At 37.9% G+C, this 72,089-nt stretch overlaps 1 protein-coding gene across 22 annotated transcripts; it reads left to right on the top strand.

Moving 5' to 3' along the window:
* The first annotated feature begins 17,608 nt into the window (after positions 1 to 17,608).
* phactr4a (phosphatase and actin regulator 4a) lies at positions 17,609 to 70,121 on the top strand. 22 transcript variants are annotated; one of them, XM_047159173.2, is made up of 19 exons: positions 17,609 to 17,704; positions 17,833 to 17,934; positions 23,800 to 23,958; positions 35,336 to 35,375; positions 50,377 to 50,514; positions 51,298 to 51,342; positions 54,131 to 54,307; positions 56,207 to 56,287; positions 56,828 to 57,655; positions 58,383 to 58,847; positions 61,113 to 61,238; positions 62,271 to 62,748; positions 62,915 to 63,132; positions 63,762 to 63,918; positions 64,040 to 64,095; positions 65,612 to 65,673; positions 65,775 to 65,912; positions 67,977 to 68,053; positions 68,260 to 70,121. In XM_047159173.2, exons 4-19 carry the CDS (start codon positions 35,363 to 35,365, stop codon positions 68,273 to 68,275), a joined length of 3,075 nt encoding a protein of 1,024 aa, XP_047015129.1. In that variant the 5' UTR covers positions 17,609 to 17,704; positions 17,833 to 17,934; positions 23,800 to 23,958; positions 35,336 to 35,362; the 3' UTR covers positions 68,276 to 70,121. The 22 variants fall into 22 exon arrangements, with proteins under 22 accessions (XP_047015129.1, XP_047015130.1, XP_047015127.1 ...); XM_047159171.2 differs by having other exon boundaries at positions 17,646 to 17,731; XM_047159174.2 differs by lacking the exon at positions 23,800 to 23,958.
* The last annotated feature ends 1,968 nt before the right edge of the window (positions 70,122 to 72,089 follow it).

Here is a 72,089-nt window from a genome sequence, read left to right as displayed (position 1 = left end):
GACACCTCTGAGACAGGGCTGGGGGCGGTCCTGTCCCAGACGTTTGACGGAGAGGAGTACCCAGTCCTCTATGTCAGCAGGAAGCTAATCCCTGCCGAGCAGAAGTATGGCATCATGGAACGAGAAGGTCTTGCAATAAAGTGGGCCATTGAGGAGCTCTGGCAGGGTGCCACTTCCCCCGATCACCAACCATGCCCCCCTGTGATGGCAAGACTACAGCCCACGCACTAAAAAGACATTGCGCTCCTCACAAAACTGCCGGTAGGGTGCTGAAAGGACAGTGCCACTTCAGCACTCTGAATGTTTTGGACAGCAGGAAGCACATGGCTACTATATGGGGTGGCAAAAGCACACACAGCTGACATCTCCGTTTCGAACACCAGTAACACATCTCTCTCTCTCTCTCTCTCTCTCTCTCTCTCTCTCTCTCTCTCTGTCTCATTTAGAGGCCAACCAAGAAGACAATGAAGAAGACAATGCTCTGGCGCCCAAGCTCCACTCATGTTGCTCTGGGCACCACCTCAACGCTGCTGCAACCCGCAAACCACGATTCACACCAGGAAGGCCATGATCTGCACCTGCTCACTCCCCTCACACACCCCTCACCTCCACTTACTGACTTTTAGCATAAATAAAAGAGCACTTTTTCTCCACACCTGCCTCCTGTGTGTCTGTGTTCTGCCCTGCTTTAGTTCTGAATAGCCACAGTGGGCAGTGTTAACAGACTGAAGTAAATTCATTGCCGTTAATTTGGCTGGCTAAAGCATGATGGACATTACAAAAACGGTTTCAAATGCTGTGACAGTTGTTTTCTTGTTTAAACTTTCAACAAGTTAACAATTTATTTGGGTATTGTTAAACAAGTCCTGTTTAACCAAGGTTTAATACTTAAAAAGAGGCAATGAGATTTTTTCTGGGCTCGTCCCATTGCATTATGGGATTTTTTAATTGCATAGTGTCCATCGGTTGTATACCACAAAATCTCACTGGAAGTAGTACGCCGTCTTGATATTTTTCACCTACTGTTTCTCACCTACTGAGAATTCGGACATATTACCCCTCTACCATACTGTTTTTCGCCTTCTGTATAGTAGGGTAGTACTTGATTTCGGATGCAGCCTAAGAAAGGGCAGGTTTCTCCTTTTCTCCCTAAGATATTATTTATTATTTTAAAAAATAAGATATTATTTTAAAAAATAAACTGATAGGAAAAAAAGGTTTGGACACTACAAATTGCCAGTATTAATACAATTATAACTTCGAGATGTCTACAGTAAGAAGTACTTAATTTCTGGCTAACTTCTACTTAAATTCTGGTTCAATTCTAGCGATTCCTCTTGGCAGTAGTCTTCTCTGAGGTTACAAGGGTGGATCTGCAGTTTAAAAATCCTTCATGAATTTTCAGTTGGATTCAAATCAGTATAGAGGAGAATAAATTCTCTAATATGTCCTGGTGCATTGCTCCATTCATGTTTCCTTCTGGGACATGTGATGCCCCAGTACTGTAAGCAGAGAAGCAGCCCTGTATCATGATACTCCCACCTGCATACTTCACTGTGGGTATGGTGTTCTTGGAATAATATGTGCAACCCTTCTTTCTCCAAACATGACAAGCTTAATTATTGCCAAAGATTTTAAAAAGAGTTCTGATTTGTCTAAATGCTTCATGTTCATGTTTTTTTTGTTGTTGTTGTTGTTTTGTTTTTGTTTTTGTTTTGTTTTTTTAGCAGAGGAGTTTTGCTTTAAGTGTAGGAACAAAGATGACTACAGTTTATTACTTATTATTCTCTGTGTTCCTGATGTTTTCAGGTCATCCTGCAACTCTTTTCAAGTGACTGCTGTCTCCACTCTTACTATCCTTATCATTAGTCTGAGAACATTTGTGAAATCTTGAATGTTGAAAAGTTTTGGTTATTTGTGGTTCCATGACCTTTCCACCTGCATTTATTGTACTTATAGGGATGTTTAATGTATTTGCTATGGCTCTGTAGTTTTTTCCACTCACATGTTGTTTTATAATGTTGTCCCTGAGAATTTTGTAGAAGCTCCGTCACCTTTGCCATAACTGCTACTTTTTGTGTGAAATCTTACCAGCCAATGGAAATTTCTTTTATAAGCATGCCAATCAATTGCAGTACTTGATTTATTTTTATGTAACTTTTACCTGTGTTTATTTTCAATATATTGTAGTGTCTGATTACATTTTCCTTAATTAATTTAGTTTTTTTTTTAAAAACATTAAAACATATTTATACATATATACTTTTTATTCATATTATATAAGTACATATAAGTACAAAGTCAGTGACATGATTTGATGTAGATATACGCACAGAAAGCATATTAAATAACAAAAACAAAAGTGTCCAAATAAGTATTTCTCCTCACGATAAGTATTTCTATATCACTATTAAATTCCTTATATATTATGGATTATAATCCTTATGGATTATACTGCACTGTAATTATTATCTTCGTTCTACAACATTACAAAACGAAAGTTACAAGACTGTCAAAATAATTTGGAGTTTCAGTATATTTTAATTAAATATCATACATGATACATTGAATAACATTTTTATATAATTTGCACAATTTTCTCAAAAACAAACAAACAAACAAAAAGCCACGACCTCTGTGGCTGTGAATTGATAACATGATAGGGACTGTTCTTTCTGTGCGTCAATTCACCCTAGTCATTGCAGGTACTTTCTGAGAAAACAGTGGATTCTATTTTATATATATATATATATATATATATATATATATATATATATATATATATATATATAACTAAAGAGTCATCGTGGTTATTTGGGGCAATAGTGACATAATAAAGTGGTTTAGTCTTTCGTCAGTCTCATTGTTTCAGCTGTATCTCCATCCTACGCTTTAAAGGACTAGCAGCGTCCCTCCTTCTCTTAAATGTAATCATCACTGTTCATTCTTTCCTCTGTCTTGTACACCACTTCTTATCACTGTGTGGGTGAATAATCTCTCCACTGAAAGGTCACAGTGTTGTCATAAATAAACAATACTATTGGTGTAATCTTTCCTTATTTGAATGCAGTTTGAGTTTTTCCATTATTATTCTTGTTGGTTCTCCTGGTTAACCTAGACGCCCAGTGCCATTTTTTTTCGACCATGGTCTGTCTAATTTAAAAATAAAATGTGTTTTTGCCCCGTGATAGCTTGGCACCCCGACCAGGGTGTCCCTTGCCATGTTCCCCGAGTTCCCTGGAATAGACTTCAGGCTCCCCACGACCCTGTGTAGGATACGCAATACAGAAGATGGATGGAATGTGTCATTTCTGGGTGGCATGATGGGACAGAGGGTAATGTTGCTGCCTCACAGCTCCAGGGCCCCAAATTAATCCTGTACTCAGTCTCTGCCTATATGTTCTGGAGAACCTGTATGTCCATGAAGGTTTCAGGTTCTTTCCTCCCATGTCTCAAAAAACGTGCATGTAAATTGGTGTGGATTGGCTATGCTAAAATGCTCCTTGGTGTGAATGAGTGTCTGTGGGTGTGTGTGTTCATGGGGTCATGCACTAGATGGGCCTAGTGCCCAGTATTCCTGGGAAAGGTGCTAGATCCATCGCAACCCTGACCAGAACAAAGCAGTTAATGAAGTTGAATGAATGATCATTTCTGCTGGTATTCTAACCCTTATGGATTATGGTAATTAACTTTGGAACAGCCCAAAGAAACAGACACCCAAACCTGTTCCAGCATGACAGTGCCTCTGTGTACAAAGCGAGTTCTATGAAGACATGTTTTGCCAAGGCTGGAGTTCAAGAAATCAAGTGTCTTGCACAGAGCCCTGACCTCAACTGCAGTGAACACCTCTGGGATAAACTGGAACACCAGTTTTCAGACTGTCTGTCTATCCATCTGCCAATATGAGATTTTTGTTAGAGAGATATCTGAAGAACAAGCGGTTAAATGTTTTTAGGGTTTATATGGAATTATCATAGATTTTGGAATTGATCCAAATAGGATCACAGCAAGGTCAAATGTATAAGATAGTTTTTCTTTAGAAGCTTCCTTCCTGTTCAAAATATATTTTAAGGGTATTTCAGGCATAGAAATGAGTAACAAAAAGGACTAGACTTGTTGGCGGCAGCGGAATCTGCGTCGGCGCCGTTGGTGTCAAGTTCTACTTGTTTGTAACAATTAGGAAGTGAAAAAAAACAAAACTGGACTGAATAGGATAACAGTATCTGCTGTTTTGCCATCATGTTTAACTAGTCACATAAGATTTGCTTTTCAAAACAATGCAATTGTGATGCAGGTTTATAAAAAAGTTGGGTTATTCACACTACCAAACTTGCTCATGAACAATGAAAAGGGTCATGAGAAAATATTTGAGAGACAATACCATATGGAGAGTATATAGGAGGGTCTTTAAGAGTTCAGCTTAACTTTCTTACTCAGCTCAGACTCGCATGTTTATATGAATGTATAGTGGTATGATATTTGAAATTTCTACCCTTTCAAACAATGCATTTGTTAAAACACATTCCTGTGTGGATAAGTGAAAGAGAAGGTGTTTTAGGAGCCTTGTGATGTTCCAAATAACCTGTATTGCCCCAATTCAAAGGAATGCATTGTTTACACTAAACAGTTCTCTGATAAGGCTGGTATGATTCTGCAACAATACAACACTACAACATTCATTCATTCAGGCCAAGAATGTGCATGTGTGGTTTAAGAGATAGAGGTGATATGATTCTTTTTTTTTTGTTTTATCATAAAATGAAACTATAATTTAGTACCTACTGGAAATGATTTATAAACTGATAGAGGCAAAAAGATTTACCAGCAGTCCCAATCATTCTCAAAATGCAATTGTCTAAAAAGATTGATGTATAAAAAACTTGATATTGCCTTAGGAAGTTTTCTCTCTTTTAACTTGTATGAGCTGAGAATAACTGGTGGTTATCTGGGTGGTTTACGTCTTATATGTATTGTATGTTTTCATCCCCCTTCATACTGGACTTGTTTTTATAGCTCCTTGTTCTTCATGATGCTGTATGTTTTGTGAATGTTGTCTAACAAAAACATGGAGCCTTCCAGTAACAGGAACAGGTGAAAGGGAAAAGAAACAAGAAAATATTAAAAAGAAATTTCTGTCTGGGCATTTATAGTTAGATTTAATGTTGTGGGAAGTCCATGAGACAAGTTAATTCCTGTTATTACTTATATTATAGCAACAATAAACAGTCCTTCCTTGATCCCAGTCTCTTTTCTTTGTCTCCCACAAAAATGCAGATTGTCAATTCACCAGAAAACTGCTGTCCTGAAGACACTCCTGAGCTGGGAAACTTTGCAAAGCTGACCAGTAGACCAGTAAAAAGCATTGATATCCGGGACTCCTTTCATAAATATTACATAAACATCTCCTAACAAAGAACATCACCACATGAACAATTACATGATTTTCTTTTTTAGGAACTTCTCTAGAACAATTTATTAATATTAAATTATATGCCACGCCCGCCATACGAATCCCTGTGAATGAGTTGTTACTATGCAAACAATAATATATTAGAAAGAGCACATCGATATAAACCTATCTTTCATGTTATAGTCGGAACTATTGTCTGAGCCATGCTGTTTTGCAAAAATAACACACATTGTATGACCAATCAGATTCAATAATTCAACCATGCTCTGGTATAAAGCAGTATACACAAAGAATTACTGTAATGCCACTAAGACTGTTATATTTTTTTCCTAAGTGTAATTCACAAACCATTTCAGCACTGCTACCGGTGATTAATAGCACAAATAATTTTCCTGTATTGATGACAACAAGGAGCTTTATAAATGTTTCATGCCAATGTTTCATGTGGAAGAGTTTAAATGATTGTGGAATTGTAAAGAATGCAGTCACTTCACCCTTTAAACACCACTGGAGATTAAAGTTTACCCAAATCTCTGTAATTGCTACTGTACTTAGCCACATGAAACAATGACGATAAACTGCAACTGTATCAAACAATAAGAGCCCTTTCTACTGCTATTAGGAATCATTGCTGACATTGTTTTTGCTATCCTAATATCTCCACTGATTAGCTGATATAGAGGTCTTATAACTCATGTGACTCATGGTCATATTACAATAAAAAAAATCTAAACTTTTAAGCAAAATCAAATGCTATCACGTCAAATATGTTTTCCTGGTGGAAATTATGGGGGTAGTTTGGGGAAGTAGTTATTAATTTTCAACCATAATCTATCATTTGGAAATTTTTGGCAGTCTGTTCATCTGTTTTGTAGGAGATATACTTGTTTGTGCATTTATAATGTTCTCAGATAAATGAACACATTTTAATTATTATTCACTAAACTGATTTTTTTTACCTATGAGTTTGACAGCCATGATTTAGATATATTTTTTCTTGATGTATATACAGTATCTCACAAAAGTGAGTACACCCCTCACATTTTTGTAAATATTTCATTATACCATTTCATGTGACAACACTGAAAAAATGACATTTTGCTACCGTGTAAATAGTGAGTGTACAGCTTGTGTAACAGTGTAAATTTTCTGTCAAAATAACAGCCATTAATATCGAAACCGCTGGCAACAAATGTGAGTACACCCCTAAGTGAAAATGTCCAAATTGAGCCCAAAGTGTCCATATTTTATGTGGCCCCCATTAGTTTGAAGCATTGCCTTAACCCTCTTGGGCATGGAGTTCACCAGAGTTTCACAGGTTGCCATTGGAGTCCTCTTCCACTCCTCCACGGAGCTGGTGGATGTTAGAGACCTTGTGCTCCTCCACCTTCTGTTTGAGGATGCCCCACAGATGTTCAATAGGGTTTAGGTCTGGAGACATGCTTGGCCAGTTAATCACCTTCAGCCTCAGCTTCTTTAGCAAGGCAGTGGTCATTTTGGAGGTGTGTTTGGGGTCGTTATGCTGGAACACTGCCCTGCTACTATGCGACTGCCCTGCGGCCCAGTCTCCGAAGGGTATGTCACAGTACATGTTGGCATTCATGGTTCCCTCAATGAACTGTAGCTCCCCAGTGCCGGCAGCACTCATGCAGCCCCAGACCATGACACTCCCACCATCATGCTTGACTGTAGGCAAGACACACTTGTCTTTGTATTCCTCACCTGCTTGCCGCCACACACGCTTGACACCATCTGAACCAAATAAGTTTATCTTGGTCTCATCAGACCACAGGACATCCATGTCCTAAGTCTGCTTGTCTTCGGCAAACTGTTTGCGGGTTTTATTGTGCATCAACTTTAGAAGAGGCTCCCTTCTGGTATGACAGCCATGCAGACCAATTTGATGCAGTGTGCAACATATGGTCTGAGCACTGACAGGCAGACGCCCCACCCCTGCAACCTCTGCAGCAATGCTGGCAGCACTCATACGTCTATTTCCCAAAGACAACCTCAGGATATGACGCTGAGCACGTGCACTCAACTTCTTTGGTCGACCATGGCGAGGCCTGTTCTGAGTGGAACCTGTCCTGTTAAACCGCTGTATGGTCTTGGCCACCATGCTGCAGCTCAGTGTCATGGTCTTGGCAATCTTCTTATAGCCTAAGCCATCTTTATGTGGAGCAACAATTCTTTGTTTCAGATCCTCAGAGAGTTCTTTGTCATGAAGTGCCATGTTGAACTTCCAGTGACCAGTATGAGGGAGTGTGAGAGCAAAGACACCAAATTTAACACACCTGCTCTCTATTCACACCTGAGACCTTGTAACACTAACAAGTCACATGACACCAGGGAGGGAAAATGGCTAATTGGGCCCAGTTTGGACATTTTCACTTAGGGGTGTACTCACTTTTGTTGCCAGTGGTTTAGACATTAATGGCTATGGGTTGAGTTATTTTGAGGGGACAGCAAATTTACACTGTTACACAAGCTGTACACTCACTACTTTACATTGTAGCAAAGTGTCATTTCTTCAGTGTTGTCACATGAAAAGATGTAATCAAATATTTACAAAAATGTGAGGGGTGTACTCACTTTTGTGAGATACTGTAATCAGCTAAACCGATTTGTTTAATTTTATAACGTTGTGTATTGGGATTTTCAATCACCGTCAATGTTCATTCATGAAACAAGTCGTCGTCTGATATCCTCTTAGTTTTGAATTTCTTAGTAATGATTTCTCTCAGCAGTTGCTTGAATATGCTTTAAAGAGAAACTATTATTTAGGGACTTGTAGTGCTACTTAAGAGCTCTTAGAGCTCTTAAGAGCCCTTTCATGCATAAATTATATATAGGCATATCAAGATTTTATAGAGGGGGGCACAGTGGATTAGCGGTTACCACACTTGCCTTGCACCTCTGGGGTTGGGAGTTTGAATCTTACTTTGGCACTGTGTGTGCGTGGGGCTTGCATATTTTCCTCCCCCAGTCCAAAGACATGCGTTGTAGGCTGATTGGCATTTCCAAATTGTCTGTAGTGTGTGAGTGTTTGTGTGACTGTGCCCTGCATTGGGTTGGCACCCATTTTATTCTGTGTAAAAATCAAAATATCAACTATTAAAAGGTAAACAGATTGCCCATGAGCACAAAAAGGCTAAAACAGTATCTTTCAATGTTCAAAATGTTTAACATTCAGGTCTAAAGTATGTAATGTTAAATACAAAAATCTTTTTGAATATATAATTTTGGAACATGTAAAATTTACAATTTTGAAAAAAAAAAACACGTTAAAAAAGCTAGTTAAAAAAAGTTTTTTTTTTAGTTGATTCTGTAAAAAACGCTTTTTACTTTACTTTTCATGAAATTTGTGTACAACTTTAGTTTTGAGAATGACAAATAGTCTCGAGAATGACAAAACATCTACAGAGGTTTATGGTAATTTACAACCGTGTTTTCAGGTGATTTGGCGGTGATTTACATTTTATATTTTCCTAAAATATAAAAAAGGAGCCTTAAATTAATTGTACATAAGTGGGGAAACTATTCAATTAAATTCATTTGTATTTGTATAGCACTTTTAACAATGGGCATTGTCACAAAGCATGCTTTACAGCAATATATAAATTCCAAAAATAAATTTTAAATGTATAAATTTATTCTTAATGAGCAAGCCAGAGGCAACAATATCAAGGAAAAACTCCCTGAGACAACATGAAGAAACTTTGAGAGGAACCAGACTCAAAAATGGAACCCATCCTCCTCTGGGTGACACCGGACAGTGCGATTATAAATCATTTCACTTCTATAACTGTGTACTATTGAGTCAAAAGGTGCCAATTGTGTGAACAATAACTTGAGTATGAGAATTCCTTCTAGTTTTAACTTAAAGTCTGTTGTAGCAAATTAAAGTCATTAACTGTTCAATGATGGAGACTTGAGTGCAAACTCTTCTTAACAATTGCAGTCCTACACTATTAAAGATATAGGGTTTTAATGGTTCTTTACAACACCACTTGTCAAGAAACATTTTTCATTGTATAAAGTTCTTGAGTTGAGCTATATGGGTCTTTGGAGACTAAAAAAGTTCTTTATGGTTCATTAAAAGTTCTTCAGAGCAGTGTATTGGTTCTTCAAGGTATCATCCCATAACAGGTTAAATAACCCTATAATGTTCTTTTGGGACTGGAAAAGGTTCTCCTGGCATCACTCTTAAGAGCCTTAGTTTGGTTCCTTAAAGCACTAACTAAGGGTTTTTAGAGAATGTATGATAACATGGTTCCTCGTGGCACTGCTGTAAATAACTATTTCTGGGTTCTTTAAAGCACCATTAAATAGATGGTTCTCTAAAGAACTTGAGAGTATAAGGTTCTTGGTGCAACTTAAAAGTGTTTTCCGATGTCATCAGGCTGAAAAACCCTTTTTGGTTCTAATCAGAACTTTTATTTTTAAGCATGTAAGGTTATCCAAGGAAGAACATCCACAGCTATCTTTATGGTTTCTATGTGCTACCATCCACACTAATCTCATGGTGATCTTTAGGCTGTACATGTGGGGCCAATCCTCAGCAGCAGCAAATGATTTTCAGGTGATGACAACTCCAACCAGATGTAAGGCATCAGGATGGATCAGGCAGGTCCGTAGAGCAGAAGGGGTCAGGGTCAATAAAAATCTATACAAGAAAGGGGTAAGATAAGTTTCTTTGTGAATATAACATCTGGTTTTCAGTGTTTTAGTTTTAGTAAAGAATATACCAGGTGTGATTAAAAGTTATTGTCTTTCCACTTTTTCCCGCTTATCTGTTATTATTCTCACTTTTCAGTTCTCCCTGTTGGCTTTTTTTTTTTTTTAGCTCTGCTACTCAAATTATTTCTATCAAACTTGCTCTTGTATAAGAGTGGATAATAAATACACTTCATTCAGATTGTACACCTGCTGTGGCTCATTTAACAAACCACTTAAGGAAGGGAATTCGATTACATGGCTAATCTAACTCTGCAAATCTGTATTAGTTAACAGGAATTTTCTGTCGCTTTCATGAAGCAAATTAATGGAATATTTATAGAGTCAAATACCAGTGGGAGGAAATCTTTTTCCTCCCACTGTTAGTGCTGTCAGATAAAGACATAATTATAGCAACATTTGTATGCCCTGCATTCTTTTATATTTTTCAGGCCTGTGCTGATTTATACAGATAAAAGCAGGAGTGGGGCAAAGGCTATTGTGTCCTCTAAGTGAGTGCATATTTGAAAAAAAGTGCTCCTCAATGGTTCTTTGAATAGTTAAGTGTTCGTAGATTCGAAAAGGGGTTATACTTCAAACTCTCTCTGACAGGAAAACATTCATAAACTACATAAAATGCAACACATAAGGAGGACAGTTCAGGAAGCTTCTTTCCCTAAGCATAGAAGCTGTAATATTAAATATTGAATCCATCAATCCATCTTCTACTGCTTACTCCTTTTCAGGGTCATAGGGAACCTGGAGCCTATCCCCGGGATCATGGGGCACAAGGCGGGGTACACCCTGGACAGGGTGCCAGTCCATCTCAGGGCACAATCATATACACACTCACACACCCATTCATACACTATGGACACTTTAGACATGCCAATCAGCCTACCATGCATGTCTTTGGACTGGGGGAGGAAACCGGAGTACCCAGAGGAAAACCCCGCAGCACAGGGAGAACATGCAAACTCAGCACACACATGGCCCCGGCGGGACTCAAACCCCAGACCCTGGAGGTGTGAGGCGAACGTGCTAACCAGTAAAGCCACCATGCGCCCCTAATATTAAATATTGACTTATAATAATTTATTTAACTATGTACTGTATTTGTACAGCATCTTACATTAAATATAGACTAGTGACAAATTTCACAGACTTCTCAACTGGATGCGTGTCAAAAAACAGTGACTTAAGTGACATTTTGATGTACAGGAAATCACACATTCAGCGATCTTGTTTGAGATTAAATAAAAAAGGAAAAACAAAGAAGTGGGAAAAGAAGTGAAATGGTCATACAGTGGGGTCCAAAATCAATAGTGAAAATGCTTCTATTTTGCATTCTTGTCTAATTTAATACAATAATTTTCATCACAAATGACATGACTGACAACAAATTGAGTGAAGAACAACTTGACAACAACTCATGTTGGCATGGACTCCACAAACTAGTGTAAAACCTTATGCTCCATTTTAAATCAAATCCATTGGAGTGCTGTCTGAACACATGCCTCAGTAAATGAGATTAGACATACGGAAAATCTGACCTTTTGTACAAAACACTTAATATGGTCACACGTTTGCTTACATTTACAGTATACAGGGATCTAGAAATAGTGCAGAATCTTGAATATTATATATTCGAGATATTGAGCATTTACTTTCTTTGTTTTAAATATTTAACAATTCTAAAACCTTCTGTTTATTTCCAATTTTAAATGAAAAAAAAAAATCAAAATAAATCCCAGATTTTCAATTTGGTCTCACACTTTTGGACCCCACTCTATGGGTCATCCTTAACAATGTTCTTGACAAATGCATGAGTACATGTGTGGCATACACCAAGAGAATGGTGTAACAATAGGATTGAATGTTTGAACTCTACAGTGATAGGGTGTGGTGGCTTTATTGTGCTATAGAAGGTGTTTTGTTATCAAACCTTGGCTCCACTTGTCCTCTTAGAGGGAAGCGTCACTGCAAATCAATGCAAGCTTACTGTATTCTGACTGATTACCTTTATCCTTATGATGATACATTTCAATCATGATTGGAGTGGTCTCTTCCAGGATGACTCCACCCACATCCATAGGGCACAAGGGCTCACTGAATGGTTTGATGAGCATGAAAATGATGTCAATCATACACTTATAGCATTTGAGAGGTTTTTGATGGACATCTTAGACAGTGCTCTCCACCAACATCACTAAAACAGTAGTTGAGGGAACAGCTTTTGTAAGAATAAAGTTAATCTTTCTAGGACATTTTCAGAGACTTGTGGAATCCATACCAAGGCACATTATAGTATATATATATATATATATATATATATATATATATATATATATATATATATATATATATATATATATATATAATTAATACTTATTACTATTACTATGCTGTGTTTTTTTTAATGAATGCCTAGGTTTTACCCACAAATATATAGTGTAGGAATATGCCATGAAGAATTATTTATTATTATTATTATTATTATTATTATTATTATTGCTACTACTACTACTACTACTAATTATAAAATAATAGCAAAAATGTTTACTAAACTGTCCCTATTTTAAATGTGTTGTCATTGGTAGTATTATAAGGTTCCATCTGAAAGAAAAATTGTGTAGCGTCTTCACAATCGCCCCATTGTGGTTTAGATGCCAGGGTCCTATTTTCAGTTCAGTCAGAAATTAAGAGTGAATACTCATAAAATATTAGTGTTATCATAAAAAAATTTCATTTGCTTATTCTTAATAACAACTATGCTTTCTGCATATGAATTATCTGAAAATATTCATGTTATCATAACTGTGTTTTTGTTATCAGAAATTCTTATTCAATCAAAGCAACACATTAGTGGTCAGTCTTTACCCTTTACGCTTGTTCTTTTTTATACTGCAGCAGCACAGAATTGTGTTTGGTTACAAAAAAAACCTTACATACATCCTACATCTACATCCTACAAACCTACATCTTTCCTGTTTTGTCAAAAGCCTGAAATTGATAATATCCCACACTAATGTGTCCCACTCTTCACTCAGCTTCTTTGCCACATGATCTCTCCACCTGTGCGAGCTTCCCGCTGTGAAATTTCACATCTCTCTGAGGGGGCTGCTTACATAAACAATGCAGAGTATGAGATTAGATCATCCTAAGTGTGTAAATGTGTGTATGGAGCCCTGTGATGGACTGTTGTATTTAATTTAACAAAAAAAAAACGAAAACAAAAACAAAAAAAAAAAAACCGCTACGTTATTTCTAATCTGCTACCGCCATCTAGTGGCTGGAAGCATTGTCTATATTTAAATAATAATAATAATAATAATAATAATAATAATAATAATAATAATAATAATAATAATAATAATAATAATAATAAACCCAGTCATTTGTAGCATTTGGACATTAATTTTATGTGTTTTTAAATATTCAATTTGGATATGTTTGGTAAGCTTTTTATTGCTGTGTAGAAACTTAATGACTTTAGATATCTACCCCATTTTTCAAACATGTTTTGAACAACTTTATTGAGATTTACAGACATTTCTTCAGAACTATACACTATAACTGATGTTCTTTCCATTTAACATTATGCTTGTCTTTACTGTTTTCAGGATTAATATGTATTAAGATGATTAAACAGTTTACCTCAATATATATGATGTGCCTGTTTTTCCATTTAAGTTATGCATTATGTAGATCTGTTGATTTTAATACCTGAACTTTGCTTTAAAAAATAAATAAATAAATAAAAATAAATGAAAAAAAAAAAAAATACAGGCAGAAATTGTCCAAATCTGTCTGGTTTGCTGACAGAATTATGTCCTCTAGTCAGCCATGATAACTAACAATCTGGCTGGTTACCTCAAATGGGCAAGCAGCTAATTAGCAAAAAAAACATAAACATAATCATATTTACAACAGCAGCAGAAGAACTTCTTGGCTATTATCTTAATGTAAACAGCAAACACTCTAGCTAGTTACCTCAGAAGGCAGCAAGAAAAACATCATGATGAGGTTGTAAGTTTCAATCCCAGCACCACCAAGCTGCCACTGCAGGGCCCTTGAACAATACCCGTAACCCTCAATTGCTCAGTTGTAATTAAAAAAAAAAAATGACATAAATGTAAGTCACATAAGGGCGTCTGCCAAATTCTGTAAATGTTTTTTTTTTTTTTATGTATCTTAATTATTATTTATAAAATCAAATAAAGATATCTGTCTGTTCATACTACAGGATTGTCTGCTGTGTTGAAATGTTTGTAGCCTAAAAATATCATCAATAAATATAATAATAAATGGGCAGGCTTATTAGCATTACTTTTTTTTATATGGGTAACAGAGGATGGAGTGTATAAGTGTTGTATCAACTTGGCTAATGCTTATATTGTATACTTTTTTATACTTTGTTTTGCAACTTTGTTCGATAAACCCTCTAGGAGGGATTAAATACTTATAAATACTTATCTATTAAGCAATATTAATCTGTAAACAGTAATCTTCACTGTTTACAGAAAATATCGAGTGCCAATACTATTTGCCTTAACATTTCTGTTCTGTATGACAGTGTTGGCTATTTATTTACTATATGTATTCATTTTACTGGGGGAATGCATCTTATTTTTAGTGTATATATTGTAGTAAAATTATTTAGTGGTAGCTGCAATGTACTCCCTGCTGAAAAATCAATAGAAACCATAAAAGAAATTCTATTGGTTTTAATGGAAAACATAATGGTTCCTGTGGGTCTATACTGTTAATGTGTTGGGTTCTATTGGTGGCATGTTTATGTCTAGTGGAAACCAATACAAACCATCACATCCTAATATAATATGGCCCAAAACACAATTTGGTAAAGGTTTTAATGGTATTTGTAGTGGACACTATTAGAATTGATGTAATGGTTTCTATTGTTTTTTTGTTTTGTTTTTTTTCAGGCAGGGCTACTAAAACACTGTTTAGTGATTTGACTCCCTCTTTGGGAATTAAAGTATAAAGAATAATGCCTTCCTTGGAACACTGTACAATTCCTTTTCTGTCATGATCACTGACCTTCTTCTTTCTTGTTATTGCAGGCATTTTCTTCATATTTGTATACAATAATGTCGACAAAAATAAATTAATTATCTTTTTTTATTATCTTTTAATTCGATATAATTCTATTATTGAAGAACAACTCAAAAGATTTATGCTAAGATGCATGCTATATTACAGTTAAGGTCGTGAAGCTTCTACACCCCTGTACAGCCACCGAGTACAAAAGTGTATTGTTCAACATATCAATAAATACAACTTAATGAGATACCATAAAGATAAATGATCTACCTGCATAACAGTGAAGCTGTAACTCTGCTATCAAGGTCAAATGTTTATTATATAAATCTAGCAGTAATATTATGTAATGGTAACACAAAATAAAACAAACAATCAACAGCCACTTTATTAGGAACCCCATGCTAACACTGGGTAGGACCCCACATTGCTCTCAGAACAGCCTCAATTCTTCATGGCATGGATTCCACAAGGTGTCGGAAATATTTCTTTGAGATTCTGGTAGATGTCACATAATTGCTGCAGATTTGTTAGCTGCAAGTCTCTCGTTCCACCACATACCAACTACTTAGTTGTGACATGGTCCATTATCATGCTAGAAGTAATCATTATAAGATGTGGCAATGATCAACAATGATGACCATATAAACAATAATTAAACAATGTTTGATTATTATTAAGGGACAAATGTATGTAACAAATTTAAAACAAAATAATAAAAAATTCCCCTCACCATTACACCACCACCACCAGGCTAATCTTTTGACATGAGGCAGGTTTGGTCTGTCGATTAATGATTCTGGCTCCAAATTCAGATCCTACCATATGCATGTCACAGCAGAATCAGACCAGGTGATGTTATCTTCAACTATCCAATTTTGTTGATCCTGTGCCCACTGTACTCTCAGCTTCCTGTTCTTGGCTGACAGGAGTGGAACTTGTTGTGGTCTTCTGCTGTTGTAGCCCATATGTCTCAAGGTTCGGCATGTTGTGCTGTCTGAGATGATTTTCTGCTCACCACGGTTGTATAGAGTGGCTACTTGAGTTACCATTGCCTTCCTGTCCACTCAAACCAGTTGGGTCATACTCCTCTGACCTCTCTCATCAACAAAGCACTTCTGATGCAGAACTTCCACACATTGGAGGTTGTTTGTGCATGAAATTCCCAGCAGATAAGCACTTTCTAAAATGCTCATGTGAAAGTCAAAGGTACTGGGATCAAATTTTTCTCAGATTCTAACGTTTGATGTGAACATTAACAGAAGCACTTGACCTGTATCTGCAGGATTTTATGCACTGCACTGCTGCCACATAATTGGATAATGGCAGGATTGTTCAAGTGTACAGGTGTTCCTTTGGAAGAACAGTTTTTTTTTTTATGCAAGAGTTCAGGCAGGAATGGATTACACATAATTTAGGCCATAACCATGGCAGACACATTATGCAAGTTGTAGACAGAGTTGGAATCAGTAAGTCTAAACAAAATTATAAAGCAATACTACTACAGAGTGGGCAGATGTCGCATAATCAGAAGACATAAAAGACAAATATGCACTCAGTGACTACCATGAAAGATGTGTGATTTTATAGTACAGGTGCTATTCACTTAACAGTCTGAGGATGTAGATTATATCCGAATAAACCACTATTGGATTTCATAAGATGCAATTAACCTGGTTTCTGTTGTTACTTCCTTTATTGTATTGTAAATATTGTTTTGCTCATATACACCCACACTGAACAGAAGGGTTTATTGATTGATGTTGACAAACTGCTTTTTATAACTTTTTGTATCTGACTTTGTGGTTCAATGCATTGTTAATTATAGTAAATTAATTGTCTATTATTAGATTAAAGGTTCACAAACATTACTCTGTGTTTCTAACAGGGAAAACACTGCAAGATCATGAGATAGTTGTGGATAGAAAAGTGAATATCTACAACAAAACAAACAAACAAACAAACAAACAAAAAAACATGACTATAAACTGATTATACATGCACTTCATTTTGAATTTCAATTATTCAATCGTAACAAATATTACATGCTTCCATATAACTTTCGGATTAGGGTTTAAGCGTCAACGTCATTACATTGCCACTAACCAATAAGACCAGGTATGGGCGGAGTGACACATGTAGCCCCACCCAAAAGTGCAGCCACGCCCCTTTCTGCAGGCCGCAGCCAGGTCTACTTGTGTGAATTTATGAGGGGGAAATAGTACAAAAACAATCCACCAGATGGCAGGCATGACTTAAGCACTAAATGTGGTATGTTGTTGCTTTTAAACAAACAAACAAGCAAACAAGCAAATAAATAAATAAAATTTTAGTGTATATATTTTAAATATTTGTATAACACTGTATAAAACGGTATAAAACTGTCTTTTACTCACTCTGCACATTGCCCTCCAACATTTCCCAGGTGAATATGCTATATGGCAAAAGGGGTAAATTTTTGAACAACTTGGCAACCCTTTCCAAATCTTGTCGCACAGTATGTAAGAAACAGGCGAGGTATGTTGGGTGTTTATTCTAGTAAACGTGAGTAATGTCTGCTTTTGGTTACCAGCACTAGCTCGTGTTTTGTCCGGTTTTCTGTTGTGTTCTGAGTTTCTGGATCTTTACACCGATTGCTTTAACAGGTTGTTTGCTGCGTAGCTCAAGGTTTAACCTGTCGTCAGCTACAAAAAACTGAAGCTGGGCTTAATTTATGGAAGCGCCTCCCAAACACATTCTATGAGCAGGTAAGACGCCGAAAAGTTTCTCCCACATAAAAACAAACCCCAAACAACAAACAAACAAAAACAAAGAAACAAAAACTCTTACTGACATTTTGTTTTACACGTTCTGTGGTTGCCATGCCCTAACCAAGCGACTTGAGTGCAACCTGTTGCTTATACAAGGTTATTTGCTAAGCTAACTCGCTAACAGGATTTTTCAACTTTTCAACTTTAGAAAGTTACACAAAGCAGTATAACACGGGTTCATGCTCGTATGTTGTATCAAATAAGAGAAATAGCAGTGGTTATAATGGTAGCTACCATGGAGAATGGCTTGATTTGATGGCACAGGTAAGTTGCTAGCTAGTTAGCAAGTTAGCCAGCCAGCTTGTTTATACTGTATAGTAGGTCGCGTATTTCCCCCTAAACGGTTCCTTAATAAGCTCTGTTATTATTAGGTGTCCCAGCTGATATGACTACGAAGTAACACAAGTCAACAGAACACGTTTTGTGAGTTAACGGCTCTGTTATAACTCGTATAACTGTATGCACCTGTCATACTGGACTTCGACATTTACTTGGATATTCCCATGTTTCATAGAGTAAGCCACAAAGTGAACTTTTTTCTGGTAGGGGAAGTACCTATAAAGTTGCTAGAAGTCACTGGATGACGTTACACACTAATTTGCATATATATATATATATATATATATATATATATATATATATATATATATATATCTCATGATACAAATTATGGTGTGGGACCAAGGCAACAAAATTCCACTTTGAATATGATATAATAAAATAGAGTAGTTTTTAACAAAAAATCTGAATAGGATATAATAGATTGCAATTTCTTTCTTAAATATTTTTTTCTTCTTATAGAATTTAGTCATCTTTACCCAAAATAAACTTTTACGTATTTACAAAATACTGTACTTTCCATAGAGACTGCAGAAAAAAGAAACAGTGATGGTGAGTAGTTGTGAGCTTAAAATGAAGAAGTGCTAGAGTAGGGGGGAAAAAAAGTGGGGATGAGCGATTGGTTGATGGGAACAGTGGTGATGAGCGACTGGCTGATGAGAACAGTGGTCAGTCAGAGCGTTTACATGGACAACAATAATCCACTCTTAACCCGATTAAGACGTTACTTTGATTAAGAAACTACCATGTAAACAGCCATTTTTAATTACCTTAATCTGATTAAGGTCATACTTGAAGTAAGCACTAATCGAATTAAGATATATGGAGTACTCCTGTTTTAGTCGCCTTATGGACGTGTATTACAGACATATAAACACCTTAATCACATTATTAACGTCATGTGAGAGTTTTAACCGCATTTTGCGACAGGACACAATCACACACAGCAGTGCTCAGCATTTTATGGCGAACAAGGGAGTACGGCTGCGTCCCAAACCGCATACTTGCCTACTATAGGCCTGTAGTGGGGAAAAAAACATGTATCTTGGCTACTATATAGACAGTAAGTATGTGGTTTGGGACGCAGCCCATGGCTTCAAGCAGTTGTCTATTTGCACTTACAGCATGACAAATAATTAATTGCACTTAAAGCGTTCGTAAAAAATTAAATAAAAACACCCAAAATTGTATACGGTACCATAACGAAGACGAACTGTATGTTGATGCGTGAAATTCTGGAGGGACGTCGGACATTTTGGAGCGGTGACGTAATGACGTGTGACGTTAATCTAACTATGTTCTATAACATGTAAAACGGGTACATGACAGGAGTATTCTAAATGCGACTCATGTAAACACCTTAAGCACATTATTATCTTACTCAGAGTATGGTCAATAATTAGATTACTGCTGTCCATGTAAACATAGTCAGTGAGGAGTAAACCCTGATGAGACATGCTGTTGTCAGAAAATAATCAACGTCAGGGTGATTACAGCAACCCTGTGTCACGATTATTATTATTTTCTCCTATGATGGCACACTTTGTCATGTTTTATTCCCCTTGTGCCATGTCACAGGGCATGTACTGTTGCCAAATGGTCCTCTAAACATAACATGGAGTTTTTATTGTTTTGGTGCCCTTCACAGACCCAGGATATATAGTTCTGAAAGCCAACAAGTTGTAATTGGAACCTCCAATATGGTCTAATATAGTGCTGTTTGAAACTACAGGATGGTCCAGATCAAAGATTTGTATAATTATAATATGTAAAGCAACCCACTGATTTGAAACTGCATTCTAGTACAACATATTTGAAAATAAATGATGATTTTAAAATAAATTACTGATTTAAAATTAGAGCCTATTGCAGCTTGATATCTTTGGGCTCTGAAGTTTTTCTTGGTGAGAGTCATTCAGCTTGTGGTTTGGACTTAAACCCAAGCCAGCCTCCTGTTCTGTAGATTCCTGTACATTCCTCATGTGTGTCACCAGCGAGTCAGAACAAGCGCAGTGCCTGATGGGTGCTGATATGCACAGGTTTAACTGCAGGAGTATAACTTACCCAAGGCTCTTCTTTTAAAATACAACCTAGAGAAATGTACAAGATTCTCATTAAATACAGATTTGTTTATCGAGAAAACCTGCAGGGAAGGTAAGCGATTTATTTCGAGCGACCTCCTGATTTGTGGACAAAACAGGGCTAGTGATGTTAGTTCTGAAAGAGTAGTAGAGATGTAAGGACATGGCTGTTGGGAATTTAGTATCTGTGTGTCTGCGCTGTCTTGCTTATCATGTTTCTGCTGATCTGGAGAGGAAGTAGTTGCTTTTTCACAGAGCATTCCCAGAGCCTTGGGATAATTGTCAACAAATATAAACTCGGCAGACGAAAAGTTAATCATTACAGGAAAGCTTGCTGTGCTGATCTGACCCCCCCCCCCCAAGCTCTGTAGAGTTTTTATTGTAGATTTTCTCAAGTTCAAGTATAGTCAGTTTTCAGTTCAGAAATATGTTAGTTAAACACCACATGTCTGTTTAACACATCTAGTATATTCTTGGTGTATTTTATTAAGTCCTATTTCTGCATTTCCTTGCATTGCATCGATGAACACATTCACTGTCCTCTGATTTGTATAGTTTATAGTTATTAGCAGTTTACTCGAGTGATTTGCCAGTGCAGCGAGGTGTGTGACAGTCCGGTGCAGTAGAAAGCAAACGGGGAAATCAGGACTTTTTTCTGTTTTGATTTCCAAGGTGAACAAATGGAGGACTTTAATAAATCTCCCCAAGCCATTATCTACTATACACTGTTGTTTCCCCAATAATATATATTCATTATCTCTTTTCCTCCCCACGTCTCTCTTTAATGAGTTGGTTGTGCATTCTTGAGATAACTGCAGCTAAATTCACACATTCCTAATAGGCATATAATTTCAGGCAAAAATAAAATGTCACCAGTCTTCTGTTACATTTGTAGTATTTCTTATTGTTATTGGGCAATTACATTTTCAAACTTTACGAAAGGTTCACATATAACACGTTTCAGACCGTGGACGAAAGAATGAGCAAAAGTGTTTACTAACTGAGACACTCCCTGATTGGTCTTCACTACCATGCGTGCGTTAGCACAGTACTTGCTCATAAGGAATTTTAGGACTTCAGAATATGTAGCATCTCGCACCGTAAAGAACAATGTCTGCCTTTTTTAAGGAGTATAATTTTTATTTATTCATAGTGCTATTCAAATTGTATTTGGTATACCTTTTCAGTTTTTAGTTCATGCAGCATACAGCAACTTGGTTAAAATGACCACCACTTGTAGCCTCAAGTTCCTGTTATTTGCTCAGAGGAGTGCAACTGAAGCGAAGGTCTTCCGCTATTGTAGACCGTCCGCTTTAATGTTAAATGTGTTCCAAGATGCTTTTCTGCTCACTGTGGTTGTAAAAAGTGGTTATTTGAGTTATTGTAGCCTTCTTGTCAGCTCAAATCTGTCTGGCCGTTCTTCTCTGACTTCTCTTATCAACATTGATTGTAGAACTGCGGCTCTCACGATTCTGTAAACTCTACAAGACTGTTGTGTGTGAAAATCAGGTCGCAACCTGGCCTGGGCATTCCGGGCTGTAGCCCTGAGGATTTTTTCTTTAGCCCCGAATAATTCTCCACTTGAAGCAGTTTGACACGACGTAACTGAACGTCAGTAAAAGAAGACAGAAGTGTTGTAATTTTGTAGCTTTGCCGAAAGGAGTGTTGTATTTTATCTTCAGTGAACGGAGGCGAGACCAATCAGACAGGGTTTACCGGAAAATACGTGGACATACTCGTGTCTTATTGGCTGACAGCTCTCAAGTCTGCCAAATGCTAGCTCAGTCAGTAAGTGTAAGGGGAAAATGGATGGGGGAAAAAAATTATAATTTTTTTTATTTTACCAGTAAAGGGGTTGAAACTGAAACAAGGTGTGTAAATTTTTATACGAGTTATGTGAACATGATATGAGCAGAGCATAAGGACAGATAATGTACTTTGCATGGCACTGTAGCTGCTAAACTCAGACAATGATAGCTTAGCTGGGCCTGCCCTTGGCTAGTGACACCAAACTAGCCTAGTCTCGTGTTAGATAGCCAAAAAGTTGTATATTTTATCTGTCTGGTAGTTCTGCAAACAGTGATCACACCAGAATCAACTTTCCACGTCGTAATGCATGCTGTCTCATTCTTGTTCTCGGTCAGCCATTTGTTAGCTGTTGGGGTTACACCTACATGATGGATAGATGGACAAAGTGATGAAGTGGTTTTGTTTTCAAAACATATGACATGTCAACACTACAAAAACCAAAACATCCAAACCATCAACAAAACTGTTTAAGGCCAAGCAGGAACCGAAAAAAGCATTTCAAAATCTCAGTCAATTATGGTGCAAGGCCTGTCGAACACCCCAGTCAAACTTGCTAAGCAGCTTCGGTCTCGGGTACAAAGAGGGAAGCAAATGCTGGTCATAAAAACAGTCACATGACATAAGTGTGCAGTAGTCAAACCATTCAGTGAGCCCTTGTGTCATGTGGATGGGTGGGGGCGGAGTCATTCTGAAGAGATCACATCTAATTATTGACCTAATTCTGAATAAGATAATATTGTGATTAAGGTGTTTACATGAGTCGCTTTTAGAATATTCCTTTCATGTTCCCATTTTACATGTTATAGAACATAGACGTCATTACGTCCCCATGCCACGCCGTCTGACGTTCCCTCCAGAATTTCACGTATTGACATACAGTTCGTCTTTATCGTACTATATACAGTTTTCCTTTTTAATTTTACGAAAGCTTCAAGTGCAATTAATAATTTGTCATGCTATACGTGCAAATAGACAACTGTTTGAAGCCGTGGGCTGCGTCCGAAACCACGTACTTAGCTTCTATATAGTAGCTGAAATACATGTATCTCGCCTACTATATAGTAGGTAAATAGGCGGATTGGGATGCAGCCGTTCTCTCTTGTTTGCCGTCAAACGGCTGAGCGCTGACGTGTGTGTACATGTCCTGTCACAAAATGCGGTGAAAACTACCACACAACATTAATAGTGTGGTTAAGGTGTGTACATGTCTGTAATATATGTCAATAATGCGACTAAAATAGGAATACTCCACATGTCTTACTTCAATTTGTGTTTACTTCGAGTATGACTTTAGTCGGATTAAGGTAATAAAAAATTGCTGTTTACATGCTAGTTACTTAATCAGAGTATCGTATTAATCGGGTAAATATCAGATTATTGTTGTCCAAGCGACAATGGAGCCTGAACGGAAGCAACACTGCGAGCCTGACTTCAGGACTTTAAATAAAGCTAACAAATTATTAGCTGTATTGCTTTTATATAATAGTTCTATAAACAAGAAATTAATAAGGTGTAAGTGAGGCAACATTTCAGACACAACATGGAAAAATGTTCTGTTTATTTTTGCTCACAGACGCCCCTGATTGGCTAGTGACACTGATTGACAGGGGAGAGAGAGTAAGCCGTCCCTCCAACCCAGAGAACGTGGCCAGTTTTGCTGTGCTCTTGGACTCCTGCCCATGGATGGTCGTGGCATTGCTGAGATTTGTACTCACGATCTTTTTATTAAAGGGTGAACTCTTTTCTGTTGCACCACTCTAGTTTCACAAATCTGGTTTTTAACATTAGAGGGCAAGAAAAGTTCACCAAAGAAAAACATCTGCCTCAGATCACACCAAGAAACCAAGCTAGTTGAGAAAACATTAGCTGAGGCTACAGTATTAACAGATTTATTCCTAATCTCTTACATTTTAGCTAGCATTATATCAACTCTGATGTTGTAGCTGAATGCTATAAGCTACCTGTCATGATACAATCTGGTGTGATCATAAAAGCAAGGTATTTAGCAACAGCTGGATTGCCGTGATGGTTATTAGGTCTTATGGTGTGTTCAAGTCATGTCGGAAAGATCGTATTTACAAGTAAATTTGTTGAAATTTAATGTTTACTCGCCTCAGCAGCAGATTTCAGTTATGTGTTTTGGTATATGCAGCAAGTTATTGTCAGACTTTTTTTATTTACAATCACCTGCACAAAATATGATAGCATTTGCGGAGAACTTGTGCTTTGTTTGCGGAGAACTACTTGAATTGGCGCAATTGCGCAAAATTGTTTTGCATGATGTTTGTTGGAAAATGAAACCTTTTTAGCTGTACTCATGTTCGACATATGTAAATCAAAGAGGGTTTCAGCTGAATGCACGATGTGATCTCACATGACGCATCTTGGCCTAAATCTGTGGAAAATCTGCGTTAATTTACAAAAATTGCAAGCTCCCGCAAATATTGTGGAGTTTCCTTGGTCTTGTGTTTATTTCTGTGGAGGGACTGTATAAATGATTTGAGAGATGAAGAAGCACTGATGGCTTATTAATACCAAATCACGTTATTTTTCACTTTGAGGGCATGGCATGACCGCTTGGAAGATTCCCAAAGTTGGTCAAAACAAACAAAAAAAAAAACCCCAGAAAACCGCAACCTAGTTCAAATTCTTACATCTTCAAAATGAAGAAACTCCAATCATTGTTTTCCTCACCCAAGCAGTCATTGGAAAATTGAAGTGTGTGGCAAGAAACAGAGCCAAAAACAAACCATGTTTAGATGTAGACATTCCTCCGGGGACGGGAAATATATACTTCCAGAGATCATTCAATTGGATGATCATGAAGTTAAATTCCTAGATATAAATCATTAAAAACGTAGGGTTTGATAGTTTTCCCAGAAGTAATGAAATAAAAATGAGACTCCAAAACAAATGTGTACATTTTTTTTTCAGCTTTAGTGTCATATTGTTGTCCATAACACCAAGGGACATGTCCATAAACCTCTGAAACACCAGCTGGTGTTTATGAAGTACTTTAAATACAGTAGGAAAGTAATTATATTGCTTTAGTTCATGCCTCTGATGGGCAGTCATGGACATTCAATATTTCTGGCTTTTCGAAGCTTCTACCTTTGGTCAAATGGAAGTTTGGTTTCACATTGGACTAATGTGCAGAAAATGAGATTTTATTATTGTAAACTTCAGTAGGAAGATGCTTGAGAATGCAAGAACACGAAGTACTCTTGCTTTTTGCTAGTTTAATGCTAACGCTTCTTTGAGGTTACTAGCGCATATATTCTTTTGTTGCAAGCCCTGTGTGTACTTTCACCTCGCCGAGCTATGTAAATACACCACAGCGGGATCAGGTCACTTTACCAAACCTGTCAGTCCAGCTCCATCTTTCTACTTCCTTGTATTATTTTTTTTTTTCTAAACTGGCACAGGGTGCTACAGAGCTAGAAAAAAACACGTTCTGATCTTGATTCATGCTTTAGCACACAGTGAAGGTCTTGTGCGTCTTTTAAACAGTAACATGGCAGCCCAAAGTGTTTCTGGTTCTTGTGTTCACTTGCTTTGCCTGCAGGGAGGAATGAACACTAGTGCATTGTGGGAGCTCCGCTCGTTACACAAGCTTAAAAGTTAAGAATGCTGTCTCAAGTCCAGATGTGTTTATCTGTGAGATGTGAATTTTACGATCAAATTTAGCACTATTGTGAACTTAACTTGATGGGTTTTTTTTTCTTTTTTTCTAAAGCTAATTCTTTGTTAGTGAGAAAATGACTGCCCCTTAGCAGTAAACTTGACCCACTAATTATGGAAAGATTCTTTTTATTTTTAACTTGGTGCATTTCTCCAGGGTCTTTTCACCTCTCATGTAAAACATTTGTTGAGAAAGCTGCAGGTGAATCCCAAACCACATACTAGTGTGCTAAATATTGAGCCAAAATAGTACACCAAGAGTTATTATTTAGTTTAATGTAGTGAGGTACTATTTAGAACTTTTTGGGATGTACACTCTTAAAAGTATAGGTTCCTTACAGCATCTTGGGTTCCGCAAAGAACCTTCGTCTTGTCAAGAACAAATTTTTCATTGTATAGGGTTCTTCAGTTGAGTTATATGGTTCTTTGGAGAGTAAAGATGTTCTTTGTTTCATTTTAGGTTCTTCAGAGCAGTAAATTGGTTCTTTAAGGTATCATCCCTTAACTGGTTAAAGAAACCTATAAGATTCTTTGTGAGACTTGAAAAGGTTCTCCTGGCATCACACTTAAAGGTCTAACTTTGTTTCCTTAAATCAGTAACTGAGGGTTTTTTTGAGAACTTATAGCATGGTTCCTTGTGGCACTGCTGTGAAGAACCATTTCAGATGGGTTCTTTAATATGGGTTCTTTAATGCACCCATATGGTTCTCTAAAGAACTTGAGAGTAAAAGGTTCTTTGTGCAACTTAAAAGGCTTCTTCTATTGCATCAAGCTGAAAAAACATTTTTGGTTCTAATTGGAATCTTTATTTTTAAGAGTGTAGCCTGTCTCGCATGTGTTGTATAATGAGCTGGGGGAGAAAAGATTTTTGTCCTCTGGTACTCACTCCGTTGCCTAGCACATGTATCCGCAAATTATTCGATACCATACGAGATTTTTTAAATTTTTATTACAGTTATTCATTTTAATCATTCACTGGTTTAGCAAAAACTACGGCTGTAACGATACACAAACAGAATACAACACTAATACGTATTGCTGTTTCTGCTCCACATTCATGAGTTTTTGATACAGAAATGGAAAAGAAATTGTGACAAATTTGCCTTTTTATTATTATTGCTTGAATTTTTTTTTTTTTTTCTAATTCCAACAAAAAAGGCAACATTGTTGAATGGAAAACTCGTACAAGTAGTTTTCTTAGAAGACAAAAAAATAATTACACTTGCATCAGCCAATTACTTTACAATCTGATCTTGTTTCTTTCTGCTGTTACCTTTTAGCTGAAATGGCTGCGAGAGGAGATTTTATAATGTGGCTCAAGCACTCCTGGTAAACTGCCAGATCTAGGATTCACACCAACAGAGTAGGACTGGAAATCACGAGTTATAAACAACCCATAATGGTGCAAGTTATTTGATTAGCTTGTTCTGAAACGACACTTGGAGGCTGTTTATGTGCTGTGTGGAGAAACGTTTGCCGTGCCCCGTGTTTTCTTCTCGCTTAAGTAACTAGCCATGTTTCCATCCAAGTGCCGAATTTAACTTGTGCGAGAAATTGGAATATCGTGTAAAACATTTGCAAATAAATCACCGTTTCCATCCCACGTGTTCAAGAGAACAAAATTGACGCTTACGGGGAGATTAGGGTCAATACAAATGTTACAACCGGGGAAGCCAATGTAACAAGCCAGCGCAGAAGAAACGCTGTCACTAACCTCATGATATCGTGTGATCGGAGGCGCATGTCTGATATTTGAGAATGGAATCATGTAAGACACTTCTGGGAGGTAATTAAACCAAATTATTTCGATGACCGACTTTGTCTCAGGCATTTCAGAATGACGAAAACAACATTTGAGATGATGTGCAATGAGATTGGTCCGCTGGTTATTCCAGTTATGCCGAACCACAGTGCCACGGTTCCCACAGAAAAACACATTTCTGACCCAATTATCCAATGGTTTGTTGAGACAGTCACATGACTTTTTTTCCCCTAACAATTTGAAAGCAACACACAACCGTACAAACCATTCAAATACATTTCAATGTCCGATATCACACATTATATATGATAAAATCTACCTGTATTCGATTCAGTGTATATCACACCACATATGCGTATTGTGACATCCCTAGTAAATCTAATGTGCAAATGTCTGTATTTGCACATTATCTGTATAATGACTTTCCCAAATACAGAATCATGAGCTTAGTGTCCTCACACCAGAAAGCCACATTTCACAGGGTTAGTTTTGTGCTTTCTATCTAGCCTCCCATACAGTTCTCAGTTAAGCAGAGCTCTTGAAATGGTTGTCTGGTACACCTTCACTGCACTCTCAGCCACAGTAACTCGTTCAGAGTGACTGTTGGCCACACTACGGCTTCCCTCCCCAGACTCTGTCCTGATTTAGGGCTGCCCCAACTAAAGATTTTCTTAGTCGACTAGTAGTCGTTCATTAAGGCCATTAGTCGACTAATTGAATGCTTATTATATTCATTTATTTATAGTGTCGGCTGCAGAGATGTCTCTATAGTATAATAGATGAGCCTAGAGAGAAATGTATGTTAAGTTAAACATGCCAGTATGTTTTAACTTCCACACTCTGCTTGAACATTTGGATAATCTAATGTAGTGGCACACATTTATCTAAGTTAAGTTAACTTGGTTAACCGTAACGTTGAAACAAGCAGCCGTGTAATGTGGCTATTGCTAGGCTGCTACTTGCATGTTTTTTACGATCAGATATGTTCGATGTCGATGAATGATGGACAAACGTTTCCCTGCAGAGTTAACAGGCCATCTTTTTGGGGTCATCCTTTATCCTTTCAGAATGATCCCATACTTTTGATTTTCTTCCTGACATAATTATTAGCAGGTGGATCAGCCAGGCCAGCCATGTTAGCGAACTTTCTGTCACTGATCGTGTGACTTTGCCACTTCCTGTGGAATTTTTATTTTCTTACGACCACTGAAAATTTAGTCGGCCAAGCCTCTTCTAGTCCATTAACGATTAGTCGACTATTAGGGGACAGCCCTAGACAGCTTTGTCTAGGCAGTGCTCGGGTGGTGTGATACAGATTCTGCTACCTCGCAACTGATCCAACAGTGCTTACTGGGATGTCCAACCTCTTGGATATATTTTTACAACCTATTTCTAAGTTATGAAATTTTGTTGTCTTATCTTTCACTTCCTTAAAATGCTCCCTAGCCTCCATTCGGATTGACGGTCTCGTCAGTGATGGTTCAACTGTTTCCAATATAATGTGTTTTTTAAGTTGTTTGATATGTAGGTAGGTTGTGCTCAGTGTACTCACAGAACACCGGTAATGGCTCATCTGCTCCATAGGTTCACGTTATAAATGGTACACAGCAGCTAAACAGGTTTAACGGAGCCATGACAACTTCAGCAGTTATAAAATCATGGCCTAGCTTTCTTCCACAGAACATCTTTCAATTATTAAAGGTACATTGAAAGTGTTTCTAGATGTATAATTCTGTTTACTGTTTTCCTGGCTCGGAAATAGGCTAAATTAAAGCTGCTTATTCCTGAAAGGCAACCCATAAGACGGATAGGACAGAGTGGTGTTAGTGACTGGGGAAGGGGACGACGTTGGGTTTATCAGTTTAAAAAAAATATTAGGTCTATATTTAGTAAAGATTTGTTTTACAGAACCTGGTTTTCCCAGTGCTGGAGATGCCAGATAGAAAATCAATCATGTGAATACACACATTGCATTGCTTTTCATTAATGATATTCAGAAAACAGTTTATACTGAAAAGCAAAACCTTCATTGTGTTGCTCTTATGTAGGGCAATCTCTTTAGTGAAAAACAGCAGGTTTTCTCCCTTTTTTCCCCTCAGTGCTGAAGTAAATGTATTTCTCAGTTGCATTGCATGTTACTTTCACCAGTGCGTTGCACTCGTGAAACAATGAAATGCAGTCACTGTCCAGTCACAACCCTAAGGTGTACATGAGGGCGTGGTTGTAATTAGAGGGCCTGAATGTCTAATTTTCCAGGAGGCCTTACCATCCATATTTTGTCCAACAGGTGTGGACAAATCATAAATTCAAATGTTTGCACACCCTAAACTGAAAGCTCTAGTGTGCTACTCAGGCCTATGTTTTGGTTACCTGGGAATCCTAATTAACTAGGTTAAAATGGTAGCTACTGTAACATAATGTAATAATGACAATAATTATGACAAGGTAGCTTAAATTAACTGTCTATATCCTGTTCTAAAAGTTCCTGCATATTGTGTTTTGACCCTAGACAAAAACCAGCATCTTATGTAGCTTATGATTTATAAACATTTTTGATATAATATTATCATACATGGCTCGAACGGAGCCAGTTGAGGTGTTTCGGGCATCTGGCTAGGATGCCTCCCTGGGGAGGTGTTTCGGGCATGTCTGATGAGGAGAAGACCCTGGGGCAGACTAAGAACTAGAGAGACTGCAGGCTCTACAATATCAGTAACCTGATATAACAGATATGTCTTTTAAATAGTATTTTTATTGAAGAGTGCCATCAATGACTGGGAGCTAAGAGAGCAAAATTGTCTCATTCTCTAGGTGGGAAGGATGACGTGTTTCTCTCTCTCTCTCTCTCTCTCTCTCTCTCTCTCTCTCTCTCTCTCTCTCTCCCCCCTGTCAATTACCGTGGACATCTGTGAGCTCATGTATGAGGAAGAGGGCAGATTTCCTCTGTGTTACACAGCGCTGTGCACAAAGCACAGTAAAATAACACAAAACTAAAGAAAATACTACACAAACAAAGATGATAAAATCAAAAGAAACCCAAAGAAAAGAAATCCAGGCACAAAACAAAAAGGATATATTCGATCTCCCATGTCTGTCAGAGCAACACTAGCCAATTGTGGACATCTGTAAGGTCATGTATGAGGAAGAGGGTGGACGGTGCTTTCCTTTGTGTTATGTGCACAAAGCAAAAGATAATAGGGATGCACCGAATGTTTGGCAACCGAAATTATTCGGCCGAAAATAGCAAAAAAAGCACTTCCGGCGTTCGGCCGAATAAGTGAAAAGGCCGAATAAATTTGACCGAACAATGACGGGTTTGATGACGCGACCAAATAGCCTAGCAACCCGAGTGAGATGTGCGAATTTCACGGCCTCCACTTCCGGCAGCGTGCTCGGAACGATGAGAGGGCGCGCGCATGCACGAGCTACGTGCACGAGCATGGATGTTGACAACCGTAACATTGTTTACTGTGGACACATGCGTTTGTTTTGTTTCTGTTCCGGAGTATTCTGTCACGTCACGAGACGTAAGGGAGTAGAGTACGGAAGCGGGTAAAGACGTATTTATTTAAGGTAACATAACATTAACAACGTATCTAACTATACTATATCTACTATAATACTCCGCGAGGTGTACAGGGACGCGAGAGGTATATATCCCCAATATAATCAGCCGTATAGAACCGAATATAACCATTTTTTGCACTCTCATATGGGGTTATATGATTTTAAAAGTTCATTATTTTGTTTATTCGGTGTAATAGAATATGTTAACATGCTGTAATGTTAAAAAAAAAAAAAACATTATTTTTCATATATTGTACATTATTGCAGTACCTCTATTCCCAGTCTGTCTGAAAAGCTCTTGAGTTCGGGTTTCTCCAAAGCCCCTCCTTCCGAAAAGCCCAGAGTGCTCTGATTGGCCAGCTGACCCATTGTATTGTGGTTGGCCAAAAACCTCAAGCGTGTATCAGAAATGTAACGCCCCTTACCATAATCGCGAGCTTCAGCTTCCAAAGCTTCTAAAGCAATTCTAAACACAGTTAATAATATCGTCGGTTTTACCATATCAGTTCGAGCCCAAGCCAGATTCTGAAAATGCGGATGATCAAGCAGATCAATGATATTTCAAATAGTGACGTAGACGTGTGCGGAAGGAATATCTAGACTTCAATCGAAGGTGTTTTAGGTAGGTCTGGAGCAGTGTTCTCTGTTAGATAGAATAAATCCCTTTGTGGGAGACTGTGAGCTTTGTAACTTAGCAGATCTTATACATGCAAAACAGATCCATTACACACTAAAAGAAAACATTAAAAAGCATTATATGACCTCCATTAACATCTTAAACATAATACTCAGCCTGAGGAGTTTATTGCTAACAGCACATGCCAGCAACCAACATAAACAAAGCTGAATAAAGTGTTAATTGATGTCCTTATTGCATAATACTTGCATAGATTACTCATGCTGGTTTTGGTATTAGTATTTGTGTTTATCAAAAACAATGTACTCAGTCTGAAAAATATTATTGATGTATCCTTATTTGAAATGTTCATTTTGGAGATATTGCTATCATGCCAGGCCTGTGGGATTGACATACGGCTGTTTAGAGTATTGGATGTGCTTCCGATGGAAATAAACAACATTTTGCTGAAAATTTTGATTATGAACATAAAATGAATCGATAAATGTTATGATGGTTACAACTCCATTAAAGTTTCACAGCCTGGGCAGTTTGTGCTTCTGTGTTTTCTCAGTAGACTTTAATGTAACACATGGTATGACACAGACCCTGCTATGAGTCATACCCCTATTAACAGAAAGAACAATTAGTTCAAGACCAGTTCTTCTACATCAGCTGTTACTAATATCGCAAGTCAAATGTTGAATATGGTTGCCGCATGATTGAATAGTACAAGATAAAAATAGAACAACATGATAAAATGTGGAGAATAAATAATGGTTTTCACACACGGCATGATGTTTATAGCAGCTGGAGTGCAATGTGAATTGGTGCAGATGAGTAGTTGAATATAATAGTGGGTTTTTTGGCAGTGTACTTTTTTTTATTATTTATTGAATAGATATAGAACGAGAAGGTAGTAAAACCTTACAGTTTTTGACACTTTAAGTGACTGAGGCAAAAATTGAGAATCAGGCACATGGACAATATTCAAAGCAAAACACAAAAGAAGAACAACAGAAAACAAAACAACAGAAAGCAAAACACAAAGGAAAACACAAAACTAAAGAAAATCCAACATTAAACAACCACTAAAGAAATTAAAACCATATAAAAGAAAACACAAACAAGAGAAAACAAAAGTAACCCAAACTAAAGAATATAACACAAAACTAATGAGAAGAAAACCCTCTCAAAACAGAAAAGAAAACACAAAACCAAAGCAATGAAAACCATACAAAGCAGTTATTTAACTGATTAAGGGGTTTTAATCCTTATAAAGAGAACTCATTGTTTTTGTGTTCAATGAAACTGACTCAAAACCCGTTAAGTGTAAACAGTACTAGTGTAACACTTTCTTTAGCAGTCATGCTATTTTACTTTCTATCCTGAACGTCAGAGATGGGGACCAGGCAGAGGAGCAGTTGCCATGTGTGTTTTGATTGGTTTTCGTTACTGCATTCCAAAGTGCAGCTTGATACCTTGTCCATCTCTGTGTGTCCACACTCAGCACTCTTTCTCAGGCAAGTATGTGAGTCATGAATAAAGTGCTTTGGGCGCGGCACAGGGCTATTCAAACACTCCTTTTAAAGTGCACCAGGTAGAGATTTCAGGAATCTGTCCTTAAGGAATAATAAAGAACGAGACACATGAGCGACTCGCTCTTTAGATATGTTTCTGTTCAGATTTGAATTTTAATCATAAACGATAACAAGCAATTTTTGGTCTATATAAATAATCATTATTGATTCTATATAGTTAGTTCTTAGGTTCACAGAACATCTCTACTGGGAAACAAACAATAGAAACCATCACAGAAATGTGATCACAAATACCATTACAAACCATTAGCTAACCAGTAAAACCATTACTGTTACCATTATTGATCCTTTAATTGTATCTGCTAGACATAACATGCCACCAATAGAAGGCAACAAATTACCAGTGGAGACCCACAGGGACCATTACAGTTTCCATTAAAACCAGTACAATTCCCATTATGACCAGTACAAATTCTATGAGGGTTTCTATTGTGGTGTTTTGTTTTGTGTTTTTTTTTTTTTTTTTTTTTTTTGTCTGGAGGACCATGTGACTTTTTAACCTGCGCTCACACTAGAGAGCGACTACCTGCAACATAATCTGCAGTTTGTGTCCTGTGGGTATGGCACGAGTGCTACTGTTGCGTTTTGTGGGCGTGTACCGCCATACAGTGTTTTTAGTTCCAATGAAAAGGATGGTAACCAAAATGTATAGTGTCCAGCACACTATTTACTACAGTATACAATTTCAAATAAATTCCACCATTTATCTATTTATTTATTTATTTATTTATTGTTACATGCCAGGCTTTGTATTGGCTTTTGTTAGCAGACTAGCAGCATGAGCTAACTGAGTAGCTACATACCAGAGGCACCACCATATTCTTATCTCTATATACTATTATATCTTCTTTTAACTATTAAAGCACAAATTAAACAGCTAATAAGGGTGAAAATTTGTCATTTAATTTGCATTGTGTATTAGCACCAGAAGCTAACTCTCCTAGCCATACACTCTTCACAGACACCAGTAATCTCTGCTACTTCCTTCCAAGCTTCGTTTCCAGTTATTTTTTTACAAGGTGAAAAAACAGAGCATTCTTGTGTGCTTCCCCACAAACAAAATCACAAATTAACATGCAAGGAATAAAACATGATACAAGCATGCTGTTATAACTGATACAGTTAACGTTATGGTGGTGTGACGCTGAGCGGGAAGCTGTTACCACCCCAAGGTTGATTATTACTCATTCCTCTTATATCACAGTCATTTGCAAAAACAGTTACTATTTAGTGGGGGGGGACTATAGTTGTTACTATATAAGCAATAATGTTTTTGTAATAATAATGATACTTTATTTATAAATTAATAAAACTAATAGTAGTAGTTGTAGAAGAATTAGTGGTTGTAATAATAGTACTGGTAGTAGTAGTAAAAATAGTGGTTGAAGTAATAACAGTATTAGTTGTGGTAGTAATAATTGTAGGTGAAGTAATGGTGGTAGTAATAGTAGTAATAGCTGCAGTAGTTGAAGTAATAAAAATAGTAGTAGTAATAGCTCCAGTAGTTGAAGTAATAACAGTAGTAGTAGTAGTTGTTGTTGTTGTTGTTGTTGTAGTAGTAGTAGTAGTAGTAGTAGTAGTAGTAATAGTGGTTGAAGTAATAACAGTAATAGTAGACAGTTGCAGTATTAATAGTATTTGACGTTACAGTAGTAGTACTATTAATAGTTGGAATTGTAATGCTAGTAATTAAGGTGACACATTTAGTATCTAAAATGCTCATTTTATTTATTTATTTTTACACGTCCACATTTTTTTTTTTTCAATTTCAAAAACATTTCCACTGTCTTCCTGTATACCACTGCAAAGAGGAATGTACTTTAACTTAAATTAAGCTTTTGTAACTACTAATACTCCACTAATTTCCTTCCTCTCATTGTAGATACCTCAGTGCTGCTGCGATACTGGAATGGAAAGACAAGGTAAGACAATGTTTGTTCTTCTATTTCATCAGCATGACTATTTTTTTTCCCAAACTGTCAAGCCTATATCAATGAAACTGTCAGGCCTTACCTTCTTGGCAGCAAGTCATCAAAGTGAAACGTACAGTCATCGCTGACATCATCGAAATGCAAATATGTGCACTGGGTAGGGATGTGATTCGTTACAGCTGACCATGTGACTCCAGAGTCTGTTCAGTAGGCGATATCTGATCTCACTGTGCACAGCATACACACCTTCAGGTGTGCCGTTCCCTGGCTCTTTGTACTTTTGTATCTGTTTGTATGTATATGTCTCGGATAGCAGACTCTATGGATGAAGAGAATCGCGCTGTAGACCAGGAAAATATCTCAGGTAGGATAAATCCTGTTTAGAAGCTCAGGGTTTGAATGCTGAGAGTGTTTGTGAATTTGTTTCTGTGCTGTTTATGCCTGTCTGTGTGTGTGTTTTCCACTCCCAGGTCTGAAGGGCCACATGACTTTGTAGTCTTTTCATGCCTGAGTGCTTTGTCTGTTTCAGCACACCTGATTAATTAAGCGGTGATAGTTGAAGCAAAAAATTGCCAAACTATTCTTTGTTGTAGTTTATACCAGCGAGTACCTTTCTTTCTTTTTTGTTACACGCTTTAAGTTTGAAGCTAAATCTGCATTCATCATGACCTACATGAGAAAATGGACATAACAGAGGCAGGATGGAGATTAAGAGAATAAGACCTTTTAGTTTTCACAGCCAGCCTGATAGTTAAAATGCTAATTGCTATCATTCCGCTTTCTTCATTAAGCTTCTGGTCAACAACACAGTGTTGTGTTTAGTGCCATTATTGTCTCTTTAGATGTAAACATTTCCAGTTCCTAAAACGTATTTTCCAAATCTTTTTCCAGTAGTTACAGGATCAAAGCGAATTCATTTATTTATTTATTTTTCCCCTTTGCCACGCGAGCCACCATTTTATCTGGGTATCGGTCTGGTTCCAATCATGTGTATCAGACCAGTGCCATCTCTGACAACAACAATAATATAATACATAATAATAAAATGTATTGATTTATTGATTGTAATACTCAGTAGTTTGCAGTAGTAGCATTAATAACAGTAATACAGAAGTAGTAGTAATTGTTATAGGTGGTGGTAATGGTAATAGAAGCAGTTGTAGTCATAGTAACTGTAATACAGAAATAATAGTAATGGTGGTGTTGGTAGTAGTACTAGTAGTTGCAGTAGTACTGGCATTAATAGTTGTAGTAATAGTAGTTGCACCAGTACTACTACTAGTAATGGCTGTTTTAATAATAGCAATAGTACTAGTTGGAGTAATTGTAATAGGTGTAGTAGGACTAACAGTAATACAGATGTAGTAGTAATTGTGCTGTTGGTCATAGTTCTAATAGTTGTAGTAGCAGTAGTATTAGTACTAATAACAATAGTAGTAGTGGTAACAGTAGCAGTTGTTGTAGTAGTTTATATTAGTTGTACTAGTAGTTTTATTAATGAGTGCTAGTAGCAGTAATAGTAGTCGTAGTAGTACTGGTAGCGATAGTGGTAGTACTACATAGTGATAGTACAAGACACATCTTCTGCACCCTTTTACACTTTGTCATTGTCATTAACATGTCATTAACATTCTTGTTTCTCAGCTAGAATACCATCAACTATCAAAAAAATAATTAATACAAAATTTTATTTTGTTTTAACAAAAATGTTGTTGTGATGTACCTTAACTCTATCCGTATACTAACCTTTTAGTATATATCTGGACATGAGTAAGGGATGGAGGGAACAAGAGAAATTGAAAGGTGATGTCAGGGAAAAGTACATGTGCTGGGTAAAAATGCTGCTAATACAGTAAGAGTCATGAAGAGAGAGAACACATGCAGCCATATATGCCTACAAAGTGCCTGTGTGTTTTTATTGAAGATCTGCCACTCCTGTTCCTTCCCACAGTTACACATGCTGATCACTTATCAAAAAATAAACCAGCAAGCATTTGTATCTGAGCTTCTTTTCATCATAAAAGGCTTATTTGAGGCAACTTTTAGACCGAAAATGAATGAAATAAATGAAAAACCAATAGTGATGTTTTTAAGGGTTTTTTTTATTAATTCATTTTAGTTTACATTTAAAAAAAAAAAAAAAAAAAAAAAAAAAAACCTTTCACTTTTGAGTTCCACTTCTCCATGTTCTTGCTGGTTGAAGTCACAGTAATCAGTTTGTACTGCAGAGGGAGCTTTTGAATTTGCCCAGTGCAGTCTGGAGATTTCTTTTACACAAAAAGCTGAACAGTATAATGTTCTAGTTTTGAAGAAGTAACAGTTTCTTCAAAGATAAATTGTGTGCATTTTTATCTTCACAATGAACTTCCTCCTCATACTTTTTTGTCCAAGGTGACACAACTATGTTCTTATCATAAACGTTTGCAACAACAAAAGGCAAGATTTTGAGAATATTCCTAATATTTAAAAAAGTCCTAGTATGTGGGGAAAAAAAGTCACAGTATTTAGAAAATAAGACTGTGTAATATTTCAAGGAGAAAAGTGAATAATATGAGAATAAAGTTGTAATATTTCGAGAATAAAGTTGCAGTTTTTCGTTTTCTGGTTTAAGTAATGACTTCCTTATTATACAGAGGTATTCTAGATTATAGATATATCTTTTCAGTTCTAGATTGTATGAAGGTGTTTTAGGGACACTGTTTTAAAAAAAAAAAACAACAACAAAAAAAGATTTTGAGAATCAAGAAATAAAATTGCGAGGGGGGAAAAAGGTGACTAGTGCAATAAAATAGTTGCAGTGTTTCAAGAATAAAGTCATAATACTGTGACAAAATGCTGCATACAATGTTTGTGTGTTAAAATGAGGGACGTTGAGGATTTGGTGCCGTTATTGTCTCTCTTATTGAATTAAAAATCACAGGCAGTTTTCATCTTCAAAGCTACCGATGGTTTCAGAGAGACTGTGTATGTGAATGATAACCCGAATGATTGACTCTGAAGTAGTAGAACTCTGACATGCTAAGTGCCCAGCACGTTCTGCCATCTGGACTCGTGCAATAAACTTAAGCCTAATGGAGAGTTAATGTGCCGTAACACATCTGGGCCTGACTGCTGTACTGATCGTGCCGGAGTTGTATGTTACGCTGCAGCTGTAACCATCGATAGGCTTGAAGATGACCACTTAGATTCATAGTTCTTATACTAACTATGTATTTTAATACTATTAAGTATTTCTTTATCTGTAAAGAAATGTATTTGTAATATATAATGACTTTAATGTCTCAATATTACAACTTTATTCTCAAAAAACCTGCAGATTTTCTCTTATAATTTTATGACTTTTTTCCCCCTCTCAAAATCTTATGACTTTATTCTCTAAATCTTGTTTAATTTATATATTCTTCTAAACAGTAGTCGTAAGATTATAACAGTTGAGGTCATAAGTTTACATATGTCTTGCAGAATCTGCAAGTTGTTAATAATAATTTTAAAAAAGTGATCATAAAAATTGCATTTTGTTTATTTAGTTCTGCCCTGAATAAGCTATGTAACAGATGTTTACATCTAGTCCAAAAGACACAGTAATAACTGAAGTTACAGAAATGAACCAGTTCAAAAGTTTACATACGCGTGATTATTAGTTGCTAATTGCCATGTGCCAGTTCGTGTGGTGTTACCTGGATGATCATCGACTGTGTTTGTTTTGTGATAGTTGTTCATGAGTTCCTTGTTTTTCCTGAGCAGTAAAACTGTACACTGTTCTTCAGAAAAATCCTCCAGGTCCTGCACATTCTTTGCCTTTCTAGCATCATCTGCATATTTGACCCCTTTCCAACTGTGGCTATAATTGAGAGACTCGTACACAACTATTACAAAAGGTGCAAACCTTCACTGATGCTCAAGAAGGCGACACGATGCATTACAGAGTAAGAGCTGTTATTTTTACTCACCTAGTGTTTTCTGTAGACGTTTTTATCACCGAGCCAGCATTTCATGCTGCGTGCATTAGACTTTCGTCACATAGTATCATGTTCTATGAAATGTTGGTATTGGAACATTTTTGTGGTAAAATGAAAAAAATATATATATATTTTTTGTAGTATTATACTATAATCCAGTACAGTGATCCAAAATTCTTTGGGCTGAAGTCTGTGTCCTCAAACCTGCCACTAGGTGGATTAGCTACACTACATTGCCTTCTAGGTGTGTGTGTAAGATGCCCTGGCATTCTAAAAAGGGTGTATTCGTGCTATGTTCAGAGAATGCTCTCTTGATCCACTTTAGACCAGGTAAACCAGTTACTAATTCATTATAAGGTGGATGAATTCATTTCTTTGAGTATGTCCATAACAGCATTTGAATACTCATTCTCAAATCCACCCTACACATATTTACATATCATAACTAACCAAATAAAACATTTAAATCCTTGACTATGCGTTAATTGTGTATACAGGCTATGGTGCAATTGAATTGAACTGAAATCACACTTGCATATGAAAGTACAAGTATTGTTTGTGAAAACCGTTCACATTCTGACATGACATATATATATATATATATATATATATATATATATATATATATATATATATATATATATATATTAGCTATGAAAGTTTTGTTTTTTGTTTTTTTACCCCTGAACTTAAATGTTTCTCTTTTGCACCATTTATAACATCAACCTACTTAAGAAACAACAACGTTAATGCCAAATTTTAAATAATTATAAATTGATAACGCAGTTTACTGTCACACATTTACAATCATTTTGATCATCAGCATCATCATCTCTTCACTTCACTGGCCTCTGTTCATGCGTACATGCTGACATCAGTTGGGGAAACATTGATTTATTGTTGGTTAATTCAGTCTATTTCGTTCTGTTGGCAAAATTTCTTGTTATTAATGCCTTTTTATTAGGTTGTTTAAACATTTGAAATCTTTTCATACGTACAGAATGATGTGGTGGTATAAAATATTATATAAGATAGTTTACCGCCACGAACACGCACATACAGTCAGGTTCATACATATTTGGACATTGACAAAGTTATGTTGTTTTAGCTGGCTACCACAGAACATTGGCGTTAATTGAATTAAATAATAAATATGAGCTCAACGTGCAGACTCTCAACTTTAATGAAGGGTTCTTAACATCGAAGTCAGGTGAACGGTGTAATAATTACATCACGTTATACATGTGTTCCTGCCCTTTTTTAAGGGACCAGAAGTAATTGATCAAAATCACAATCATAAATTTAAATGGGTATTTTTAATACTTATTTGCAAATCCTTTGCAGTCCATGATTCCCTGTATTCTGTAACCCATACATTTGGAGGCCAAATCAACACCTTGAACTCTCTATCATGTTCCTGAACAATTTTTGCAGTGTGGCAGGGAGCAGTATCCTGATAAAAGAGGCCACTGCCATTAGGGAATACCATTGCCAAGAAGTGGTTTACTTGGTCTGCAGCAATGTTTAGGTAGGTGGTACGTGTCAAAGTAACATCCACATGAATACCAGGACCCAAGGTTTCCCAGCAGAACATTGCACAGAGCATCACACTGTCTTCACCAGCTTGCCTTCTTCCTATAGTAGTGCATCCTGGTGCCATCTCTTCCCCAGGTAAGTGGTGTACCCGGCCGTCCACATGATGTAAAAGAAAATGTGATTGCTTAGACCAGGCCACCTTCTTCCATTATTCCATGGTCCAGTTCTGATACTCATGTGTCTTGTCAGTGCTTCTGCGGTGTACAGGAGTCAGCAGGTACATAGCACCATACACAGCAAGCTGCAATGCACTGTGTGGGACCAATCTGACACAAACCACCTACCTAAACATTGCTGCAGACAACCCCTTCATGGCAATGGTATTCCCTAATGGCAGTGGTCTCTTTCAGCAGGATAATGCACCCTGCCACACTGCAGGACATTTTCAGCAATTTGTGCTACAATAGCTCTTCTGTGTCATCAGACCAGACGGATTAGCCTTCTCTGCCCACCCGCATCATTGAGTCTTTGATGCTCATGACCCTCTCACCAGTTCGCTGGTTGGCATTCTTTGGACCACTTTTAGCAGGTACATACCACTGCATACCTCGAACACCCCACAAGACCTGCTGTTTTCGAGATGCTCTGACCCAGTCATCATCTAGCCATCACAGTTTGGCCCTCATCAAAGTTGCTCAGATAATAAATATGCTTGCCCATTTTTTTTCTGCTTCCAACACATCAACTTTGAGAACTGACTGTTCACTTGCTGCTGTCTGATTAGAAAACTGATGACATGGCATGTCCACAAAGTCAAGAAGAAAAACAGAATGGATGTAGAAGTATGTGTGTATTCTCTGTGTGTCGAATCCCAAACACTAGACTATGATTCAGAGACGCGTACAGATTCAGTTCTGACATTTGTTTTCCTGGACGTTGTGTGCATTGAGTGAATGCCAGATGGCTCACAATTTGGACATACAGTGCGCTACTGTAGCAGAGAGTAAAGAAACCAATACTTTGTTGCATTTATATAGTAAGTAGGAAAGTAAAGATGAAGCTTTCAAATGCTAAACGAGTTCCATAATGAACAAATACTCAGTGATACAGCCCTGAAGGTATTGTTATTAATTCAATTTGAAGTATAATTGAACAAGTATAAATTGATAATGCTATTGTTGTTTGTTTTTAAAGACCCAGAAGTACAGCTCAAGCATGTTTAACTGGGATTCATCATTCTTGCCAATTCAGTACAGGCTCATATCCAACACCATGAGCCACTCTATGGCCTTGGTTATTGCTTGTGTAACAGCACAAGTAGGGGAGAGTTTGACCTCAGATTTAGCGTTGACTACACTGGTTTTTATTTTTCAGCTCCCAGGTCAGATTGTTTATTGTGGTGCCTTTTAAAGATGCAAGACTGTCAACGGTTCATTGTACACATCTTTCGGCAGCTTGATAAACCTAAAGATTAGGTCACTATATCCCACAGCCATCCGTGGCCTGAACTCAAAGAGAGCAAAATTGGCTGTACTCATGTCAGTCACAGCAACACTAGCCAATCATGGGCTTCTGTGAGCTCACGTATTTGGAAGAGGGCTGAAATCTCCTTCCTCCGAGTGTGTTACGCCATCCCATCTGGCAGCACGGACGACAGTTTGAAACAAAGTCTACTTTATTCAAATATTTACATGTTCATGTGTATCTCGATCTGAGTGCACTATTCTGTTGGTATTTAGGCTGGATATGGTATAATTATCCATTATATGATACAGCCTTTACACAAATATTCAGTTTCTTCAGAGTGAGCAATAAAAAGAATTAAGGAGCGTTAATATGGTTATTAATGCCGACATTGCTACAATAATAATACAGGTTATATGGAAGCTTGTAATGTTTGTTACGATTGAATGATTGAAATTGAAAATGAAGTACAAGTATAATCCGTTTCAGAAAAGCATTCAGTTGTTTTGTTAATTCTTTCTGTTAAGTGTGTGTGTGTTATCTCTCTGTCTGTGAGTGTGTGTTGCTTATCTGTGTGTATGTGTGTGTGCACATGTATAAATTGGGCTGTCTGGCTGGCACGAGACACAGACCATGCTGCTATTCTCTCCTCCTCAATCTCTCCATATACACTTTTAAGAAATGATCTTTAGCATTAGATTAAATTTGTCCCAAAACATTGTTTACATTATGAACCTAATCATACTAGAGTTGACAGCACTTTTGACATGTTAACTGCAGATTTTATTTGCCTGATCCATTCAAGTTGTTCATGTTAATGTTCCATGGGTGTGTTTTATATAACCTGGCTGAATAAAGATATTTGCTCAGTTCACAGATTGTCTACAGCCAGGGTGTTAAATTTGAAAATGTCGAGCTACATGAAATTCCTTATTTGGAAACATCCAGAAAAGCAGACAAGCATGACTGAATAGTGACAATGGTTAACATTTAATGTTTATCTATTAAGGATTAGTTGGGACGATTGGTTTAGTAAGGATGATTTTGTTTTATAGTGGCGCTTCATGTTACAATTTTGCCTGCAGACTCAACAGACTAGTGTTTTGGATTTGACTCGGGGAGAATACACATACTTCTCTGTCTTCTGTTTTTCTTCTCAACATTTTAAAAATATTATTATTAATTATTATGATGGTATTTCTGTTCCCATCCTAATCCTCCCAGATAAGTTTAAATAAATCATTAGATGGTTTTGTCAAAAAAAAAAAAAAAAAGGTGAAACCAATCCCTGCTGATGTTGAACCTGGACACAAAACATTTAAACATCACCACATTGTTTAAAGTATATTGCAGTGCATATTGCAGTCCCAGCGTATAGCAGCAATAACTTATGAATTTATGTCTTCACCTGATGATCTTTCTTTACATAATCATGAATATTTTATGTAGCGTTAATGGTCATGTTTTTGTATCAGGTTTTTATATCAGTTGACTAAACTCTCTGGTATTCTTTTTTATTTTTATTTTACACGTTCACTAATGTATGCACACAATCGTACGCATAGCCTTTCAAAGTATACTCCATTTGACATGTATGCGTGCACAGGTGGTCGACGCATTCGCATTATGAAAACTTGCACAACCACTCCTGCCTACAAGAGTACAGAGCAGTAAAGCAGGTCTTGTGGTGTGAAGGACAACAGCGAAGAATAATAGAGGAGAAAGACATGCTGCTTCACTTCTTACTAGAGGGAGAAAATAAAATAAAGAGAGAGAATATGGTCTGTGTGACCAGTCAACAAGAAAAGATCTTTTGGTTTGAGGAACATAACAAAGAGTTCAAGGTGTTGACTTGGCCTCCAGATTCCCCTGATCTCAATCCGATCGAGCACCTGTGGGATGCACTGGACAGACAAATCCGATCCATGAAGTCCCAGCTCGTAACTTACACATGGGGGACCTACACAATATTAGGCAGGTGTATTCAATATTATGGCTGATTCTCTCTCTCTCTCTCTCTCTCTCTCTGTGTGGAGAGAGAGAGAGAGCGATTGAGATCACATGACACTTTATTTGCACAAAACATATGTAAGAAAACACCTTAAATCTTCAAGACATTGATAATTCCAATATAACTTATTTGCTGATTAGACATATGATGTAGATGTTGTTATAATTGTTGCAAAAGTCTAAACAGAGCAACAAATTTACAGCTGCAGTAAAGCATTAAAAGATTTATATTGGCTCATTAGAGGTCGAGAATGTTCACCACTGCGCAGTTCGAGGGGGAGGCATATTTCTCACACACCTGCCATTCTCTGTGCCTCTTGGTGTAATCAGATGCTTGTCTGATGTCACTTCCTGCTGCTGCAAATTCCACCTCACCAGCAGTTCATCTTGCAGCGAGCTCTTGGGTTACCTCGTCCCTGTAGTGCGACATGTGACGTCTCGAGGGACCTTCACTGCCCTTATGGCAACTCGAAATTTATTTATGTGGCCGTTTCACTCCTATGTGGCACTTAGGAGTTTGGGCACTGAAAAATCTAGCATGAGAATGACAGGCATCTGAACCTGCTGGAATACCTCAGGCTTGCGGAGTAACTTATTTACTAAGTCAGAGGTGCTCTGAGGGAGGGACCAACACGGAGAGGGGGAGAGAGGGAGTTATACTTGTACTGTGTGTGAAGGCGGGCCGGATAAGGAGACAAACAGAGGACTGTGAGCAAGCCAAGCAGGCTTGAGTTACTCTTTAGATTCGCTCGCTGACTAGAGAAAAGGAGCAAGGAAGAGAAGCGAGACCGTGTTTTGCCCTCCCTGCCTTGGGCCTGGGAGCATGGGCCAGGGAGACAGTGCTCATGATCACACACTCCACTGCACTCCTAATACAGGTGAGAACACACGCAATTAATAGCTCACTGACATTGTGGAACATAGCACAGAATGTAGTATTCGTGGGGTTGTTTTGTTTGTTTGTTTGTTTGTTTTTAATATAAAGTTGTGCTACTTCACACTATTAAATGTTCTCAACTGTTACTCACAGAGTTGTTTTTATCTCATTTTTTTTTTATTAAGATGATATCCTTCTGTTGCATACAGCGTAATGATAAACCCCCTAGCATTGATTAGTAACGATTAACATGACACTCAGTAAGTGAGGTTTGATTTCTCTTCCTCAAAATTGTACGTATATCGATCATTATTCTTTTTTTTAAATCATTAATATTCTGTATGACCTCGTTCCTAAAACTGCTGCATTTGTTGGAGAAAATGTAGTCCATATTGTGTAAGGGTGTTGGCTGGAGCCTATAGAACATCTCGATTATGTTGAGCTCATAGTCACTTATTGAATGCTCACTGCTTTTAATTTGTAATTTGCCTATATGAAAACCAGAGCGGAAATATCGGAAGTATGTGGTTTTGGTCATAGCCAGCACGCTTTCCTGGTGCTCTTTTAATTGCTAAATAGTATCATCCCTTCTTTCAGATATTCTCATAATAGCAAACTGTATATTCTTTTGCTGATTTGGCCTATTTGATGTCTTCTATAAGTGTGATAAATTGTGGATATTGTGTTATCTTTTATACGTTTTTTTTTTTTTTTTTTAACTTTTTATTTAAATAATTACAACTTGAATTGAAGCAGCAGTGACAAAAAAAAATGTTGTGCTTAATTTTTAAAATGGTAAAAAAAAAAATCAAACTCAAAGGATTAGAAAAATTGTTTTATTTCAGTGTTAAATATTTCCTATTTTTTATATATAGAAATTAATGTTATTTAAAATATCTAATTTACTTATATATATATATATATATATATATATATATATATATATATATATATATATATATATATATATATATATATATATATACACACACACACACACACACAGACGCACACAGCATCTGGAAAATATTCACAGCGCTTCACTTTTTCCACATTTTGTTATATTACAGCCTTATTCCAAAATGGATTAAATTCATTATTTTCCTCAAAATTCTACAAACAGTATCCCATAATGACAACGTGAAAAGAAGTTTGTTTGAAATCTTTGCCAATTTATTCAAAATAAAAAACAAAAAAAGCACATGTACATAAGTATTCACAGCCTTTGCCATGACACTCAAAATTGAGCTCAGGTGCATCCTGTTTCCACTGATCATCCTTGAGGTGTTTCTACAACTTGATTGGAGTCCACCTGTGGTAAATTCAGTTGATTGGACACAGTTTGGAAAGGCACACACCTATCTATATAAGGTCCCACAGTTAACAGTGCATGTCAGAGCACAAACTAAGCTATGAATTCCAAGGAATTGTCTGTAGACCTCCGAGACAGGATTGTATCGAGGCACAGATCTGGGGAAGGTTACAGAAACATTTTTGCACCACTGAAAGTCCCACTGAGCACAGTGGCCTCCATCATCCTTAAATGGAAGAAATCTGGAACCTGCAGGACTCTTCCTAGAGCTGGCGGCCCGGCCAAAACTGAGCGATCGGGGGAGAAGGGCCTTAGTCAGGGAGGTGACCAAAAACCCGTTGATCACTCTGTCAGAGCTCCAGCGTGTCTCTGTGTAGAGAGGAGAACTTTCCAGAAGAACAACCATCTCTGCAGCGCTCCATCACTCAGGCCTGTATGGTAGAGTGGCCAGACGGAAGCCACAGCCCGCCTGGAGTTTGCCAAAAGGCACCTGAAGGACTCCCAGACCATGAGAAACAAAATTCTCTGGTCTGATGAAACAAAGATTGAGCTCTTTGGCCTGAATGGCAAGCATCATGTCTGGAGGAAGCCAGGCACCAATCACCTGGTTAATGCCATCCCTACAGTGAAGCATGGTGGTGGCAGCATCATGCTTTGGGGATGTTTTTCAGTGGCAGGAACTGGGAGACTAGTCAGGATTGAGGGAAAGATGAATGCAGCAATGCACAGAGATATCCTTGATGAAAACCTGCGCCAGACCTCAGGCTGGGGCGAAGGTCCATCTTCCAACAGGACAGTGACCCTAAGCACACAGCCAGGATAACAAAGGAGTGGCTACAGGACAACTCCGTGAATGTCCTTGAGTGGCCCAGCCAGAGCCCAGACTTGAACCCGATTGAACATCTCTGGAGAGATCTGAAAATGGCTGTGCACCGACGCTCCCCATCCAACCTGATGGAGCATGAGAGGTCCTGCAAAGAAAAATGGGAGAAACTGCCCAAGAATAGGTGTGCCAAGCTTGTAGCATCATACTCAAAAAGACTTGAGGCTGTAATTGGTGCCAAAGGTGCTTCAACAAAGTATTGAGCAAAGGTTGTGAATACTTATGTACATGTGTTTGTTTTTGTTTTTTTAATAAATCTGCAAAGATTTCAGACAAACTTCTTTAATGTTGTCATTATTGGGTATTGTTTGTAGAATTTTGAGGAAAATAATGAATTTAATCCATTTTGGAATAAGGCTGTAAGATAACAAAATGTGGAAAAAGTGAAGCGCTGTGAATACTTTCCAGATGTACTGTGTGTACATATATAATCTTTATTTTATAAAGCGCCTTTAAAAGCAGCTTCTCAATGCACTGTACACAGAAAAAAGTAAAACATTATAAAAGTTAATAAGGATAATAACATTAATAATAATAGTAATATGTGTGTGTGTGTGTGTATATGTGTTTATTTATCAGTCCCTCCAGGATTTTGCGATAGCAGAAATTAACGCAAAATCAAGGAAACTATTTGGAGGAGCCTGCAATTTTTCAAAATCACCGTAGATTTTCCACAGATCTGGGCCAAGACGTGTCATGTGATGTCATCACAACACACATTCATGCATTCAGCCAAACCTGTGAATCTTTTTGATTTACATGCATCACATGAGTATAGCTAAAAGGTCTCATTTACCAACAAACATCACTGCGAAAGACTGCAACTGAGATTTTGCCAATTCAGGTAGCTTTCCACAAAAAACGCACACAAAAAAAAGTAGAAAAATGCAGCAAAATCGAGCATTTTTGTCCAAAACAATCAAAAAATCTCCCCGAAATCCGGTATGGACTCATTAATAATAACCACATTTATTATTACTTATTGCAATTTTTTTAATGCAACACTACAGTGTTTCTGGCAGTTTGGGAAGCAATCCCAGTTAGATTTCAAGATACATTCTATATCGTAGAAATGCCTTTGAGAAACATGATGATATATTATCGCCCACCAATAGCTACAAAGTTTGTAGCATTAACAGCTTTACAAAATCTCACAGATACAGTTAATACCATTTGTACACATTATTTTATTGAATAGCATCTTTATTTTTAAAAATAGGCTCTAAATCATTTTAAACAGGTATCAACCCTTCAAAATGAGGAATACCAAGGAAGTCAACGTATAACAACTTACTTTTTTATATTAATTGCTATAGATGCCAGAGATCTCCAAGATTTCATGAAACTTGTCACACACATGTATAATTTTGTGCTGATTTTAAGTAGATTTAAAATAAATAAATAAATAACCCTGTATGAAATACAGTACAATATGAACAAAATGTATGTTCTGTTAATTAGGTAATAAAGGAATTAATCATGACAGGGTGTACTGTTAAAGGAAAATAATCTTGTGACATTGCATGTTTATTCAGTTAGAATTACATAAGATTCATTCACTAGTCACTTTTTTTCCTCTTGTTTGTAGTTAATAAGGGGGGGGGAGAAGCAGTAAGTTACAGAGAAACCAGTACGTACAAAGTCCTCCATCCTGATGACATTCCTGTGTCTGAAGGTAGACTCCTTCCATAAATGATAACAAAATGTCTCATTACAGAAAGCTTCACCATTTCAAATGTTATACATCTTTGTTAAGCAACACATTTCTTTTACAGTCCATTTTAATACTTGCCTTCCATGATATAAATTTAACACGCTATTATTGTTACAGGCATATTTAGTCACATAGTGTTATAACAGTAATATATATATATATAATATATATGAAATCTGTTTTGCTCCTTTAGTTGCATGAAAACAGTCCCGTTAAAAGATGGAATTCTTTATAGACCTGTTAGAAAATCAGTCCGTACAGGGTTTCGTGAAATTTTTTTTTGTGATTAAGGCCAAAAATGCTTGATTTTGCTGTGGCTTTGTTCAAAATTTGTGATGGAAAACTATTTTAATTGCACGATATTGCTTTGTACTGTCTTTTGCAGTGATGTTTGTTGGTAAATGAGACCTTTTAGCTGTACTCATCAAAGAGGGCTTTGGCTGAATGCAAGTTGTGATGACGTCACATGACACATCTTGGCCCACCTTGGGGAAAATCTGTGGTAATTTTGAGAATGGTCTGCACTTATATAGCGCTTTTTTCCAAATCACAGGCTCCCCGTAGACAATTTCTACGATCACAACATCGTGAAAGCCTGAAGGGACTGATCAGCTTGCAAGTTTATAGTAGGTTTTGAGAGGTTTCACAGATGCAAACCATCAGGAAATCAGGGACTGGGTGTATTAGATATCACAAATTTAGAATTTTTACATTTTCAGAACAATACCAAAAATTATATTACGTTATCACTTAGTACACATAGTTAATTATTTAGTACACTTTCTCTAATAATTGTTATGCCCAGTAATATATTTTGTAGCATATCAGTTGTAACTCTGTTGTAATAAAATTTCTGACAATGCAACGTTCCTTTAGAATGTCTGTAGGATTTGTACCGGATAAGTGATGTGTTTGTGTCTTAATGATGTATGCATGGATGTCACATTAAAAATTCCATGCTTCATGCACCTCATTTTAATACAAGCTGATCACTTTGACCTTTATTATAAGTGCTTGTTGAACTTGCACATGGCCCTGAAAGTTGCGAGATCATTAGTAGGTCACATGATCATAACATGCACTGTATGCAGGCGTTACCTGTGCTATGGCTACAATAATTTGCCTAAAACATCCAGAAATGTCCACTTCTCTTTTTAAATATTGTCTATATGTAGACTCACTGAAAGTGGACAGTGGAGAAAAACATCACCTAGTTTTTTTATGTTCAACTGTCAAGTTTCAGGCACCATTGTAGCCTCAGATTGCTGTTCTTGGCTGATAGGAGTGCAACCCGATGTGGTACCCTGCTGTTGTAGAACATCCACTTCAAGGCTCAGCTTGTCATGCGTTCTGAGAAGATTTTCTGCTCACCACGGTAGTAAAGAGTGGCTATTTGAGGTCTTGTAGTTAGCTTCCTGTTGGCCTGTGCCAGTCTTTAACTTTGAGCCACTTTGAGTATGTTTGCAACAGCCATACTTTGGTGTCTTATGTGCATGAACACTTAAAATGGTATTTGTGTGCTTCTATCAATCATGCCAACTGCATGTATCTCTGTCTTCACTTGATTAAGGATCTATGAATGTACTCTACTGTGTGTGTACACCGATACTCACCTGGTCACATGCCACGCTCTCTGTTGTAACACATCCTGTAATGGTGCCATGGAAACAGGCTGCACTGTAGTCTCTGACATCACGCCTTCCTTTATTCCCACACACACACACGTGTGCCTGGTAAACATGTGGGCAGCCATTAATGTAGAGAGCAACACTGTACTTTGCACCCATAAAGGCTTCATTTACATTACATTACATTTTATGGCATTTGGCAGATACCCTTATCCAGAGCCACTTACATGTCTCATTTATACAACTGTGCAGTTGAGGGTTAATGGCTTTGATTTGAACTCACGACCTTCCGATCAACGATCACCATCTTAACCAATGAGCTAGCACTGGCTTCAATCCATCAGCAGTCTATGCACACTCTACATCTAATCCAGTCCGCTCATAGTACATTTACTAACGACCAGCTTTCCATAACGCCATAGGCCATTTTACTCTATAACTAATCCATTCTGTTAAAAAGTAAAGCTGTATTATGTAGGCTCTGCTGAAGTGCCCATGTAACTTTCTCACTGTTTTGTCTACATATTCAGGACAAAAGAAAATAAAAGGTGCCAAGAATTCTCAATTTGCTAACGGTGAGTGCTTTTTTGCACATGTCTTACTACTCTTCCTGAAGCTCCTTTGCCTAGGGTAAACACTGAAGCAGCTCCATTTCCCGGATATCAACACACACACACACCTTGCTGAAGCGGTCCTGCAAGACTTGCCTCATCATGTGTCTCAGACCAGTTTGGCTTCTCTCTCACTCTCTTCCCCTCTTTTGTGCATTATTAATTTATTTAAAGCAAATGCCCTTTGCAAAGTGAACGGCACAGCTTGCGTAATACACTGCACAGTTAAGCAAGACTGCTTCCAAAATCCTGTGTGTTTCCCTTTGTGGCGTATACAATCTGTCACACGGCGAGAAGGAAAACAGAAACCTTTTCCGACTTCTTACTGCTCTGCCTTCATTTCAAAGCGGTGCAACTTGCTCTGTAGTGAACATTTGTTATATTTGCTCTAGTACTGTGGTTTCAGCCTCATTAGCTGACGAGTTACAAATGTGTGACTGAGATGGATAGTATAGGAAATTGCCAGTAAAGTTTGTTTTTCCCTCAAAAATTTAGCCTTAGCCAATTCCCACCCACCAGCCGGCTCTCCCCACCTCCAAATGGCTACCAAAAGGCTAACAAAAGCTTTCTCCAAGAACGTCATAATGTCATCTATTCAAACTGCTCCATCACGGGGTGGTGTAATGCATTTTCGGCATGCATGAGGCTGTGATTGATAGAGTAGAGAGAGTATGCCATCCCTCCCACCCAGACAGCATGCCCAATTTTGCTCTCGCTTGGACTCCCAGCCATAAATCGTTGCAGCATCATCTTTTAGATTGGAAATTGCCATCTCCGGACAATAAGGAGAACGCTTTTCTTTTGCGCCAGTCAGGAGCCTAGGTCAAATTTATTCTAATAAACATGGAAATGATATAATTGGACAGTGCACAATACAAATGGTCAGTATTTGTACAATACAGACTAATACCAAATTACAGCTAGCCAGAATGGGCAAGAAAAGGTCATCCATCCATCTCCTGTACTACTTGTCCTATACAGAGACTATCCCAGGAAACTCTGGGCACAAGGTGGGGGACACCCTGGGGGTGGGGGTACACTATCAACAGTTTGGAAATGCCTCAGCGCATGTATTTAGACTGGAGGAGTGGAAACCGGAGTACATGGAGGCACCGGGCCACATTATTGTAAATATAAAGTTTTTAAAAAGTTTCTGTACGTCTCAACTCCATTTTCATTGGCTTCCTTGCCAGAACAATCTGTCTTTTTATAAATGAAAAGGGAGAGAGCGAGAGATTGTTATGACTGTAATGTGCTGCTGTTTTTATTTTGGCTCCGTTGCCTGTAAGAGATACAACTGACCTTTTCCCACTACTACACACTTATATTTTTGCTCTCTGAATCCAGAATGGTCCACCGACATGTAGACTGTGTGCTTTTTTCCAAAGTTTTCTTAAAAATTGGCTTGTCGGCTGTTGTTTTGAAAATGCGCCATCTAGGAAAAACTTGAGGGGGAAAAAGAAAATTAGTCAAAATTGTTCACAGTGCAGGGGTGAACAAGTCATAAATTCTTTAGTTAACTTCCTTTGTGCTGCACAGTCCCATGTTTCAGCTGCTTGGAAACTAGGCTTGGGATGATTGAATCTATCGATTGACTGCTATCAAGTTTTAAATGTCTGTTAGAAAACATAGTGTCTGTAAAAGCTTTTCGTCTGTTTTGTAGTCTTATACGAACTCTAATAACCTGTCGTCTGATGTCAGAGCAGCGCAACAAAGCATCTTTTACTGATGCAGCTTATCTTCCCATGTCCGTGTTGTTGAACTGATAAAGTTGTGAATGTCTTAGACTTGCGGAACATGAACGGGGGTTCAGATTAAGACATTGAAACAGTGTGTTGTTTATCAGGGCGACTTCACTATGCAAGAATTCAATAATTACTCTGCTGCTGTTCACATGCACGCATACCAGCAGTACTAGCATCTACAGCCAACTTGTAACCAGCTTCTGATTTATTATTTTTTTGCTGTAATCATGCAATACTTCCAAAACACACATTATGTATGTCTGACCACACCCCTTTTTTCCTTCCCTCAGCATCCACAGGCGAATCCTGTCAGCAACCGGAGATAGTTAGTGGCACGATATTACACATGAACTAAAGCCTACCAGAAACCTAATAAACTAGGTGACAAAGTGGTAGCTAACATAGTATAAAAACATATGGCAAGGTTGCTAGTTAAATGCATTCATACATATAGCACATCATAACACAAAAGGTGAAGCTTTTCAGCTATGAGCTGTGGTGTTCTATCCTGAAATCGCACATAAAAACTATAAATCTGTCTTGTTTTTATTTTCTCTTATGTGTAACCATGTGGTGACTGCATGTTGTGCTGCATTTTATTTTGCTAGGTTTGGTCAGTGTTTGGTCTTTGTAAAAGAAATAGTAGAGGTTTATATTAATCAGACAAAGCAAATTTCTTTACCATTATTAATCCCAGTGCTGCAGTTGTGATGCTTATGTGATTTAACATGTGTTTTTACTTTATGAGATGAATGTAGCACTAAGTTAAACTCAGTCAAGACTGTCTCCTAATTCTGATGGATACTTCGCAATCTGTGTAGCTACTGATTCAGTCTACTGATAGTATGATAGTTTCATACTATGATAGTTTCACTCATAGACATAGAACACACACTTTTCCAGTGTTGAAAGCCATGTAGAACATTCCCTTCTACAAGCTTACAACTATTTTCCTTGTCAGAATTTACTTCTGATAACGCTCCATCTTTCACATTCGTCCTCTCTAGATGATGACGTTGACAACCAGCAGAACAGCACGATAGGGAATGACAACCCAAGCTCTGGCAGAGACACGCCTCCGTCCAAACAGAAAGGGAAGTTCTCCAACCTGGGTAAGATCTTCAAGCCCTGGAAATGGAGGAAGAAGAAGGAAAGCAGCGAGAAGTTCAAGGAGACGTCGGAGGGTATGGATTTCTTATTGCAGTTCAAACCTAACTACTTAAACCCTTTAGATTTTCCTATGTTTCCAATACTTTTCAGCTCTCACCATTTTGCCATCGCTGAATGCCACAGTGCCCTGAATCCACCACTGTGCCAATAAACTTCATTGCTTTATGTTAGCTTGTTAGCACCATAGCTTATTCGCACACTGGTCTGTTAACAAGCTAGCTAAAAATATCCAAAGCGGTTCTCAAAAATATTTTTCTAAGAAAGAATAACATTTAGAGGATCTGAGGCCAAGAACCATTAAAATCACGTAATGCACAGCTAGCTGTGGATTATCCTTTACTTATCTTGTACTTTGTACTTTATCTTGTACTTTACTTATCTTACTTATCCTTTACTTATCCTTTACTTATCCTTTACTTATCTTGTAGAAGCAAAATATAAATAAAATTGTACCCAAAATATAGGATAAGTAAAAATAATGCCATCAAGCAAATGGAAAATATGCGATCAAATTAGTGCTGCAACAACTAATCGATAATGATTATGAAAATCATTGTCAACGAATCTCATTATCAATTAGTTGGTCTGCGTGGTACATTTACTCATTACGTTACGTCTGTTCCGAAAACACGCTTCGGAGAGTAAATACTAAAGTTGTGTCCCCAATGACGTACTCTACACTTACACTATGCACTACCGTTTAGTGCAGTGTTTCTCAACCGGGGTCCGTGGACCCCTGGTGGTCAGTGGTGTAATTGCAGGGGGTCTGAAGGAAAGTTTTAAAAATGTTTACATTTTTAATACCTGTTTAACTTATAGCCTATAATTGTTGTGGAGTGAGGGGGTTCTTGTGGATTGTTCGAAATATGCTAGGCGTCCAAAGCTCACAAAAGTTTGAGAACGACTGGTCGTGTATGGATTTTAGAAAGATAATATTGTCTCAAATGGAGCACATTAGTTTTTTACTAACCTGAAAGTTCACCACCCCCATCTGATTAATCAAAAAAAATAAAATAATCGGCCAACCAATCGATTATGAAAATAGCCATTAGTTGCAGCCCTTAATCAAATATAACAATATGCAACCAAATGAAAACAATTCAGGCGTATGCAGAAAAGGCAGTAAGTGTTCACAGGAGGAGAGACGTAGCCAAATCACCCATTAGAGTGGTGCAGGGATGATGGCATTTTGTACCGGAACCCGGTACAACCCGGATTTTCCCATAGGCTTTTGGATTATTGCAAAAAATAAGCTCTGTGACCAATAAAAGTTGACAACACATTTTTTGCATCAAGATAATTTTCACAAATGAACACAAACTTTTTATGAAGTTTTATTTATGAACCTAAATACAGTCGCCAGAAATAAACAGTTAACCGTATGCTATAAACGAACTACACCACGGTCACTTCACCAAGCTTGGTGATATAGACAAAGCAGCTGTGTGTACATGTGAATGGGTGATGTTAAGATTCTAAAGGGTACACAAACTTTCAACACTGTAGTACTATGTCTTCATTATATATCCTCTCCTGGTATACATCTTCATTATGCATCTTTATTCTTGTGTGGTCTATTGTCTGTATTTAATGACAGTCACTGTGTTTACTTGGCTTCTTGTTTAACACTGTTTCATGTGAAGTATAGCACCATGATTTTGGGGAAAATATACTTAATTCCTTACATTACATCTTTCAGAACACATTTAAAGCAGCGAGTGTTATCACGGCATCTAGTTACATGTTTTACATTTTTGTGCTTCACTTTACAAGCAGGCAGGAGAATTCCCAAACAGCTTTAAAAAGAAAAAAAAAAAGAGTGAAGCAACAGAAACAATGTCTTTAAGTTCAAAAGGTGTGCTCTCTCTCACTTGCTGCTATCTTATTTATCTTATTTGTCTTGTCTTTATCAGTCCTGGAGAGGAAAATTTCATTGAGGAGACCCCGGCAGGAGCTGATAGACAAAGGAGTACTAAAGGAAATCTCTGAGAATGGTACAGCAGCTTTCACGAGACACGCATATACATGACCATAAGATCATTCGTACTCTTTTTACCAGTGGTTAAAAAAATGGAATTTCCTCCTGTTTTGGGGGTGGCTGTATTCAGCATTGAAGATATTTGAGATGTCACACTCCACAGTAGAAAGTAGACACTCGAGGCTTTAATAATTTGCAGTTCTTCATAAGTATTTCTGTTTTTACCTACCCATGCTACATGTAAAAATAAATAAATAAATAACTGCCATGCCCCATGTGGGGAAAAATGCAGTGCCATGCTACATGTTTATGCTTTCTCAACTAAAGCAGCAGTCAGACCGAACATAAATAAGATTGTCTTGGCGGGAAAGGCATATTAGTTTGATAATTCTATTTAATAACAACTTTAATTATAGACTTCAGATACAGAATTTATTCATTCTGATCATTTTTTCACTCTTATCCACTAATTGTAACCTTGTGTACTGTAGAATCTACAGTAAATATCAGACAGTATTGTTTAATATCCACTCATGTTTTACTCTGTGTGTTGCAGAGAGTAATAATGTGAAAGCTCCCTCAGTAAAGAATGGCCACATGCTGCCTGTATCCGGGGACCAGGGGTCAGAAGCAGGGTCAGAGGTCAAGAGCAGGCCACACGGCGAGGAACGAAAGAGCTTATTGGCACCCGAGCCTGAGCGGCGAAGCCGGATACCGTCAGATGTGACCCGTAACCGGCAGCCTCTGGACGTGGATGCCCGCACACGCATCCCATCAGACTCCGAGAAACGAGAGCGAGACGAGGCAAGACACCGTGAACGGAGGGATGAGAACAGAGAACGCGGGAGAAGGGATGACCGAGAGGACCGGGAGAAGCGAGATAGGCGAGAGGAGCGGGATTCGAGAGCAGATTGGCGAGAAGAAAGAGAACGGAGGGACAGGAGAGAAGAGAGACGAGACGTCAGAGTAGATAAAGACGGGAAAGCGGACAGGGACCAAAAACGGAATGACCGGGATGAAAGAGAAATGCGAGAAGACAGGGAAAGGAAAGATATAAAAGAGCGAAAGGATGATCACAACAAAAAGGAAGAACCTCTTCGCCACGACGATAGAGAGAGGAGGCCTGAAAGCGAGAGGAGGGATGACAGAGAAAGGAAAGATGACAAGGCAAGAAGGGAGGAGCGAGAAAGAAACAGAGATGACATTGCGAGGAAAGATGGGAGGAAGCTTGAGCTGCCAAAGCTGATCAGGCCTCAATCTGAGATGGATATGAGAAGCAGTTCGTCTGACGTGGGCCAGAAAATCCGGCCTGTCTCTGAAATTGACCACAGGAGCACACTGCCGCGATATTCACAGACTCAGGATGACCCCAGGGCACGCACAGGTGAAGCACCACACACAATGTTTTTTTCTTTTTTTCCATGCCTCTATTATTTTACACAGGCGATGGAGCAAAAACGTATAACTTAGCGAACCACGCAATAGTGCAGATTAGATTATATGATCATGAAGAACGTCATGTTTGTGTACATGTGTGTGTATATGCTCTCAGATGCATGCATTCTCTATATTAACACACTGCTTACATATCTACTGTTACGCTTTCTCTTTTCAATGTGCTACACGTTCTGCTCATTTGTATTATGTTTTTAGGAATGCACCAAATGTTAGAAGTATAATGAAAATTGGATATACGTTCCAAAACATACTACTTGATCATCAATCACTTAAATTTAAATAAAATTTTGATACAATGGTTTAAACAACAACAACAAAAAAAACAAGCTTCCTTCAGCAGTCGTCTCTAACCATGTTAGGGTAGCAGCAACTTTCTCTGGGTTTCCAGTTTGCATGCGATCCCCCACAATTTGGTATTTGTTAATAATAATAATCATCTTTGTGCCGAGCATATGCATCACTTTCATAATGTTACACGTCACATTACATTGCACATTTTCCGTTTGATGCATATTTTCATGCAATAGTACCAAACAAACCTAATACATATAATTTAATGAATTATTAATGAATAGTTAAAATTGCTCACTAATTTTTGTTACCTGTCCATGTGTCTGTGTACCTGTTTGTGTGTTTGTGCATTAACTAATTAGGCTCTGTGGGCGTGCGCTTCACTCCTGCCCCTGAGTCAAAAGAGCAGCAGCCTCCACCCAAACAGGCCATACTTCCCCCAAAATGGCTGATGTCCTCCACCGAATCTGGTCAGGTCTCATCATCATCCTCCTCCTCCTCCTCCTCACTATCGTCATCCTCCTCATCCTCAGCTCCACCCATTGCTAAGCCCCCTCCTCGCACTGCCTCTCTATTGGTGGATGACTCGTCTCGTCAGAGTTCTGTACCCGTGGTTTCAATAAGAAACCAGGACAACCCACCTGTTGTTCCGGATCATTCTGCCCCTCCCGCCCCTGCTCCTGCTCACACTCCTGCTCCTGCTGCTGCTGCTCCCACACCTGCTCCTGCTGCACCTCCTACCACCTCTGATGCCCCTATACCTGCTAAAATGCCACCTGTTCCCCCTCCCAAACCCACCAACCGTAATAGTACATTAATACTACAAGGTGAGCCATGTCTGCTTTATGCTTTATGCTGCATTCCCTCAGGGGTTGTTCAAAACCTACAAATGATGAAATTTTTCTTTCAGTGTGTACTAAAACCAGTGTAAGAGGTTAGAGCACTTAAGATGATCTTAAAGCTGTGTTCTTTTGAGGAACTAACACTGCATTCAGGCCCTGAAGAATACAGGAGGACGGGATAATCACATAATGTTATTCTGACAAAAAACAGTCAGAATAGTAAAAGAATTCACACATCGCCATTGTGTTTACTAAATAAAAATTTTGCTTTTGCTTTTTTAATTTAATATTTGCTAGCTGGCTGTGTTCACGTTAAACATTTGGCTAAATATTTTCCTTAATGTTAATTAGGACTGACTTGGATGCAGCTGTAATTTGTTAGACGCTGAAATATACACACACATTCCTATTTTAGGACTATTTCCATCGCATGCTTATGTAGGCAGTTAACTCCCATTGTCTGTGTGAATACTCCCAAAATTCCTAGTAGTGATTCCCACTCTGATGTTGAAATAAAGTGAATCCAGCATTAGCCTAGATATTCTTGTCTGCAAGTGCTGTCAGGATGAATACACACTCTCTCGTTCCTTCCTGTCTTTGAAAACGTCCAGTTAATTATTGTTGTGTGTTTTTTCCAGTGTAGTGTGTGTTCATTAGAATTCTTGTGATTAATTCAGGCTTTCTGTGAACACTGATTCTTGCTCTTTAATCTTTAAGTACACATCACAGAAATGTGTTGTTGAGTTCCAATTGTACAGACAATGTAACTTGTTCTTTGATGATTCATTGGAGGCTCTTCAGAACTGGAAATGCTTGCTTGAGACATAGGATGCATATTTCTGCAAGGCATGTATGCATAGTTAACTATCTGCAGAGAACAATACAGGTGTGTGTGGGAGGGCAGGTATGGGCTTGTCTCTGGCATGTTTGTGCTGATGAACGATTGGCATAGCTCTCACAGAGAAGCACACATCTTTTATATACACCTGCTAATTGTGTGCATGTGAGCGTGTCATACAGGAGGTTGAAACCAGGACAGCTGCAAAAATAGTTTTGCTTACACACAAACAATGCCCAGTCGGAATTCAAACACAAAAACCTCCAAAATCCATCAGTCAGCCATAGGTAAAATTCAAGTGAAGTGAATAAAATTGATTAGCTCAATGGCACTAGTCAAGGGGTGGGATATATTAGGCAGCAATTGAACAGTCAGTTCTCGATGTTGATGTGTTGGAAACTGTCTCTCAATGGGCAGGCATAAGGATCTGCGTGACTTCGATAAGGGCCAAATTGTGATGGCTAGATGACTGGGTCAGAGCAGCTTGTGAGGTGTTCCCGGTATGCAGTGCTTAGTACCTAACAAAATTGGTCAAAGGAAGGACAACCGCTGAACCAGCAACAGGGTGATGGGCACATGAGCATCAGAACTGGAGCATGGAAGAAGGTGGCTGGTCTGATGAATCACATTTTTTTACATCATGTAGTAGATGCCATTTCTCAGATTTATACCTGAAGCAGAGCTGTACAAGGTGAAAAGGAAAGGAGCAAGAACAGTCCCTGTGAACAGCCCATGCATCACAGTCTATTGAGGCATGCAGTTCTTTGTCTGGTATTCAGTGATCAAGGACACCAGGGCAGTATCACCCACCAGTATGGGCTGTATGGTGCCAGAACCACTTGAGAAGTCAAATAACATGACTCTCACAGACCTCCCTGTGATATGCTTTGTACACCAGGTACATAACTGTGTCTTCCACCCCCACATGGCTGGTATGCAAACTGTAAGGGCTCTATTACCATGACCACATGTGCCTGAGGTGACCTAGAACAAGTCTTTGAAGGGACTTTGTCAGCTGAGATGTTAATGCTACAGGTATATAGCTATTCGGATCTCTAGAGTTCTTGTTCATGGGTACAGGAATCAAAGCAACAAGACCCTTTCAACTGGCTGTACTGTAAGACTTCACACAGCTGGACACTTTTCACCTAGTCAGGTGTGAAGGACTGTCTGTGGGGAGCAGGGTAGATCTGCTGGGATCTGCTGATGGTCACTGTCATATGGAGGTGATCGTATACAGTAGGACTGGGTGTGGTGAGAAGGTTTCCTGGGAGATAGGGGAGTTGATGGCCCATTGTCAAACTGGTTGAAAATACAACTATAATGTGAAACTTTGTGAAGCCCGTGTTACCTGTAAGTGAGTAGTGTGCAGCTTAGACGTTAATTGAACTGCCTTGATGTATTTCTCTTAGCCACAACATTACCCAGGCATGCTAACTCTCAGACTCCTCTGCACTGGACCAGCAGGAGATGGCAGACTGAACATGGTGCTTACCCCTGTCTACCCAGCTATCTCTGTCGCCCCCAGCCTTATCCAGGTGCCCCCTGTCCTCTGTGCCTCCCTGTGCCAGTTAATTAGCACCTAAAAGTGCAATACTCATATCCAGACCTGGATCATGCATGTGGTTTGTCTCTGTGGTCCTGTTCCAAAACGCACAAGAAGTTCTGTTAATTCTTGCAAAGTCATGCAGTTTTAAATAGTTGCATAGGGTTGGATCATTTTCATATGAATTAGCAGAAAGCTTGTACAGGACAGGTGCCAGGAGCTTCTTTTGCATTGGAATAAGACCTAGATGTGAGACTGAACTAACACACCATGATCATCCACAGCTAAAATTGCACCCATATTTACCCTCATCATTATTTGTCATCGGATGTGCCCGGCATGGTATGATACCAATCAGTTTTGTGCATGAAACCTAAAAATATGCTAGACCAGAATGTTCACTTCTACTTTAATCCCTTGTAATCGACTAAAGAGTACAGTACACCACTACATAAACTTCATGTACTGCATAAATCATTGCTCTGTTTGTTTATTTGCATTTGAATACATATCCTAGGTACTAACATGTACATTGCTAATTATTTAGGTAGAATGTTTTGTTCATTACTTAACAGTAGTTATGATGTCAGCTAGGGCTGCAACAAATATCTAAGATCTTTTGCTGTTCTAATTTCAAACGAAACTTTAAAGCAAGTTAAGGTTGAAATGGATCTGTATCTAAATGCTGGTAAATCAGTATCCTTCACATGGACATAACCTCGCCATTAATTATTTACTGTTTACTATTTACGTATTTTACTGCTACTCAGAAATACCAAACCACATCCATAAAACTTTTTGTAACATGAGCTTGATGCGTGTCATCTTTCACTTACCAAGCAGGATCTTTTGTTTAAAATGTTTTCACAGATCTGATGCCATGAAATGTGTTCCTGCTTTGTGTTGACTAATCGTTGCACCCCTAATGGTGTGACCCACTGTCATCGATGTCAAGTCGTATTTTCGTACCTTCCTTTAAAATATCTAATATATCTTTATTTGATTCCTATTTGCTTTATCATAGCAGATGTACCCCCACCCCTGGTGGTCTCGAACCCAGTTCCTTCAAAGCGCTCTCCTCCGATTCCTCCTGCAAGGATGACGCCAGTCACTAAACGCAACTTAGGGGACCCCTCATCCAATCACGCTGAGCCTCCTGCCAGAAGTTCTTCCCCCAACCCTCCCCCCTCCGAGTCAGAAGACAGCAAACACCCCAGCTCTACGGCTGGAACGGTCTCTCCACCACCTAGCCATATCCCTCCGTCTCCACCAGGTATTACTGTGGAGCCTTCGAGCCCCACCACTGAGCCTCCAAGCCATCCTCCATCCATACCTTTGCACATCCTGATCCAGCGTGCACTCAACAGCCCTGGCCCTGTAGAGCCCAACCCAGATGGCAATCATAGAGCTCACTCTATGTTGTTTGAGATGCCCCCAGAGGTCACAGAGGTCGAGACGAGTGGACGACATTCGCTTCCTGTCACCATCGAGCCGCTCAGACTGTGAGACCTTTTTATTAACTTTATGCGTAAAACATTTACATAATCGGGTGGGGGCAATTTATATTAGACAGAATGCTCTATTTATTGTATTGAAGCAGTATTTTATCTATTACACTTATAAGTTGAAGACTTTCATTATCACACACTGTCTTTCTGGTTCTCTTAGGCCTGAGGATGATGATTTTGACATGGAGGAAGAGCTGCAAAAGCTGCACCCTCCTCCCCGGCAAGAGCTGGAGGCCGGGAGCAGGTGGGGATTTGTGGGAGACCCCATGGTCATCTTTGAGGACTCGGACAGTGAGCAAGAGGAGGATAATGACTCAGATGGACCTATTCTCTACAGAGATGATGCTGATGAGGATGATGAAGAGGATGTGCCCTTAAGTATGATGCTCTAATTTGACTTTATTAACTTTTGAGTAGATTGTATTACACATTTTTTCATGCCAAAAGACAGCTGTAGTACTGCAGAAATGCTACGTGTTCTGGATATTTGGACCAACGGACAAAAAGAAAAGATAAATTGTGGATGCATGGACAAAATGTTATATAGTAGTTATTTATATAATTATCAAGTAATTTATTGAGAGTTAGGTCAGTGGGCTCCATGCTTGGGTGATTTTTTTGTGCATAAATGAATGAAAGAGTTTTGCGAGTACATTTTCAGCCATACATGCCCCCTAACCAATGTTTTTATTATTATTATTATTTGTTTGTGTAAATATATGCAGTGTGAAATCAACCCGAACAAAAAATTATCAATTTTGCTTTAATTCAGACTCCGCAAATGGACTAATAGGTGTGTAAGCGCTCTTATGAGTGGAGAGATGACCATTCTTAGTGATCTGAATATCTGAAAAGCTTCACCATCTGTTAGGGAATAACACACTGGATGAGTGAAACACAACAAAGCTATGAGGTGTGGGATGCATTGTACCAGGCTTAATGAAGATGGAAAATAGTTATTTTTTTCCTGATTTAAAAAAAATAATAATAATTTTTATCTCTTTTAGCTGGTCTGGCCGGCAAAGTGAAACGGAAGGACACTCTGGCTCTAAAGCTGGAGAAACAGCAGGAAAGAGAGGAGAAGCAGGGGCAAGAGAACAGCACCTGGAGGAACCGGGAACAGTGGGAGGCCATGCGCAACAAGATTGGCACCACCCTCACACGGTGTGTGTGTGTTGTGTTTTTAAAAAAAAAAAAAAAAAAAAAATATTTATTTATTTTTTACCTGTCCGAGTCAATCAACAGCACTATTACACATTAAAAGTTTGATATTGTATCATTTTAGGAGATTGAGTCAGAGACCAACACCAGAAGAACTTGAACAAAGAAACATTCTGCAAGGTCAGTATTTACAACACACTCCAGTGACAGACTTATAATTTCCTCAAAGAAAACACACTTCTTTTTTTGCCCTTTTAAAGTGCATCGTAAAAATACCACACCTCCACCTTTCCAGCTATACATTTTCATAATGTGCTTTGATTATTTATAAGGCTTCACAAAAAGAGCCTTTTTTAAGATCAAGTCAAAATGGAACTATTATCCATACTCCGTAAGCCTGTTTTTGCACTGTATGGCCAAATACTTAGAGCTGCCATGTTTGAAAGGTGCCGGCTTGTGAAAACATGATTACAGTTGCTTTTTCTGTGTTACGTGCTGCTCATTTACATTTATTCATTTTACATTCATTCATTTAGCAGACGTTTTTATCCAAAGCGACTTACAAATGAGGAAATGCAAGCAAAGTGATGTATCAAGTGGAGAACAATGCAAGTAGTGCTACTATACAAGATCCATTAATTGAGTTCTAGAAAAGCAAAGTGCGCAGAGTAGAGGTGTAAGTGCCAGAGTATGTGGGGGTTTTTTTTGTTTGTTTTTTAAGGATAATATGGGGTTGGCATTTTAGGGGTTAGTTAAATGCTCACGGAAGAGGTGGGTCTTTAGCTGTTTTTTGAAGATAGTGACAGATTCTGCTGTCCGGATTGAGGTTGGAAGTTTTTTCCACCACTGCGGGACAGTTAGTGTGAAGGTTCTGGAAAGGGACCTTGAGCCACGCTGAGTAGGCACTACTAAGCGTCGGTCATTAATTGATTGCATATTGCGCAAGAGAACATAAGCCTTCAGGAGAGAGTTGAGGTAGGAGGGTGCTGTCCCACACAAGGTCTTGTAGGTGAGCATCAAGGCCTTGAATTTGATGCGGGCGGCTACAGGAAGCCAGTGGAGGGAGTTGAAGAGAGGTGTGACATGGGCTCTTTTGAGCTGGTTGAAGACGAGACATGCTGCTGCATTCTGAATCATCTGAAGGGGTTTGATGGAGCTGGCTGGGAGACCCGAGAGTAGTGCATTGCAGTAGTCCAGTTTTGAGATAACAAGAGCCTGTTCGGTGAGGTAGGGTCTGATTTTCTTGAGATTGATTAGCATAGTTCCTCTTAAATTAATAGCAGAATATAGACATCCTTTTGATGCAGCGGTCAACCGAAAAGACGAATGATTAAAGGTTAATGCTCATCATTCACAGTAGTTACTGTCTTGCCTAGCAAACCTATCAGTACACACCATCTCATCAGTACGGTTTTGGCTAGTCGAGTACAGTTAGATAAAACATTTCCATTCAGCATGTGGAAATTCCATCTGAATTTTAGTTTCTTCTAGCTCAGAATCATTTGGCTCAATAGTGGGAGAAAATGGCTAGTGGAAAAGATGCCTTGTGTGGAGTCTAAATACACACACCTGTATGGCAGACAGCTCTTTAGATGAATCTATGCAGAGCTCTTTTTTGTGTGTATATGAGAGAGAGAGAGAGGGGAGACCATTCACATGTTTCTCAGATAAACAAACTATTTGCTTCTTGTTCTAGCCAAGAATGAGGCAGACAGACGAGCTGAGAGAAGCGAGATCAAACGCAGACTTACAAGAAAGGTTGGACATTCTCATTCTCTCTCTCTCTCTCAAAAAAAAAAAGCCCTTTTCATGTATATTGCTAAAGGAGTGTATTCATGTAACTTTTTTTGTTCCTGCAGTTGTCTCAGAGGCCCACAGTAGCTGAGCTCCAGGCAAGAAAGATTCTACGCTTCCACGAGTATGTGGAGTGCACACACGCTGAAGACTATGACCGCCGTGCAGATAAACCCTGGACTAAACTTACACCTGCTGATAAGGTACAGAACAGTTCACATAACAATTGTCCAGGGATTCCTAATTTGCACAGTTTAGTTTTAACGCTTATCAGATGCAGTTCATCTAGGGCTCTCGTATATCATCGGTTCTTATTCGTAGTTTTGTGTGTAAACAGTATGTAGGCACATTTCTACTTGTAGTATGTACTTTAGCGGGTTATTCTTGTGTGTGAGGATGTGTGTATGTTTAGAATTACTTGTATTTGTGTGTATACAGACATGCCTAGTGGTAGAAAAGCTCAATCACTCCAAGCTGATTCTAAAAGGTGCAGACAGTTGAGAGATTATAGTGTGAAGTAAAATCCCATAAAAGGTGCCTCTACAGGTCGATTGCCCTGATGTCTTGCTTGAAGATTTTGCACACATGGCTTTATGCAGGGAGGAATGTGTTTTTAAGGAGCGCAGGAACTTGCGATCATTAGTGGCTCATCAGTTGATTTCGTGTGCCTAGTGCAGATTTACCTCATTTCTGTCAGACCTACTTTCAGTGGCCAACAAAACACAGTAGCATCCCCATACATACTCAAGTTCATTCTACGAGCCACAGGCACATTTTAAAAATAAGCATGACACGATAGATCATAATTTCAGCTTTCATTTCCTCATGTTTATCTATGTGTTGACGTAAAACATGGCACCTTTGATGGCAAACCATCCAATTTTTAGGTGAGCAAACGTATAGGAACAGATAGTCTTAAAGTAAATAATGCTTAATATTTGGTTGCATATCAAACCACAGCTTTTTCAGGACATTCCAAATTGTTATATTGGCTACACCCAATGCTTGTGCAATGGCTCTGATAGATTTTCCTTTTTTTTCCCCTCAGCTTCAAAATGGCTTGTATTTCTCCCATAGACAGCTCTCTGGTCTTCATGTTGGTTTATACTTTTTAACTACTATTGCAGTCTTCACAGCTGAAACCTAGGGCTCAAACCAAAAGTAGACATTCAGAGCTATTAATTCTTGAAACAATCAATTTAACAGGGCACACCTGGGCAGCAAGAAACATCTGTCATTCGCATGTTCCAGTATTTTTGATTGCTTGAGGAAAAAATAAAGGGTGGGTTCAAACAAAAGGTTTAGCACATCTACATGTAAATATGAGGAAATGAAAGCTGAAATTCTGATCAGTCGTCTTGTATTCATCTTTTATCTCAAAACCGAAATGCCTTCAATGTACAGTGAAAAAAATTTAATTGGCCTTGCTGTTCCAATACATTCAGAGGGGATTGTATATCACAGTAGTTATTGTTGTATTAGTCATTATACTTAGAACTTGTGGCACAAATTCTTACTTACAATTATTATAATAAGTAAATACATTTTAAATTGTGTTGTGTGCTAATTAGTCACAGGAGTCCATAGTAGTTGTTGTTTTTTTTTTTGTTGTTTTTTTTTTGTTTGTTTGTTTGTTTCGGGTGTTTTGGATTCGTTGTGAAACTATAGTAGCGACATATATCTTCTAAGGCTATGTTAAGCACATATGAAGCACTAATCAGTATGAGAATTGCTTGTTTGTTTTAAATGTAACGTGTCAGGCTTTGTACTATCATTGTTGGCAGATTTTCAAAGCAAACTAACTGTACTAGCTACATATGCTATGTACCTGAGTCAGCCCAGATCTCTTCCTTCCAAGCTATATATTTCTTTGTAAAGTCTGCATTTAATGGGAGTTCTTCTGTGCATCAAACAGTAAATGGGAGCTAATCTGCTGTATGAGCTGAAGGTTTGAGAGTGAAAATGGAGAAATGTTGGACCACATGCGTCACAGGATTGGTCTGAGGAATCATATGTAGAATTGAGAAAACCTGTTGCTGAAATCAAAGATCCATGCACTTTTGTATAGTTAATGACTTAGTCACGAGCTTGTGTGAACATAGGATAAGCCAGGCTGAACTCTAAACTGAATATGAATCTTTATTTTTCTTAATATGTCTCTTGGTTTGCGTGTCAGTTTGTTTACTTAGGATATTTGTTTTTTCACTTTGTTTTTGCCCCCCCACCCCCCCCACCCCCTTTTTTTTTTTTTTTTTTTTAAACTGCAGGCTGCCATCAGAAAGGAGCTGAATGAGTTTAAGAGTTCGGAGATGGACGTTCATGAGGACAGCAGGATGTACACCAGGTAAATCATCTACACGTATATTCAAACTACACGTAGATTCAATCCTATTTGTAATACAAAAGTGAGCTTTTTTTTTCTTGCTTCAGAAGCAACACTGTGCGCCATTAACATTAGAAACCGTCTTTTGTTTAGTTCATCCACTCGATTCTCTGTTCAGCACTTTTTTTTTTTTTTTAAATTGATCCCTTGATTCCTCTATGTTACAGGTTTCATCGTCCTTAGTCGACACCGCCAGAGAGAAGAGAACGCGGAAGAGAGAGTACAAAGCTTTGGAAATCCAGTGGAGCCATGGAAGCCATACAAGCTGTACAAGACGCTGATGTATCTAATTTTTGTTTGTTGAGGATTGGAGTGCAGTGCCAATCCAGTAGGAACTAAGCTACCATGGGCTTTTTGATTTCTGCTGAGTTCATATCAGTTGGTGCTAGGCCTTAAGACAGCAGGCATCCAGGCATGGGCTGCACAGAGCTCTCTGGAATTCTGACTGGCCTCATGGTGCACACAGCTCCTGGTCCCAGTCTGCTGATTGCACCACCCAAACAGCCATTATTGGTGGTTTTTGTGATGCAGAAACAGAAGCAACACTGTTTTTTTTCCTAATCTGGAATCTATATGCAATATATAGAGATCTTTTATTTATGTTAAGGATGGCACTGTGATCTTTGGACTACGAACAAAATGTGACTGTGACATCATGGCATTGTGTGTGTTAGAGCTTGCATGATGATTCATTTTTGCTAGTCGCCTGGTAATTTAAGAAAAAAAAATAGTAGTTGACGATTTTTTATTTTTTTTTATTTTTTTTTTGTAGTTTTAGGCTATTTTATTAGTGAAGTTAGATGCTAAAAAAACCCCAAGAAGAATGTCTTATGAACTGAGCTTCAGTTAACAGTTATACATGGGCTATAAATTCAATTCCCAGCTTTTTAGGACCAACCTGTCTGTTCAGCTGAATTGTTGATTCTGAAATTGAGAGCACGTAGCACTGAAGCTCATGTCCATCACCAGAGCATACAGCAGCTTTCCAGGCTCACAGTGATGCACAAGTTGAAAGTAATGTTCAAAGATGAGTCTGGACTATACAATAGTTAAGTGGGATACAGATATTTTGTTTAAATTTTAATTAGATTTAAAGGACAACGGTGTGGGATTAAATAATCCTGCACACAGCTCTACACTTAAACATACATTTGATATTAGTGATGTGGTTTTTTGACTAATTGGCATCCCTACAGTGTGACTATTGAATGTATTAGTCAGCTACTTTATGCAGTCCCTTGGGTGTGTGTGTGCATGTGTGTACATGTGTGAGAGGAGTGTGTATCTGCATATGCTGTAACACACTGCCTTGTAAATGCCGAGATAAATACTGGTGCCCACAAAAAAAAAAATCAATAGAGAGAAAGTTATGTAAAGTAATGACATTATATTTACCACTGCTGTTTATCATACATACATCCATATAAATCTCAGGATTAGTACTCAAGGGTACCCTCTTCTCTCAATGTGCATTTTACTGTTATTCCTTTTATTTCATATTAGTGTAACACTGTCTGACAAGGGTGTTCATTTTTTTGTCTTTGCTACCAAACAGCAACATGGCACTTCTCCAGAGATGAAATGAGCTTAAATGCAACACAGATCTTTAGTGTAAAGAGAACTGTTAAAATTGTTGTTACAAGCAAACTGTTCGTGAACCTAAAAATGACAAAATGATGCACACTTTGTTTTTGTTTTTTTTGTACATTTATATGCTTTTTTTGGTCCAAGTTGATTTTATGACACTGTTCAAGGCTGTTAGTAGGCCTCTTTTGTACAGATATATACTGTTCTGATAATTGTATAATTTTGTCTTCCAAATGTTTAAAAGATGTTTTAATTGTAATTACGGTATTACTAAAAGATTGTGTATAAGGCACAAAGGTTATATTGCGTGTGTACGTATATACGTATGTGTAAGTAGTGCAAAATGGTACTCAAACTTTTATTCTAGTAATTTTTTATGGTGAAAAAAGACTGATGTTCATAATTCACTTCATAAGTTGATTAAAACTCTTAATTTCTGATACCTTTTTTTGTCAAATTGTGGTTATTAGCCTTTGAGAAAGTGCACTTAAATTGGTATATCTGAGTTTTTGTGCCGTCTGGTGGGCAAATTTCTTCTTCAAACTTGTTTATTCATGTAGACTTCTACTTAGTGACAGCATGTCCACTACTCTTTATGACTTTCTCCATACATTTTGAACTCCCATTATATACTATATATATTATATTATAGTCTTTTTGCATGACCAACGATTTGCAAAAGTGCCACTGTTTGACAGACATTCTGTTTGGCTGACATTATATTAAACTTTCTAGATGTTGTGCAGTCACAGGGCAGCATACTCAGTGCCCTATTTAGCTCCATAAAGTTATTACTGCAACTTGCTGCAATAGAGGTCCATTGGGGAGGGAATCACGCTGCCCCACAGTTGCTTTTCACTGGAGGACGATGAGCGGTACTAGATGGTTAATGACAAGGTTGCCAAATTGGGCAAGTTTTAAAATACGCCATGATGCCAATATCTTGTTTTATGACCAATAATCAGAAAAAAATATTATACATTTTCACAAAACAAATAAAGATTAATTGCAGACAGTGTGTCTATGATGCACAGAACCATTTCTGTTGTAAGATATAGTGCAAACACCTAGAGAGGGAAATGGGGATAGTTAGTGATATCTGTACATCAGAAATGGGGGGAGGAGTACATCACACTGGAAAAAAGAGCTAGTTTCAGGCATTTTGTGTGGATTTATTGATTTATTTATTTATTTTTGTAATGTAGTTGGGCTGGAAAACCTGTCACCCTTGGTCAATTATATTACCTCAAACAAATGTACATCTAAAACAGCTGACAATGAGCTGTACTGTATTCTGGATGTAGTTAACTCTCAACTGCTTATTACTGGGTTACTCTAAAAAATTCACTAACTACTAGCTTATAGACTCTCGACTTAATTTTGTCTGAGGCTATGTCTTTATTAAAGTCATCCTGCCCAACCAAAATCTATGGTCATGAGCTGCTGCTGCATATTCTGATATAAATGTGTTTTCTGGCTTTTGTTTAAAACTGTGGCACTCAAATTGGGATCTGGGGAGAAAATCCAGGGTGTCTGGGATTTTGTTTAATTTTGTTACAACTGAAATCACAATTCATCATTATCATAAACTGTATTTATTATTACGTTGTTATTAGATTATCTGCTTAGTGGATTGAATTAAATAGGTTTAATCCAAAACTTAATAACTGAAAAACAAGTAGCACTATAAATATTGCCAACTTGGACCTCAGTGGAAAGTTCAGGAATAAAAAACTCTAATAAACAGGCAGAAAATAAATGACTGTACACATTTGAATAATGAGCCTAATATTTGAATAGTTCATAAAATAAATCTGTACTTAGAGGGAGTAGTGGATTTGATTTATTATTATTATTAATATTATTATTACATTTATTTTTTATTCATTTATCTTACAGATAAAGGGGTCTCTGGCTGCAAAAACGTTAAGAAGCCCTGGTTTAAATGCATGGTTTAAATTATTGTGAAGCTGACGTTTGCTCTTGCTTTTGAACTGTTATGCACTCCTCAGTCTATTGAGGGAGCTCTACCATAAGCTTGCTCATTCCAACTCGACTTAAAACAGCCCTTCTTCTGTACACATGGTATCAGATGCATACTTTTATTTTTGCACTCTTATTTTTTTTTTTCCTCAGCATTGCATTTAGCCTGTTCTCTGAGCATATTCAAATCAATTCAATTCATTTTATATGTATAGCACTTTTAACAATAGACAATGTCACAAAGAATTCTGGATGTACATTGAGAGGAAATGGACTTGAAAGGGAACTCATCCTCTTCTGAATGACACCAGATATAGTGTGATTATACATCATTACTCTTCTACAGTTGAATGCTATAAAGACAACGAGTACTATGTATGTTGAAAATATGTTCATTATGAGCACGAGTCTTTAGGATTAAGCTGTT

This window comes from Ictalurus punctatus, chromosome 12, assembly GCF_001660625.3.
Source record: "Ictalurus punctatus breed USDA103 chromosome 12, Coco_2.0, whole genome shotgun sequence".
NCBI classification, from domain to species: Eukaryota; Metazoa; Chordata; class Actinopteri; order Siluriformes; family Ictaluridae; genus Ictalurus; species Ictalurus punctatus.
Note: the sequence above shows the minus strand (reverse complement) of the source record. Positions and strands in the feature narration are given on the sequence as shown.

Coding starts and splice junctions, on each gene's coding strand:
- phactr4a (XM_017481391.3), top strand. CDS start 45,177: ATGGGCCAGGGAGACAGTGCTCATGATCACACACTCCACTGCACTCCT. Junction 63,133..63,761: donor TGAAGAGGATGTGCCCTTAA/GTATGATGCTCT, acceptor TATCTCTTTTAG/CTGGTCTGGCCGGCAAAGTG. Junction 64,096..65,611: donor ACAAAGAAACATTCTGCAAG/GTCAGTATTTAC, acceptor TTCTTGTTCTAG/CCAAGAATGAGGCAGACAGA.